General features: G+C 37.8%; 4 protein-coding genes and 3 pseudogenes across 9 annotated transcripts; 4 read left to right on the forward strand and 3 right to left on the reverse strand.

Annotated features, from left to right (window-relative positions):
* Positions 1-10,878: 10,878 nt before the first annotated feature.
* On the forward strand, positions 10,879-11,957 carry LOC148931256 (uncharacterized; annotated as a pseudogene).
* Positions 11,958-17,187: 5,230 nt separating this feature from the next.
* On the forward strand, positions 17,188-22,102 carry LOC125215169 (cullin-3A-like). Of its 4 annotated transcripts, XR_016137295.1 has the most exons (4): positions 17,188-17,691; positions 18,614-20,676; positions 21,257-21,337; positions 22,084-22,102. XR_016137295.1 is itself a non-coding variant. In XM_048116504.2 (3 exons), the coding sequence occupies exons 1-2, from the start codon at positions 17,528-17,530 to the stop codon at positions 20,652-20,654; spliced, it is 2,205 nt and encodes a 734-aa protein (XP_047972461.1). In that variant the 5' UTR covers positions 17,188-17,527; the 3' UTR covers positions 20,655-20,676; positions 21,214-21,548. The 4 variants fall into 4 exon arrangements, 3 of the variants coding, with proteins under 3 accessions (XP_047972461.1, XP_047972460.1, XP_047972459.1); XM_048116504.2 differs by lacking the exon at positions 22,084-22,102 and having other exon boundaries at positions 21,214-21,548; XM_048116503.2 differs by lacking the exon at positions 22,084-22,102 and having other exon boundaries at positions 21,257-21,548.
* Positions 22,103-29,579: 7,477 nt separating this feature from the next.
* On the reverse strand, positions 29,580-30,868 carry LOC125215887 (uncharacterized; annotated as a pseudogene).
* A 1,699-nt stretch (positions 30,869-32,567) lies between these two features.
* On the reverse strand, positions 32,568-33,816 carry LOC125210574 (uncharacterized). The gene is made up of 2 exons (XM_089066771.1): positions 33,135-33,816; positions 32,568-32,602 (listed from the first exon to the last, which is right to left on the reverse strand). The coding sequence occupies exons 1-2, from the start codon at positions 33,814-33,816 to the stop codon at positions 32,568-32,570; spliced, it is 717 nt and encodes a 238-aa protein (XP_088922897.1).
* A 1,634-nt stretch (positions 33,817-35,450) lies between these two features.
* Positions 35,451-37,667, forward strand: LOC125216551 (DNA glycosylase superfamily protein). 3 transcript variants are annotated; one of them, XM_089067023.1, is made up of 5 exons: positions 35,451-35,656; positions 35,857-35,960; positions 36,349-36,977; positions 37,088-37,284; positions 37,364-37,667. In XM_089067023.1, exons 3-5 carry the CDS (start codon positions 36,369-36,371, stop codon positions 37,503-37,505), a joined length of 948 nt encoding a protein of 315 aa, XP_088923149.1. In that variant the 5' UTR covers positions 35,451-35,656; positions 35,857-35,960; positions 36,349-36,368; the 3' UTR covers positions 37,506-37,667. The 3 variants fall into 3 exon arrangements, with proteins under 3 accessions (XP_088923149.1, XP_047974251.1, XP_088923150.1); XM_089067024.1 differs by having other exon boundaries at positions 35,455-35,656; positions 36,769-36,977; XM_048118294.2 differs by having other exon boundaries at positions 35,857-36,977.
* A 1,827-nt stretch (positions 37,668-39,494) lies between these two features.
* LOC148931257 (uncharacterized) lies at positions 39,495-40,150 on the reverse strand (annotated as a pseudogene).
* Positions 40,151-50,603: 10,453 nt separating this feature from the next.
* On the forward strand, positions 50,604-53,267 carry LOC125210575 (protein MEI2-like 5). Its single transcript, XM_089066261.1, has 5 exons — positions 50,604-50,858; positions 51,899-52,359; positions 52,605-52,753; positions 52,826-52,920; positions 53,089-53,267. The coding sequence occupies exons 2-3, from the start codon at positions 52,018-52,020 to the stop codon at positions 52,647-52,649; spliced, it is 387 nt and encodes a 128-aa protein (XP_088922387.1). The 5' UTR covers positions 50,604-50,858; positions 51,899-52,017; the 3' UTR covers positions 52,650-52,753; positions 52,826-52,920; positions 53,089-53,267.
* The last annotated feature ends 1,494 nt before the right edge of the window (positions 53,268-54,761 follow it).

Consider the following 54,761-nt stretch of genomic DNA (forward strand, 5'->3'; position numbering starts at 1 on the left):
AAGCTTAATTGAGAAGATGTCCACCACCGTCAAGAAGTGGAATGGTAAGTCCCTTACTTATGCGGGTAGATTGGAACTAATTAAATCTTGCTTGCAGGGGGTCGAAGCATATTGGCTCCAAGCCTTTCCCATCCCGGATAACGTGTCGTCTAAGATGGTTACGATTGCCAGGAACTTCGTCTGGGGTTCTAAGTTCCCGAAGGTGGCATGGAAGGACATTTGCTTACCAAAGATTGAAGGCGGCTTGGGGGTCCGGGATCTGGCTGCCTGGAACACAGCATTGCACGCTAAAATGTTGTGGAATATTCATGCCAAAGAGGATTCTCTTTGGATAAAGTGGATCCACACAGAGATCTTGAGGGGTGTTGATTTTTGGGAGTGGCAGCCTAGAGTCAAGGAAGATTCCACGCTGATGAAACACATTTTCTCCATCCGAGACACTATGGTGGAGCGTGGTTCAAGACAGGAGGCTAAAGACCTCCTTAATCGGTGGTATGCTACTAAGGACACCAAAGCTGCTTATGATTGGTTTAGACCAAGAGAGGATCGCCACTATTGGGCAAGTACATCTGGCACGACACAATTCCGCCTAAGTACTCGTTTATTACTTGGCTAGCTGTTCGAGGGAGACTCACAACGCGGGACCGGGTCACTTGGGTGGATATTGACAATTCGTGCAGACTGTGTGCGGGGGATTTTGAAACGGTGGAGCATATCTACTTCAAGTGCCGCGTGACTTGGGCGGTATGGGACAATATCAGAGATTGGCTCGGTCTTAGGCGGTGGCCAACCACTATTAGAGGAGCGATTAAGTGGTGTGGTCGGGATGGGCGCCCTAACCGGATTGTCCAGGTTGCTAGAAGGATAGCCCTTCCAGCGACCGTCTACTTCATTTGGTTAGCCCGGAATGCGACCGTTATGGAGGGGAAGAGATTCGACGGTGTACGTGTCCTTTTCCAGATCAAAGAGGCGAATTATAGTGTTCTCAATGCTAAGTTCAATCATGATCAAGTTGTCACTCACTTACCAGACCGTCTGTGAGGCCGCTGGCCCCTTCTTGCTAAATGGTACCTTCGTCGGGTACTCTTTTTCCTTACCATGGCTTTTTTCCCCGTTGGGGTTTTTGGCTGTGGAAGGTTTTAATGAGGCCCATTGCACTAGAATGTACCATTTATTAGACTCTAGTTGAGCTGTTGTTTTTGTTTGTTGGCTCCGTCTTCGAAGACCGAGGCTTGTTCGGTTCTTCACGCATGGGTTTGCCCATGCTGTTTTGTTGTCTCTTCTTTTGATATGTTATAAAATTAATTTGCTTATCAAAAAAAAAAAAAAGGTTTATCCTGTTCTTCTTTTCACTACAAATTGTTGATGCTCTAATCTGATATATCAATGGTCTATCATGTGGCGCTTCCATTGATTTACTCTTCCTCCGTCACTATCAACCTTCAAATTCTCTCAAAAAAAAAAACTCACGTCAATCTAAAGCCATACTCCAATCATCACAACACGTTGCAGATGCCGCCACCAATCAATCTCTCTCAAAGAATAAAAACTCATGCTACTTTTCTCCAATTTTCCATGGCAACGACCACCGCCAAGCATGAAACGTCATTGCCGCCATCCAGGGACGGAGCCAGAAAATTATCTCAACAGGGGCAAAAATATATATAGAGAAAATTTTGAATAATTTAGAAGGGGCATTTAGTAAGTAAATGGTGTAAATTAGCAAAAACTATAGAAATTTATAAGTTAGTAGAAAAATTTGAGGAGGGGCATATGCCCCATCTAGCTATTCATTGGATCCGTCCCTGCCGCCATCCACATATTCCCTCCAAGACATTGGCCGAATATAAAATAAATATAAAAATGACGCGTATGTATATATTTGGACCAATGTTTACTTATGGGTTTGATATAATAAAAAGTGAAGATAGTTATTATTTGGATTACATTTCAATAATTAACATAATTACATTGATTATAAAATATAGAAAAATGATTAATTGCTAATTGATTAATAATTTCAAATTAAAACCAAATCTTAGTCATTAGATAAGAAGATCTAGTGGTTGGAATAATGCTACATGGATTATATTTTTAATTAAGAAAATTAATAAATAAAATTAGAGAGTATTAATGTCTATTCCCTCTCATTAAAATCATCTTAAAACTTTGAATTTACGTAAATCTCTCGATTTAAATTATTTTTCGCAAAAAATATATCAAATTAAAGATAATTTTATAAGGATTCCAACGAGATCTCAATTGCATATGTTTCGACGACGTTCGGATGGTGAAATTTGATATTTTTTGTTTTAGTTTTAGTAAATGTTGATAATCAGATTTTTATCAACAAATACATCTAAAAATTTCAATATAATGAATATAAAATCTCAATAAAACCATGTAAAAATCTCCATAAATATGTGTTGATATTTTCTTATACTAGTGTTGATATTCTTATGTCATATTGTTGATATTTGTAATACACTATGTTAATATAAAAAAACATTCACGAAAATTATCATATGATAACATAATGACGATATTACCCTTTTTTGATATTTTGTATACTATTTATTGAAATTCGTAAGGTTCAATCTCATCAACTCATTTTAAAATTTAAGGGTGGAGATTTGGTCTTGATTTTGGATTAGGATGCTATGAGCAATAGAAGATGACCAATAAAATGTAAATTTAATTTAATACTACTCATTATGAATACTAATCTTACATATATAATCATTTAGGGGGGTGATCAATTGCTAACTCATCTCTTAGTTGCTAACTACAACTAATTTAAGACCATAAGATTTTAGAAATCTTGTGGTCTACAATTTGTCATGTGTAATTTCGTTTTTCATTTTTTAATATTAAAAAGATAATAGCAAGTATCAAATTTAGGGTTTAGAAATATAATGTCAATACAGTGTATGAAATACATCAACACGAAGACATAATAATGTCAACACAATTTCATATTGACATTTTACAAGCATAATATTGACATATTATGTAAGGTGTATTGACATAAATCTGTACATAAAAATTACGAAAATTCAAAAAAAAAAAATTAAATTTTTTTTCAAATTTTGACGTCGGAACATATGCATGTAGTATATCGTTGGAATCCTTATAAAATTATCTTTAATTTGATATATGTTATATGAATTTAAAGTTTTGAGATTTCTTTTAAAAGTTAGTTATAACTAACTTGACATTAATACCCCTATTGATATTTATTAGAATTAATCCTATAGCCTTATTGACGTTTTTGTTGATCGTATTGACATTTCATGGTTGATGATCTAGGCCTTTAATTTGAATATCTAATGGCTATTATTGAGTTGTAGTTAGCAATTAAGCATTGAGTTAGCAATATAACACTCCCCTATTCATTTAATACTAATTGAACCTATGAAAAATTTAATTGAAATACGACAAGTTTTAGTTAATACTAAAAACATTTTTAAGGTAAATATTCTGAAATAAAGATAAATTAGTTGACATTTTATTAAATTTTATTTTATTTAGCAGAATATATTATTTTAACCTTTTCATATCTTTAGAAAAATCAATATAAGGAAAAAAATTTATCGCTTATAGTTTGAAGAAAAGAGATGCATTATGGTTTGATAGTATATAATTTTATGTTTATTTAACGTATTATCATGTTTAGCCTTAATTATTTGCATTCATATTTTTAAGATGATTTTGGTCCTTAAAATTATTAATTATTCCGAAAATCTGCTACTCCATTTCTTATAAACTGTATAAAAGTGGTGTGAAAAGCATAAACTTTGGCGGAGATTATTTTTTTCCAACCCAATCCGCTTTTAAAATATTCCTGCTAAATAAGATCTATGTGGAAAGTTTGCGTCTGCACACCAAAAATTTAAAATCTTACGATGTTATTTCCTTCCTAGATTTTTCGATAAATTTAAGAATTTGACTAACAAATCGTACTTTGAATCGGCTAATATACGATTTTGTTTTTTAAATGTTTTAATTTTAACCATGTGATTTTACACATCATATGCTACGTGAAGAGAAGTAATAACAACTACGATTAAAAATGTTGCATAATCCACCTGGATCCACCTTCTGGCCCGTCATGAGAAAAAAAAACAAATAACGCCTGTGATTTATTTCTGTTACCAGTTTTATAGTTAATGGGAAATTTTACGTAATCTATCTGGGACGGGAGGAGAATATTTTTGGAAAGAGTGGATGCATATATAAATGAAGAAAGAAAGAGTGGGTGTATGAAGGAATAGAGATAGTAGAATATTTAATTGAAATGAGAAAAAAATGGTTGAATGTATTAACTGGAGAGAAAAAATTACCCAAAATAGAAATATGTCATCTTGGATGGGACATAGGTAGTATTCTTAAATTTTATTTTGTTTAATTCAATAACACTCAATCTTTATAATCATAATACTTCTATATGTATACACATCGGGGCATAAGATATGGTGCCGTGTAGGATAATAATTAAAAATAAATATCATATATATACAGAAGAAATAGTTTAGATGAAATGTCATATTATTTAACTGTGTTATAAATATTTTACTAAGTATATTATGATTCAGTGAAATACATTATATAAAATAGTTTATTTTGGTGACAAGATTTTGATATTCACATGTGGCATGTAAAATTGTTGAACTGTTTTGTGACGCCCCGGAATTCCGTTCCTTTCTTTCGAGATAAATTGAATTTATTAGCTTAAATAATTTTCGTTTAGAAGACGTGTGATCTTGAATTCGCGTGTAATCCCGACTTTGAAATTTCAAGTACTCGATTTGGAAAATGAAGAGTAAGAATATCGGATCCAAAAGAAAGATATTAGAGAATGGCTTGCTTGGAAACAATAGGAATCGAGGAGTATTATTTCAAGAATGATGGAGATACAAATGTTACATAATATACAAGTTGTAATATGTGAATGAAAGGGACAATACACACCCCAAGCAACTATACCCTTCCTAGCTACACAAAAGATTCCATTCTTCTTTTCCTTTCTCCCCTCAATTCCACCCCACAAAGCTCCAAAGGGACAGCCAAGCTACACCAAGGATCCTGCAAAGGTGATACACCAAAAGGGTATTAGAAATGGATCAACAAAAAAGTAGAGTCATGGAGCTTCATCAAAATGGTAAAATGCCAAGTTGTACTAGATTATGCATTGCATCATCATCCTGTCAAGAGTGAAGGAGAAAACAAAGTAACAAGGGTCATGATCTCATCAAAGATACCTTCCCAAGACTTTCACAAATTTAGTAAATAAACATTATACCAAGGCCGAAAAAGAGATAAGCTGGCAGCCCCAAAAATATGAGTCTTTGCCCCCAAGACTTGCACAAATTAAGTAAAGAAGCATGGTGCCAAGAAAGAGCAAAGCTGGCAGCCCCAAAATGGGAGTCTTTGCCCCCAAGTTTCCAACACAAGAGGCCTATATAAACTTCCTCCACCACTTTGACACCCCAAATTTCACAAACTTAGAATTTCAGCGAGGAGTAGAGAGGAGGGCGAGGAGAAGCAGCGGCAACGCGGAGGAACAACCGCATAAACCGAGGATTCACCAAGTGAGGTAAACCCCCTCAACACCCTCTCCTTTGCATCACGTAGAACAACAACCATGATAGAACAAGGACTTAGAGGAAATAGGAATAGTCTCAACAATCATTCTGCCCAGAACCACAACAAGTTGCTTCTACCATGAATCCTAATGAATAGATACAATAATCGATCCCCACAAGATCAAGGCTTGAACATCACCAATAAGTTATGAAAAGATTTCACATAGCTACTGCTCTAGAATATAAGGTTTTAATAGACTAAGCTTCGAAAGAAGTGGGGAAGGGACTTAGCTTAGGCGAAGGGCCGTCCGGCGATGAGCGAGCGTTGACGCGACGGAGGCGACGCAGACAGCGGCTCTGCTTGCCAAAGCTGGAGGCGTAGGTGCGACAGCGAACCTCGGACTCAGAGCTTCCACACTCGACGGAGAAAGAGACAGAGGGAGAAAGGGGACGCTTTTCCCCTCGATTGGTGACTTCGCCACTGGAGCAATAGCGCGAGACGGCCGCCGGGGACGACTGCTCACCAAGGGCAACGCCGTGGGAGAGAGGCGACGCCTCCTCTCCACCATTTAATTTGCGAAGGGTCACGGCGGGCGTTGATTCGCCGGAGACGACGGAGGGGCGATGGCGACGTGAACTCGTCGGAGGAAGAAGCTGCTGTACACTTCCAGATTTGGGGGAAATGGGAAAAGATGTGAAAATTGAGAAAGGAGGCGGAGCCGGCTACACAGAGGAGCGGCGAATTCGCCGAGAAATTTATGGGAGTAAAGAAGCCGCCACTGCTTCTCTACTCTTTTGATTAAGGATTTTAATTGGAAAGTGAATTGGGGAAGAAGTATCCATGGAGGAAGGAGTATATTGGGTTCTATTTTAGTTTGTTGGGCTATATCCCATTTAAATTAAGTACAATGGGCTGTCATGTTATTATTTAAGATGGGCCACAATTTAATTCATGATACGTTCATGGAAGTCGTGCGTCAAGGATTTCAACTACAGCTGGATTCAACCATCAACTACTCTATCGAGATGATATCCGAAAGCTATAAAACTGCCACCATCGTCTTCGTCTTGGAAACAACTTCATGTGGGTATCTTGCACGTCTCAATCGGAGTCTGAATGAGGGAGTTATGGCGGTTTTACAGAAGTCGCGCAGAACTGGCGGAGAGTTCCAGAAGGAACACCCGGCCGGGTGTTTTCATTCTGAAAATCACCCGACCGGGTGAAATGGCGAAATGGCGAGGGAGTCCAGAGAGAACTCCCGGGCAGGTGTTTTGCACCCTGCAATTCACCCGACTGGGTGAATCATCTGAGACTTAGATTTTGTGGGCCTTTTTTCATATTTTGGACCCTTAGTATAAATATCTTTTGATGTTTTTTTCATTTTAGATAAGATTGTGATTGAATTAAAGATATCTCCTTTGTGAGTTTTTCCTCTTTGAGGATTGTATCCAATTCCTTCCTTGAAGGTTGCTTGTTTCAATTTCATAGATTGATTCAAGTAGAGGTATGCATCAATGGTGTGTATCCATTGAGTAGTGGAGCCAAGGGGTGATAGAGCTATTGAAAGTTGTCTGGGTTGTTTCCATTCTTTTGATCAAGGTCCTATGGTCATAACTCTTTTATCTCATCATTATACACATGCTTTCCATTCCTCATCTTCCATCCATTCTTGTTTAGATTCAATTTTTGTTGGTTGAATCTTTTATTATCTTTTGATTTGTGTTGAGAATTGAGATATTGAAAATAGCCTCACAAAAATTGTTAGATCAAGCATCATAAATGGGTAAATCCTTGGGAAATGGATCATAAAATACATGGATCCTTATCATTTCGTATCTAGAGCCTAGTACCCACTAGGTGTTTGATCTATTGCTTCTTTGAGTTTTCTTTTATTCCTTGTTTTGCACTATTTTTGTTCGGATGATCGGATTGATCAAATGTGCTTAGATTAAGCTGAAATTCGGTGTGTATGATCTATGTTATATGTCATAGCTACCTGCAAATGTTCATCAAAAAATTCCTTCGTTTGCCTAGATAACTGTGGAGATTAACATCATTGCCCTGTTTTGGCATAGTTGGGGAAAACCATACAAAACCTATCCAATTATCAAATCTGACTAGATATAAATATTTTCCCCTTGATCTATATATGACTATTTTTCCCTTGATCTACACTTGATTTTCAATATATCCACCAAAATTCATCCAAATTGGGCGAGGGGATCAATACCAAAAAAATCATAAAGATTAGCCAAATTTCAGCAAAAAAGCTTCATCCCATGTCTTGTGTTCTTTAGTGTGTGTGTTTACTCTACGCCTAGTTTTCCTTGCTTTCATATGTTTAATCATTATTACTTTGGTATTACTACTTGGTGTCCATATGTTCTTGAGGTGTATACCTTGATTGAGTTGTCCGGGCACCAACGAGTGGGAATTGGATAGAGAGTGTGTGATACTAGCCCCACAATATTCTAAACCTACGGAGTGACATTGGTGAGTGACTTGGGAGGGGGGGGGAGATACTACATTGGGATGAGTTAGCTTCTTAAATCTCTCTTTCTTATCTTACTAATCTCCAAGGCTAGTTCCTAGTCTTTGTCATTGTGTTTTGTAGGTAACTTGGATGCCTCCTATTACTCGATCCAATAAGATGGGGACATCCACAAGGAGGAGGTAGGAAAAGGCGCAAGCTCAATTAGTTCCAAACCCGAGGTAGACTTGGTGAGCATCATGGCTAAGATGATGTAGGATTTCAAACAAGATCTCAAGAAAGATATTCAAGAAGAAATGAAGGGTTTCAAAGAGCCGCAACCAATCCATCCAAAATAGTTTGTTAAAGAAGATCACCGCCTTGAGGGGTGAACGGAAGTCGAGAACTACTACTCCTAGGAGCAATGTACCACCCAATGAGGTCCCGGAGGAATTTGTTGAAAATGAGGTAAATGGGGAATGGCAAGGAGGAAATGTTAGAGAGAGAGACAATCACTTGGAGTATGGTCGTTTTGGGGTAGGTAACCAACATGGAGGAGGGATGGAGTCTTATGGGGAAGTTGAAGGAGGGAAAGTAAGAAATCAGGATGAGAATAGGGGCTATGGTAGATTTGGGATGGGAAATCTACGAGGGAGAGTTGGGCTCTATGGTGATGATAGAGGTGGCTGTGAATCAAGGTACCATGAAGATGGACTTGATAGGGGAAGTCGTGGCGAACGAGCTCCAAGGTCTCATGGAGAGTGGCATTCTAGGAGGGTGAGAAATCATGCTAGCTTTAAGGGGTTTGAGAGACCAATTAAAGAAGAAGTCTCATATGGACCTCGATTGAGGTCTACCTACCCACATGGTGGTGTTGACACGAACCAAATGGGTAACTCATCAAGTCGTTTGACTACATCCTCTTCTTTTCATTTCTCACATAAGACTCTTGATGTATATGGAAATGTCTCCTCTTCGATGAGCTTAAACCAAATTAGTAGAGAAAAAGAACGAGAGAGAGGGAAAAGGCTTGAGAGTGAAAGTGAGTCTAAAAAGCCAAGAGAGCATGATGAAAGACAAGAGTGTGAGGTGCAAAAGTCAAGAGAGAGTGGTGGAGGTGGGAGAAAAGAAAAATATCAAATGAGCGAAAATCCACAAGCACAAGTGATTAAAGGGTGCTTGTTAGATTCTAAGGCCAACCTTGGGTGGGCACCAAATGACCCTTTGCCTCTTGCCCTTGGTGAGGAAAATAAGCCCTTATCAACAAACACTTCTTCTATGTTTTTTTGTGTTGATGAATTTGTAGGAAATTTAATTGAAGGCTGTCACACCCCAATCCTTTCTGATGTATAAACTTATAATAAATAAATTCAAATTTCAAGTAAATAAAACACACATTATATAAGTTCAAAATCCAACATTTATCAAGTACATATTTCAAAACATTCTAAACTGCAGTGGGACCCTCTCACCACTCTATATACTTTACAATTATCTACATGCAAAAATGATGAGGAAAAGGTTGCCAAAACATGTCAGTCGCCGACCCTTATAATAACTGTAACTCACAACAACCCACGCATCATTGATATCTTATTCCTGAAAAATATTAGTGGTTTATATGAGCCACAACTCAGTGTATATAAACCTTATCTTTAATTCCACATCCCAAAATCAAACATATTCTTTAATCAATATATTTAACAATAACCCACAAATATTAGAAACAATTTCACATACATATGCATATGCCACTTTGTTCAGTTTATTATTATGTGACTGATCAAGCCTGGTATCTGCCCGGGATTTCCATTGTATACGACCTGCAGGTCCCTTTTAATTATTCGACCTTTCCACGAATGCCCCTCTTTGATTTGACCTTTCCACGAAGGTCCCTCTTTGCATTTTTGACCTTTCCACAAAGGCCCCTCTTTGATTTGACCTTTCCACGAAGGTCCCTCTTTGCATTTTTGACCTTTACACGAAGGCCCCTCTTTGCATATTTTCTTTGACTCGTAGAACCCAGGGCAAGACCGTCACATATCCTCTTTAATCCAATTATTCAAGTACTTCTAATGCCATATAAAATATATCAATTGCACTTTTATTTATCCATTGCACCAATTACATATCCATATCACATTCCACCAAATAATTCCAAATAACACAACTATATCAAATTCATATCATATAATCCAAATATTCACTCCACTCTAACACATAGCAATTAACCACATAAAACATGTAAAATTAAAAGTGTGATTTATACACACCTGGATACGATAGGTTAACTGATTAAGCTCCTGATTCCATCTACTAATTTATTCCTCGACCATCAATCTATTTTTGTTTCTATTTCCATTTCCACTTCTTCTAACTTTCGTTCGCCTCTCTTTTTTTTCTCCTAAGAACTTTTGTTTCTGTCTTTCCTCCTAATACCTCACTCACGTATATAAATATATAAGTTTAAGTTTCTGTTCTGCCGACTTAAGCTGAATAAAAAAAATAATAATTTGGCTTATCTTTACCTATACTCATCACACGTACACTACTAAAAACTTAATACTATTATTGTATTACCTAATAGGATAGATATAAGAAAATGAGATCACACTAGTCCATGCACACACTCACGTTATTACACATGCCCAAACTTTAAAATTATTTATTTACTACTTAAAATACACCTACACATACCCACTTATATATATATATATATATAACATATAATTATTACAATTAACATTATAAATAAATATGCAATTATAAAATAAACTATACCAATATGCAAAATGATGCAAGTTTCAGGTTAGAGCAAAGACATGAAAGTGAAGCATCAAATTGCACATGGCTTGGAAACTATGCCCCCGGAGAAGGATCAAGAGGAACAAGGGCAAGTGGATGAACTCCTTGCCCAAGATTCAAGTGCACTATCCTTGTCTCCTTGTGATGCCCCCTTGCATATGATTACACTAGAGAAGTCCCTTTGTGTTGATAGATTTGTTATTGATGACTTGTGTAAAGAGTGGTCTCATGAGCTTGAATCTTTGAATGCTAAATCTATCTTTGAATCATATGTTGATCCTTTCTTCATAAATCCAAGCATTGAAAGACATGAAATTTCTCTTGTGAAATCTACCTTGAATGTTGGAGTGACTTCTTCTCATGCTAAGATGTCTAATCTTTCTTTTGTTAGCCTGAGCTTCATGAGTATGTGGATGAGAATAGTAGGACCAAGAGGAGTAAAATAGATAATGACTTTAGAACTTGGTGTTTGCTATGTTTTCATTGCAAGGTAGTTAAACCCTTCAAAGGGATTGGAGTGTTCTATGGCCGTTTTGTGAAGGATTTTTTCAGTCATATGTCTCTTGAGGATGATGTTGTGATTAATGGCATAAAATTGCATCATTCTCATGTTTGTGGTATTGTTATAAAATTGCTAGAGCAATTGTGTGGGGCTAATTTGGAAACATTTCTTATGATACTTGATGTAGTTTTTTACAAGTGTCATATGCATGGTGTTGTGTCTTGTCTCCATGTCGTGCATGAAGGTTTATGGACACATTGCTCCCTTATGTTTGATAATCTCTTGAAATTGATGGGGCAATGGGATGAAATCCATATTGATGAACTTTGTTTGTTAAATGATAATCCTTCTTGCAAGCTTGATGTGTGTTGTGATGAACCTACTCTATGTGTTGAATATGGGCTTGTCAATTTGTGGAGTAGCTCTCATTTGAGCAAGAATGATGTATCAATGGTTCCTTATGGTCTTTTGTTGCTTAACCTTGAGAATATGAATCTTGTGAATAGACCTTATTCGGTTACTTTGAATATACACACTATGAGGACCCTTTCTTGTATATGCCTAGTCTTGTTGAGAATGTCAAATCTTTTGTGAAGATGTTCAAGAATTTGGGCATCATTTGTATGGGGATGATCGAACCAAATAGAAAAAAGGTGCTTGGGGCATGTGTGTTTTGGCATGTTGATTGCTTTTATTAAAGGAACTGGCAGCGGAAGCGCTCACATAAATCAATTACATAATCATTCTGATCTATTTGGAAGATTATTTAGACAAATTCTATTCGCGTAATTATCACATGTATCATGCTCATAACTCAAATAAAACATGCTTTAAATTAATTGAAACCTAAAACATGCTTTTCTACTGTTTAGCCATTATACCTTGATGATTCTCCAAAGAATCGAAGATAGCTAGCGCCTTCTCCACGTAAAGATCTTTAGTACAAAACCACGGATCTTCTGTCTGGTTCCCGGACTGTAAACTGATATCAGGGTGGGCTGATCTCACCAGTGTACTAGGACTTAAATAAAGAAGACGGAAATCCTTTCCCTCGGAGGAGAAAATAAAATCGTCCCTCTTCTAAGTAGAGAGGGGGACGAAAATTTTATGGAAAAATAAGTGTATTTTCTATCTCCTTTATTCTCCTATTTATAATAAGTCACATATTGGGCCCAGACAGGGATTTATGGAACGCTTTGGATATGAGCTCCTCCAATTAGCTTTTTACTAATTAATTTAAACCCAATTTAATATAATCTTATAATTGGAATATTACGAGCAGCCACTACAGAAGTAATATTGCACTCCCCATTACTTCGGGTTTCCATTACTTGATATTTATTTCCCGCACTTAAGATAGAAACATCCATTAATTAATTATTGTCTGCTATGGACTTAATCAATTAATATCTTATTTATTCCAAGAGAGGACTCAACAAGAAAATCTTATTTATTATTCATAGAGTAATTAAACTCCAACTAGCTAGGTTCCGAATAATAAAACCTTATTTCAAGCTTCTCTTGAGGATGTTATCAAACGAGACTCACCTCGCGCGCGATTCAACATAATAGCAATCCTAGCACGCCTAGATATGAATCACCAGTACCCAATATACCAGGCTTATTGGGTTGCGAAAAACCCGCACCAATTTGGTAAGTCAAAGTAGTGCATAATCAATACCGTATGCTCAATGCTAACGTACATTGATTAAGAAATGATAATTTACAAGACCTCGTCTTTCAGTAGATAGCATAAAGACTGTCTCGCTGTTAGATCCATTCAGTGCTATACCACACCAACGTCATCTTATTTCAGTAAGGCTTTAGAAATAATCGGACTGACATTGCAACCTTTCACGATAGGTAGTTTAAGCCTATCTAGGTTGTGAAATTCTTCTTTTTCTTTGTTTAGAACTGACCGTGTTACCTTAAAGTGAATGACGCCCACAACCGGTCTACTAAAACAAAGACTTAGACTTTGTTAAGTTACTTATACATTTAAACATGTAATAAACATCCATTATGACAAAAATAATCTGTTTATTCCTTTTGAAAATAAAATAAGAGTTTTAACAGTATTCAATCACTCGAAAGGTGATTTCTAGTATACAAACTCTAACATTTATTGCATGCCCATCAAACCATTCAATGGAGTTGGGATGTTTTATGGTCTATTTGTGAAGAACTTTATATCTAATGGCTTTGTTTGAGACTACATTGTGAAGGAATGCCTATGTTTATTTGCACCCACATCTTGTACCTATATTGTGAAATTATTTGAGTTTTGGTATGAAGGGTATCTTGATGAGTTTGTCTTGATTTCTTATGGGTGAGATTTGGACATGAAAGGATTCATTAATTTGTGTTCTCATATTTATTGTGACTTGGCCTTGAGCTTGAGGGAACATAAATTTGGAAGTCCATACAACGTCTTTGGTGTAGTATTGTCTCTTCGAGCCGTTAGTGGTCTCAATCTTTATCATCGTACTTTGATATTTGATTTGCTCTCGTTCTATTTTGTAGGTGTGCGGAACCCGGATTTGAGGATAAATCCTTCCCAAGGAGGGGAGGATGATATGACCATGAGTGCTAGACGTCAAGTGTCTTCACCTCGACGTGAGCCATGGATTGATTGGGGTCCAAGGAAGAGAGTGAAGACATTCCAAGGATTCAATAAAGCTATAGGGCCGCCCGAGGATGCGAGGAATAGAGAAGGCTCGGATTTGAGGACAAATCCTTTCCAAGAAGGGGAGGATGATACGATCATGGAAGCCGTGCGTCAAGGATTTCAACTACAGCTGGATTCAACCGGCAACCGACCTATCGAGATGATATCCGATAGATATGAAACAGCCACCATCGTCTTTGTCTTGGAAACAGTTTCGCGTGGGTATCTTGCACGCCTCAATCGGAGTCCGAATGAGGGAGTTATGGCGGTTTTACAGAAGTCGCGCAGAACTGGCGTAGAGTTCCAGAAAGAACACCCGGCCGGTGTTTTCATTATGAAAATCACCCGACCGGGTGAAATGGCGAAATGGGGGAGTCCAGAGAGAATACCCGGGCGGGTGTTTTGCACCCTGCAATTCACCCGACCAGGTGAATCATCCGAGACTTAGATTTTGTGGGCCTTTTTCCACATTTTGGACCCTTAGTATAAATATATTTTGATATCATTTTTCATTCTAGATAAGATTGTGATTGAATTAAAGATATCTCCTTTGTGAGTTTTTCCTCTTTGAGGAATGTATCCAATTCCTTTCTTGAAGATTGCTTGTTTTAATTTCATAAATTGATTCAAGTAGAGGTATGCATCAATGGGGTGTATCCATTGAGTAGTGGAGCCAAGGGGTGATAGAGCTATTGAAAGTTGCCTAGGGTTGTTTCCATTCTTTTGGTCAAGGTCCTATGGTCATAACTCTTTTATCTCGTCATTATACACATGCTTTCCATTCCTAATCTTCCATCCATTCTTGTTTAGATTCAATTTTTGTTGGTTGGATCTTTTATTATCTTTTGATTTGTGTTGAGAAATTGAAAATAGCCTCACAGAATTGTTAGATCAAACATCATAAATGGGTAAATTCTTGGAAAATGGATCATAAAATACATGAATCCTTATCAATTCAGCATGGGCCTAAATGAATTAAATGTTGTTTTTGGATATTACTATTTAATTGTTGGGTCAAGAGGTTAATTGTTTTGGGCCAAATTGAGTAAATAAAGTAATGGGCCGATGCAAGTTGATAAAAGAAATTTGATGAGATTTTAATTGTTGAGCAATGGTAGTAAAATATTAAACAAGTGGGTTGCCTCCTATATTTAGTTGGGCCGAGATCGTTTATGCCTTGATTGGATTGAATTGGTGGAATAAGTCTGAGCCTACTAATTTAAGCTTTAGGTTAGAAATTATTTATGGTGATGAGCTTGGAGCTCGAAAGTTGATTGGCTTAATTGATTAAGTTCCCGAGTAAATTACTAAAGTTGATGAAAAATGTCAAAGTTGAAGATGCAAAGGGCTGACTGGCGACGCCCCGCGACGCCATGGGCTGCCTTAAGAAAAATTCAAAGGAAAGATTTAAGAAGGGATTTTCCAAGAATCCATATTAAATGCTCAAGTAATTATTTTAAAGATAATAGAATTTCTCCGAACTTAGTAAAGTGAATAATTAAGTTTTGCAGAGTAGTGGAGCCGAGGTAGGACTAAGAAAAATCATTTAAGACGAGACTGAGATATAGGTGCTCCCCAATAGGATGCATGCATTCTTCTAAGGTGAAATAGTTCAAGTACTAATTAGCGTGTCACGCTATTTATTTTCAAATGATAAATTGCTCGAGGGCAAGTGTAGTCAAAGCGAATAATTGAATCGAATAATAAGCATATCAGGTGGACTTTCTCTTAATATCCAACACACTAGTGTGGATATAAATCAAATACTTGCGTAATTAGAAAAAATCATCTTTTCTCAAAATGGAACTATGATTCTTTTCAAAATCGTTGTCATGCCATAAATGTTTTGTTTTGATGAATGGAATTGAATGTCATTGAATGTCAATGTCATGGAATTGAATGTCATGGAATGGATTCATGAATGGAATGGATTTATGAATGGAATGGATTCACGAACGAAATGGATTTATGAATGGAATGGATTCACGAACGGAATGGATTCACGAATGGATGGAATGGATTGATGAATGCATGGAATGGATTTATGAATGAATGGAATGATGAATGATGAATTATTAATGATGAAGGAACCTAGTCTGCAGTCGAACTTTTAGCTCACAAAAGAACTTAGTAAGCTCGGGCCTTTAAAGAAAAACCCTCGTGTGTTACTGTGATGGATTGACAACTATATAATGTATGTTTTGTTTTCGGCACGTGTCCACTGAGTACTCCTGTACTCAGCCCTGCATGTAATTATAAATGTGCAGGTTGAACGTCAAGAGGATGGAGTGATGATCGGAATAATCAAGTTGATCTCCCAACTATTCGTGTCTTCATACACGAAGTCGTTTAGCAAGGACTTATTCCGCCGTGCTTTTGTGCTTTTAGAATTGTAGAACCTCACCATTAACTCTGATTTATTTCAAGATCATGTAATAAAATACTTGGCTTCGATGATATCAATCGACATTGGCCTTTGTGCAAATTCTCAAGTTCTAGCCCTTTTCTTTCCCCCGCTTCTTTAATCCCTCTCATTAGTCGCGGTTTACCCGCTTTCTCTATCCTTAGCAAAATGCGGTCGTGACATGTTTATTTATTCAAATTATATGATGTTTTCCTCTTTATATGTATATCTTATTCAAATTGTATGAACTATTTATTTATTCAAACTATATGATGTTTTCCTCTTTGATTCTTAGTCGCATCCTTTATGTGTATATCTTATTATGAATTATGATTAACACAAACTCTTTACTTCTTAGTCGCACATCTCCACTTTGTCATTTGTTTTATTTGATTTTATTTCACTCATACAAAAAATAAAAACTGTATACAATCGTTTTGTTAGATATGACATGTTTTATTTAAAGTGAGTTGATAAAAGTACATTTCTCTTTATTAGTTTTTTTTTTAATATTTTAATCTACTTACCTTAAAATTTATCTCTATTATTTGAAAATGTTATATATCCCGTGCATAGTACGAGTGATAATGCTAGTTGTGTCAAAATAGGGTCAAACGACGGAATCGTCAATTTTGGACCGATTGTAATTCGAGTTGAAATGTTCGGGATTCAAACTTCAAAACATAATGTTTGAAACTAAAATCGTAAAATAACTAGGTCTTGCATGACCAATTTTGAGTATTACTCAAATGAAAATATGGATTAGTTTTGCTGGAACAAGGGAATCGAAAAATGGAGGATTGTGTGGTTTCCTGCAATTTCCGCTCTTATAATTATCAACTCGATTCGACCGCACACACCCTAATGAAAATCATCAGTTTAGCTTTAGCACCAAAACCTTGGAAACAAATGCAGAACATTTGCTCCTTTGATCAATAATCCCGAAATCCTGTTCATGGTGGTGGACTAACTCGGCCTTCAATCCAATCTATCAGCGGTATTCAGCTCCAATTTCATTCCCTAAACCTGGATTTTCGCTTGTCAATCAATTGAGAAAATCCCTAAAATTGCGTCATCAATTTTACCCTAAGAATGAGCAGCGGGCCGAAGAAGAGGAATTTTCAGATTGAAGCTTTCAAGCACAAAGTGGTGGTGGATCCCAAGTATGCCGAAAAGACTTGGAAGGTTTTAGAGGATGCTATTAAAGAGATTTACAATCATAACGCTAGCGGGCTTAGTTTTGAAGAACTATACAGGTTTGTTTTTGCTGTTTCTTCCCCCAATTTCGCCAAGTTTCTTTTTTAAGTCATTTTTTACGGTTTCGTTTGTAGCTTCAATTGTCTGCATATACTTGTTGTATTTCTACTTTGCTTTATATTGATGGATGATTCTGTAGCTGATTTGATTTGGTATTCATTCGAACCTGTTTTACCGCCATTTCTATGGAAGTAATGGTAGCTGATTAATGTTTTCATGTGCTGGGATAAGGATTACCTTCTTTCCTTTTACCTTATTATCACATTAAACAATGTTATCTTCAAGTGGAATTCCATGGTGCATAGTTTACACTTACTTGATGTGAAATTATCCGATTTTACACTGATCGAGGATTTCGTAGTGAATGTGTATGTATACAAAACTGTATCGACGAATTTTGTTTAAGGGTTTAAATAGAATTTGCACATGTTATGGTATCATGGATGGCTTGTCCTCTGTTTTTATTATTACAACAACACTAATCTCTATGGAATGGGAAGAACATTGCTTCTGAATATGTATGTATAGTAAACCGTCTCGATGAAGACTTTGTTTCAGTTAATTGATCCCTCTGCAATCCTACTTTGTCTCCATTATGCTCATGTAGAAAAGAAAGCACAAGGTCATTTGAGTTGTGGAATGTTAAAAGAGTCTATACGCAAATCTATCATAAGAGTTTGAACGAGGAGAATTAGATATGTTGAACATATGTTTTACGAAGAGAAACTTCCTTTTATATGCTGTGTCGTGTGTAGAGGTACGTTTTCCGGAAAAGAAAAAGTAGAAGCTTTGATTCTGAACATATGTTTCTTTTGGTTGAAGCAAATCCTTACTTGAGTATGAAACAATTAATTTTTTTCCCAAATCTCATATTCCTACTGTAACATATTGGGTCTCTAATTTGAATTTCTGTTCATCCAGAAATGCTTACAATATGGTATTACATAAATTCGGGGAGAAGCTATATTCTGGACTTGTGTCGACAATGACACTCCATCTTCAGTCAATGTCCAAATCTATAGAAGATGCCCAAGGTGCTTCGTTCCTGGATGAACTTAATGCCAAATGGAACGATCACAATAAAGCATTGCAAATGATCCGTGACATACTAATGTATATGGACAGGACATTCATCCCAAGCACCCATAAGACCCCTGTTCATGAGCTCGGGCTAAACCTCTGGAGGGACTATGTCATTCACTCTAGTAAAATCCAGTCAAGGCTTTTAAACACCATTCTTGAACTGATACAGAGGGAACGCACAGGTGAAGTCATCAACAGAGGGCTTATGAGAAACATTATCAAAATGCTAATGGATTTGGGACCTTCAGTCTACCAAGAAGATTTTGAGAAACCATTTCTTAACGTTTCTGCTGATTACTATCGGGCAGAATCTCAGGAATATATTGAGTGTTGTGATTGTGCGGACTACCTGAAGAAAGCTGAAAGGCGTTTAAATGAAGAGATTGACAGGGTATCACATTACTTAGACACAAAGACTGAACCTAAGATAACCAATGTTGTAGAAAAGGAGATGATAGCCAACCATATGCTTAGATTGGTTCATATGGAGAACTCAGGGCTGGTAAAGATGCTTCTGGATGATAAATCTGAAGACTTGGCAAGGATGTACAACTTATTCCGTCGTGTTTCAGATGGCCTCTCCACAATTAGGGATGTTATGACGTCCCACATCAGAGATACAGGCAAACAGCTTGTTACTGATCCAGAGAAATCGAAGAATCCAGTGGAGTTTGTTGAGACACTCCTTGAGAAAAGGGATAAGTATGATAAAATCATAAGCTCGGCATTCAGCAATGACAAGACATTCCAGAATGCCTTGAGTTCTTCATTTGAGTATTTCATCAATTTAAATCCTCGTTCTCCGGAGTACATATCTTTGTTTGTGGATGATAAGCTACGCAAAGGGCTGAAGGGAGTGAAAGACGAGGATGTTGAGCTTATTCTTGATAAGGTGATGATATTGTTCCGTTACCTTCAGGAGAAAGATGTTTTTGAGAAATACTACAAACAGCACTTGGCAAAGAGGCTCCTGTCTGGAAAAACAGTATCGGATGATGCAGAAAGAAGTCTCATTGTCAAACTTAAGACTGAATGTGGGTATCAGTTTACATCAAAATTGGAAGGGATGTTTACAGATATGAAGACGTCTCAGGACACTATGCAAGGGTTTTATGCTGCCTGCGGTGCTGAGCTGGGGAATGGCCCGACATTAGTCGTCCAAGTTTTGACTACTGGGTCGTGGCCTACTCAATCCACCAACACTTGCAACCTTCCAGCTGAGCTGTCAACTCTCTGCGAGAAGTTTCGGTCATATTACCTGGGGACTCATACAGGTAGGAGATTGACCTGGCAGACAAATATGGGAACAGCTGATCTGAGAGCAACCTTTGGGAATGTACACAAGTATGAGTTGAATGTTTCGACTTATCAAATGTGTGTTTTAATGCTGTTCAACAATACCGAACATCTTAGCTACAAGGAGATTGAGCAGGCCACAGAGATTCCATCTTCTGACTTGAAACGGTGCCTGCAGTCCTTAGCTTGCGTAAAAGGGAAAAATGTGCTTCGTAAAGAGCCCATGAGCAAGGATATCGGAGAGGATGATGCATTTTCTGTTAATGACAATTTCACCAGCAAACTTCGAAAGGTTAAAATAGGAACTGTGATTGCACAAAAAGAATCTGAGCCAGAGAAGCAAGAGACAAGGCAGAGGGTGGAGGAAGATAGGAAGCCCCAGATTGAGGCTGCAATAGTCAGAATCATGAAATCGAGGAGGGTACTGGATCATAATAATATCATTGCTGAGGTGACAAAACAATTGCAGTCACGGTTCCTGGCCAACCCCGGGGAGATCAAGAAACGAATTGAATCCCTTATAGAGCGAGATTTCTTGGAAAGGGATAATGCTGATAGACGATTATACCGGTATCTTGCGTGAAATTTTTCTCCAGTATTTCCAGGTTAGCTTTTGCCATGAAAGTGCTACTGGTTGACAGTCTAGACAAGTTTATTTCTGAAAGATGCAATTTTTCTTTGAGTGAAACTATTATCTCTTCTTGCAATGGTCACTATTCAATTCCACCCTTTGTAACATCATTTGCGTATTACCTACAGCTATGAATTCACTCTCTCTTCGTGCAATGTGCTATACTCGCATCTCAATCTCATACATTTTTTGGTAGCATAAGTTTTCTCTAACAAGATCTTTTATTCTAGTCATTAAAGTTTCATAAATGCAGTAAATAGGAAGAAAATATAGAAATGTGACCAGGAATCCTGTGATGAAAACGTGTAAATGTTTGTCTTCACTAACTTTTATTCGGTTCTGAAGCATATTTCCTTGTTCTCAACAAATGTCAAACGAGAGACACAAGAAACCCAAAGTGAATTAATTTGAATTATTTTCTTTTCCTAATTTTTTCATTTTCTTCAAATCTTTCTTGATACATTCCAGTAATGTTCCTCCTTTTGTCTCCCTCACCTGCTTCTAACAACAGCAATCCCATTGAAAACACAAATATCACACTACAACACTTTCAGGCAATGTCGGCCCGAGTCACTGCGCAGAGACCGTCCTCATCTTCATCATAAACCACTGACTGTACTTCAATGGAGTTTCAGGTTGGTTTGACGTTTGCATATACCAATATCCTCTGTAAACATGTTCATAGGTTGTTTTGTGTTGGTGGTTTTGCTGTGTTGGTTATTGAGAAGGAGTGTTTTGAATAGAGCTAAATCTGGAACATCAGATTTTGATCCAACAGTAGCTTGTCAAACTATACTGTTTACAGAATATACAACTACTACTCCATCTGTCTTATTAAAAATGAAACATTTCTTTGTATGGAAACAATATTTCTTACTTTATTCTCTCTTCATTAATTTCTAAAATAACACTACATAAAATCTCATGCCAAAAATTAAATGTTTCATCTTTAATGTTTTCGTTTATATATATATTTGAGTCATAAGCAATATATATTCATATGAAAAACCAAAATTTACACGCTAAATTCTTTAAAAAGTTTGAGAGAAATTATTCACAATTTTTTATTTGATTCTTTTGGAGGAATGAGATAGGTACAGTGTGTGCAGTGTAGATTACGTGCTACAATTGATGCACACATACTCTTAGGTCATGTTTGATAGGGGTGATAACTCATCTAGGAATAGAATTTTATGAACAATTTTTGTTCTATAAAATTTAATCTCTACCAAACATGCTATTATAGACTGGGGAATGGAAATTGTTACGTAGAAAATTGAGTTGTACAAAATTGTTTTGTGGATAATGATATTCACTCGAATTAAACAAAAAAAGCTTTAAAATGCCCATTTTATAAATATGTTGTGGTTAAATTTTTCAGAAAGTTCACCAATCAAATCTATATGGAGTATTTATCCAAAGTGGATATGCCCAAGATTTACGGTTTGAGCGGTTAACCGTGGAACGTTATGGTTCCGAACTAGAATTGTGAGATTTAAATGGAACCGAAACCGTCACTTTTGCAACCGTGGGCCGGTTCAGTTCTAAAATTCCGAAACCGAAACCGTGCTGGAAGGTTTTGGGCGGCTCTAAACCAAAACTGCGAAAATCGATCCAGAACCCAAAAAAACAGCCAAAAAATTGGTAGTTCAGAACCAAAAAAACCTCCGGTTTGAAACTGAAACTGGCGGTTTTGGAACAGGAACCCTAACCGGGAAACACCCTCGCGTTTCGGTTCCGGTACGAAAATTTCTGTAACCGCCGATTTCGGAACTGTGGGCATTTCGAACTTCTAAAGAGATTTGTAAGTTCTTTTATTCAATACAATTTGAGTTGCAATTCTCCTTTTGGGTTTTTTTTTTGTTTCATTAGAAAATGAATGACTCTTGTTAATGTTTCTTTTTTAATGGCATTCATGTTACATAACAAATATTTGGTTTGACCATTATTATTTACTGAGTTCAATTTCTTGCGTTTGGTTTGACTTTTAGGTAATTCAAGTTTCCTCTTTTATTAAACAACCAACTCTTGTTTTGTAACATGCCAAGCTTGGGTAGTTACCAAAACTAAAGGAATGACTTTTAATTAAGCGAGCCAGAGCAATTAATGCGGGCCTTGCAGAAATAATAAAGGGCACACCAAATAATAGAAATGAATTGCAGTGATATATGTAATCCTCTTAAAAGGCAAATCAACACCTCTTGTTTGAAAAGTTTGCCTTCTAATCCTATTAAAAGACAAATAAAAAATAGTGAGTTTGATATTTACTATTTTTCAAATTTAGAATTCATTAAAAAGGTAAATAAAAAATATATCTTTCACAATTTATTTCTTTTTCATTGAAGATGTTCTAGCACCCTTAATTTTGTATATAATCTTGAAGATGTTCTACCATTGCAACCAAAGCCACAAATCAAGATGCATCATAATCATCACGTTAACGAATGAGTGGACTACAATGGGAGAAATGCACTTTTTACATTATCACCAATCCAAATGTAGACTAAATGCACTTTTCCCCCCGTCACCATCTTATTTAGGTATGTGGTATTTTCTCAATTATATATTGTCTTTTGTCTTGCTGTAACGTTATTTCCTTTGTCTGCGAATATGAGTTCCATTTTTTTATTTTAGTCCATCACAATTAGGAGTTTCAAGGGTTTCATATCCTATTAACTCATTTCACTCACATTTTATTTAAAATTAATATATATAAGTGAGACCATTAATTTTTTCTACCTACTTTTCTTAACATGTATTAAAATTCGTACAGCCAAGAATTGAGACTTCTAATAACGGACGGAGTTAATATTTAACTGTCAAATTTTCTTGATATATTCCATTATCTACCTTAAAACATAAGTCCCTACCTGTGGACCAACTAAAAAGCACACCAATTTTCTCCATCAACAAAAACCAATCAAATGAAGGCGATGGCAATATCTATACAATATAAAAAAGAGGAGTTTTGGGGGTATTTAGGAAAACAAGGGGAATTTTGAGGGTATTTAGATAAATAATTTATAATTCAATTGTAATCATTTTTTAAAACTCGTAATGGTAATCATTTTTTCATTTAACACAAATTTGAAATCCATAATTGTAGGAATAGAATCTAACTAATTTATATATCCCACGTTTCTTTTTATTAGTGGAGATTAGTTTCCCATGTTTTATTAATAGAGTATATACGTGAGTGAGTGGGAGGTTAGCTACAAATGAATATACTTTAAAAAGCATTTGTATAATTTGAGCGTGTGAAGAAGCCGCTGGAGAAGGCTCTAGCAAATGATGAATTGACTATTGAGAATATACATTCAGTTGAAGTTGATGGATCAGGCTCTCAAGTCCCTGATATGATTAAGATTTTGACTGAGTTCTTTGGGATGGCGTACAATGAATGCAAATGAATGTGTTGCCAAAGGTTGTGCTTTACAATGTGCTATCAAAGTTCGGGAATTACATATGCATTTTCATTAATTCAATTTAAGATTCAGGCAACATAATCATCAAATCAAACCTTCATATAATGCAGCAAAACTAATGTGAATCTTATAGATTGAAGACTCATGAACTTGCCTCGGACTTATTCTTGTAAATAAACTCAACAAATGAACAAGATAACCCAAGAAATGGAACAAAAAAAATGGATAAAAGGATAGATGATGGATAAGTGTTATGATTTAGGTGAAGAACAAGAAAGAAATTCCAAAGGCACTTTCACATACAAACATCTAATGGCTCCACAAACTAGCAACACAAGAACTAGCAAGCATACCTTTACAATCAACCTTAGCCCGGCAAATGATTGAATGCAACCCGAAGGAATTTGATAAGTCTTCAAAAGATGAAGAAGGTGAGCTCTCAAATATGGAGAAATGGTCTCTTACAAATATTCAAAAGCTGAGAATGAAAACCCTAAAAAGAGTATTTATACTAAAACAAAAGTAATAGGGAAAATAGTCTTCTAAAGCTTCAAAAAACGACATTTTCGGCCAAAACGCCCGCCCGGGCATTTTGGGACCTTTCCCGGGCGTTTTGGGACCTTGCCCGGGCGTTTCTTCTGTCGCCGGGCGTTTATCTTGCCCGGCCGGGCGGTTTTCGCCCGGCCACGGTTAGTTCCTCGGCAGCTCTGCGCGACTTTCGTCAAACGGCCATATCTCTCTCATCTGAACTCCGTTTGGGGCGTGTGAGGTACCCACGCGAAGGTATTTCGACGATGAAGATGATGGTGGTCTTGGATCAGAATTTGGACATCGTCTCAGTAGGCAGATTGGTGTTTGAACAGACCCCCAGTTCCGATTTGGTACGGGGTAGAGCCGAATTTGGTGTATTGCTCTCGAGACACCCGGGTCTTCCTTCTGGGCCTCCTCTTCGAGTCTTAATCTTGTTATGAACAGGCCTAAGGACTCTAGCATCTTCCTACTCATCTTCCTCGTCCTCTTTTGGTGTACGTCCTTGAGCGGGCTCGATGCATGATGCGTGTCGGTTGGGTTCGCATCAAAACAGACCTTTTTCTTCTTTTTATTTTATTTTTTCATTTATTGGGATTTTGATTAGTAAAAGTTGTTTTGTGCATTGTTATTTATAGAGAGTTGATTTTTGCCAAAGTGACTTCGATTGAATTGACTCTGTCTATGTTTATGTTAATTAGCATTTGCAGGAAGAAGAGAAGACTAATTTCTTTTTATTATCATGAAATTGCCGATTGAAAATTGAATGCACAATAATGGTGAATTTTTTTTTCATCAAATGTATTTTAATGTTAGTTGAATTAAAAGTGAAAACTAACGGCATGTATAAATTCATTATTAAAATTGTGATCAAGTGGAGCCTCTAAATTTGTGGAGAATTGAAGTTTTAGTTTATATTTATAATAATGATTAGGTTGATTTTAATTTTATACTCCCTCTGTTCGCAAATAGGAGTCCCGGTTGAGTTGGGTGCGGGTTTTAAGAAAAGTTTGAGTGTAATAATCAAAGTGTGGGATAGTGGAATTTGAGACCCATTTATATTATTATTTACTTTATTCTTTGGAATAATGAAATCTAACATTAAGAGAGAGTGTGAGAAATTGCAATCAAAGTGGATTAAAATTAATTGCAGCTTCTAAACCAAGGGAATAGTGGGGTCATTTTTTATACTCCCAAGATAAATGGTCTAACCGGGATTCCTAATGGCGGATGGATGAAAATGATCAACCGGGACTCCTATTCGCGGACGGAGGGAGTAGTTAATATAGTGTGTAAAGAAGTTTTAAAAATAATGAGTAATTATTTATAGTGTTTAATTCTTCACCATATATTTTTATCTTCCTACTCCATGATTTAATGTTTAAACATTATATTATGTGATTTGTTTCAAATTTATTATGTTTCAATATTGATTTGTATAGATTTTTTATTTTCATATAAATATGAAACTGTAACTTATATTGTTCATTATTAATATTGATTCAAATTTTGTTCAATTAATTTAACATTAAAAATTAATGTTTTAAAAATATATTAATCTGTGTATAGCACAAGTGTGATACTAGTTATATGTAAACAACACACTTCTAGTAGATCAACTTTTATTCCTCGATGTTACTTTATACAAGGGTAGTTGGCAGTTTAGTTATGACTTGGGAATTATTCAATTATTGGCGTATCCTGTGGGGATTATCATATATTCATCTCACAATTATGAAAATAATTCTTAATCTTTAGTCGGATTAGGTGATCCATTTTTAGTGGTGGACGCAGAAAATTTATTTAGTAGGGGCTTTAATGTAAGTGATGATTTCTTCGTCGCGGGGTAGATGTTGCATTTAGATGATGAAATGAGATTCTAGAGATGTTTTGTGTGTGAAGTGAAGAGAGAAAATATATATTTTTTCATATTAATAAGAGAAAGAATTTTTTAAAAAAAATTATAACATCTTTTATAGGACAAACAAAAAATAAAAGTGTGACATTTACTTTGAAATAGGAGTGTATCATATTATAAAAATCTCAAGCGCAACGACTATAAAAATGAACATAGAAACTAAAACAACACATATATACCTAGCTAAAATGAAACGATCGATGTTATAATTATATTGTTTTACTCGAACTATGGCAACTAAAATAATGTGTGTTCTCACTGACTGAAACTATTTCCGAATGTGTTCGGTATTCATTCTTTGAAAAACTTCGACCCAACAATTCAAACTCAAATCAATAGTTTCTCAATAAACAAAAAAAGTCCTATAAATTACACTACAATTTCAATAACAATTATTTTTACACTCTTATTATTAATTTCACCTAATAAAGTATTACATGAAGAATTTTAGAAAAACAAACTTTTGTATGATTAAATTGAACAGGAAAATACAATGCTCGAGGAGTAAAAGTTATAGGGACTATGTATATACGGAAGAGAATACGTATGGATTATAGATTTATACTCCTCCGGTTCCATAGTAATAGAGTCATTTTGTCATTTTAATACGTTCCATGGTAATAGAGTCATTTTTCTTTTTAGTAAAAGTCAACACATTTCCACACCTGCATTACTCTCTCTTTGTCTCTCTACCTTTTTTCATTTTCTACTTTATTCTCCCTTGTATAACTCACCTAACACAATTTTTCTTAATCTTCGTGCCGAAAAGAAATGCCTCTATTACTATGTAAAGTATATTACTAGGACAGTATATCATTTTAAGCAGTAGTAATTTTCAAAAACAAAAAATACCTACACCAACGCATAACCAAACAGTAAATAGCACATAAAAGGAGGCCAGATTCCAGAATATCTTTTTTATAATAATAATATTATATTATTATTACTATATACTCCCTCCGTCTCGGCTAAGATGACACATTCCTTAGCCGACACGAGGTTTTAGGAGTAATTGGTTAATGTGTTTAATTGGAGAGAGAAAATGTGGGTGAAAGTATTAAAATAAAGAGAGAAAGAAAGGTGAATATTTTAATAGGGGTGGAAAAAAGTGGTTGAGTGTATTAATTGGAGAGAGAGTTTCTAAAAAAGGAAAACGTGTCATCTTGATTGGGATAAACTAAAAAGGAAAACGTGTCATTTGTAGTATTAACTGCCTTCTTCTTTCTTAATCTATGACCTCCAATCCGCCATTGTTGTTTTCTTCATTTGTTTCAGAATTTTAAATTCAGCCCCTCCTATCATTTAAATTTCAATACTTTAGTCTTCACAGATATTGATTTTGTGAGGGCTGAACAAGGTAGTTTTCAAATATTTAAAAAAATTCCAAAGTAAAAAAAAAAAAAAACTTTTGGGTAGGACTGTCCGCCAATGTCCATTTTTATTGTTGGGTTACAAACATCCCATATCCGATGAATGAGAAAAGTTTGTAGCTACTAATTAGTATGAAGTCTTTTAGTAATGATCTAAAAACAAATCCATGCCGACGGACTTAACACGAAACGAACAATATCAAATTAATATGCAGTCGACAATCCTAACAAGTGGATTAGAGCTATGGTGTCTTGGGTCAGGTCCCGGATGATCCACGTTCGAGTTGAGCCCATGATGACTCAAGTTCAAGTCGTGCCCCCGTAATGTCTCGATGTGGTCTCAGTTTGAGGGGAGGTTTGTTGGGTTGCAAACTTTAGACCATATTGGAGAATGAAACATGCCTGACCAAACCTACAACTTTTCCTACACCACCCCTTACTCCACTTCTCACAAACATAAAATATGATAGTGGGCCTATATTTCATGTTTGTGAGGGGTGGAGTAGGGGGTCGTGTAGGAAAAGTTGTAGGTGATCCAATCCGGACCTAAAGCGGACAATATCAAACTGATGTACAGTCGACGGTCCTAACAACTATCCATCTTGTGGTCGATGCATGTGTGCTTCTCTAGACCGCTTCTACTCTCCCCCTTTTTCTCCCACGGTTGTTGGTCAAACAACTTGTTGGTCTCCCCTTTTGTAGACCCGCCATGTCATATCACAATCAACTCTTAGTGTACCACTAATATTTCACTTAGGAGTTGTTCGCTGTATCTGATATAGCCAGATTTGGGCCTTTTTCTGCTCCAATTCTGACGTTCGCTTTATCTGATTAAATTCTACATGGCCCTAGAAAACAAGCAGGCCCGCACTGTTCCTTTGTGAATTGTCAAAATTTCAAATCGTGTTGTTGAGGTGGTTTTAAATTCTCGGAGTACCATGAACATCCAGAATTGCACACAAGATTACAATTACACCCTCCTCATTTTTTAATCTTCCCCAATATTCACTTTACCTAAATTTCTCTCTATCGCGTAATCTCTCAGCCCTAGGCAACCTGTTCTCCGCCTTGCACGACTGGATTACCAAATTGCGTCGATCTCTTCCCGGCGAGGTGAGTGTTGGTGGTCGATTAGCAGAATCCTCACCTCGACGCAGACCACGTTCAACTGATTCGTGACATTACACTGATTTGAGAATAAAAATCTGAACTTGAAGTTGAAACTTCAATTGAGGGAGTGGCATTTTGGGTGTGTTGGGATTTGAGGATTGTTGAATTCTGGTGGTTTGCTTGCAGGGAGGTATCTTACTTTGATTTTGAGATACATGTCAGTAAAGGGTTTTATTTGTATCATACTATAGAATTTGGGTCATAGCTGAAGAATATGAAGTATCTGAAATTTGGGATTTTTTGGGAGGGAGGGTTGGTTTTAATTGAAAATTGAGATCTCATTGTATGAAATTTGGGTCCTTGTTCAAGATGGGTTTGATCTAACATCTTTTCTCCCTCAATTTTGGATGTTGTTTGGGTCACGACGCTCGATGCTCGATGCTCGATTAGAAGCAGAATTTTATGTTCAAAAGCTTTGGGAACACTGTTATTTGGTTTTGCAGGCATCATTAATTTTGCAAATTGAAATAAGGGTATTTAGGTCAGAACACCCCATCTTTAATTAAGAAAATAATTTATATATTTCCAATACTAAAGACAATTCTGGAACACCGAACGCTGGTTTACAGAATCATTTAGGTGGGCCCTACCATTACAAATGAGACCAGGATTAATTTCTTAGCTTTTCATATGAAGAAAAGCGAACGCCTCCTTAATGTTTGGAAGATAGGTACATTACAGAGAGGGCAACCATTTATTTACTAATGACATATGTTCTTTGCTAAAAAATTAACAAGAAGGGAATACTTAAGTATACAAGATCTTGATTTGGCATATAGGTTGATCATGTGAGCTTTGCCTGCTGTTTGCATTTAAGCTAAGCTTGCTGTCATCATGGCTGTGATGGGCCGTCTTCTCGTCTGTGCATCTCCCGCAACTCCAACAGCTTTCTGACTCTTGCAGCCTGAGAGAAAACTCGGCCAAATCTTTGGCATTTCACGGAAGGAGGCAGTTTTCGCGTTCAAGCCGGATTTCTCTATACACGGCATCAGGATGGTGGAGGACGCGTCGTCTGAGTCTGAGAAATCTGCAGCGCTGGCAGTGACAACGCTCCACTCTATGCCCGGAGCATGATAGCATGTTGTGGGTTCAAAAGGGTTGTCGATGTAGAAGCTCTCGATTTCAAACAAATCTGAGCTTGCATCGCTGTCAGTGTCGTTGTGCGTTTCGCTTGAAGTTGAAGGGATTTTGAAGTCCTCTTCCCAAGTGAGGATGGCTAGGCTTGAGGCCGCGTTGAAGCAGTTGTTCCCTTTTATGGGGATTGGGGAGCCAAATTGGGCTCTCCTGCTTTTGTTTCCTGGTTTTGATCTTCCACTCATGGTCAAGCATGAGCAGTTCCAGCCAATGCTGGCAAGCAAGCTCTTCTTGCTTGGCTTCTCTGGTTCGAGTGGCGGATGTTCCTTGACCGCAGTTTGGACAACTTCTTTCTTTAGCTTCTGAGGGTGATGGTGATTGGGAAAACTCTTGGTGCGGATTTTGGGAGTATGGCTCAGCCCCTCGTTGAAGTAGTTCCATGCATCGAATACGTCGATTTCTTTCTCTTGCCGTGCGTTCTTGGTAAGTGAAAGGCGATCGGGGGCGAACGAGGCTGCCCTACTAGTGCTGTTTTTTATAATTTTGGAGTGAGGCAGAGCCAGAGATTGCACTGGCATCAACATTTTTGTACAAGTTTGTTCAAGTGATAAAAGACTTATGGAAAAGGCAGTATTTATGGAAGGGGAAAGGAAACCATGCTGGCTCAATAGGAAAATAAGGAAAGTGACTAGATTGACTGCATTGCTGTCATTTAACTGGAAATAGTAATGTATTGGAGTTTTGGCTGATTTATACATCTTGGTTTGATGTTGATGGTTGGGCCTAACCAAGAGACAAGAGTACAATAAAGTTCCCTTCAACAGTAGTAGCATTGCTTTTCCCTTCACATATTTTTGGTCAATAAATCTCAGCCAAGTATTATACATCATTCATCAATATTCTCCAGCTACCATTTTCAAACATCAATTCCTGTCCAAACACGCACACACACACACCATCATTCGTCTTTTTCAACAACTCTGCCAAACTCATTGTATAGACAACCCTGCTGTGCTGTATTAGAGCATCCACAATAGAGTGGACATTTTAGCCGGACACTTTTACGTTTTTTGTCTATAGTCACTTTTTATTTGTGCACGGCCACAAAAAAAAGTTTCCGCAGCAATAGTGGACACTTTTGTTAGCTACATTTCACTTTATTTTTATTCTTTGTATATTTTATTTCAATTAGAATTTATATTTTAATTCAATTAGAATTAAAATTATCGGACTAAAAATATTTAGAAAACGAAATAAAATTAAAAAAAATGATGAGACCAAATATTCGTTGTATTAATGGATATCAGAAAATTGTACAACGAACATTTTATAAAAAAAACATATAAAAACAAATAAAAACACCGTCACCATCTACTCGGTGGCGGAGTCGGAAACCTCAGCCTCTTCTTCGTCGCCCACTGCCGCCGCCGCCCCTGCCCCCGCAGCCCACAAATTACATAATTGTTATTCCTAAAACATGTAGACATCAACAACAGCCTCTTCTCTACAAGGTTGATGTCGATCCTTTGAGGATGTGATCCTCTTGAAATGAGGAGAGCAAAGACTCCAGAAAGTCATCCTCATTTTGCTGCAACAAAACATAAAATTTATATGTATATAAATTCCGAAGTATTTACAATAAAATAGATTGAAGTGATTAAAGGAGAAAAAAACATACCTCATGAGCCGGAGTAACAGCATTCATTTTATATGTGCCAAAATCAAGAGAGTTGGCAAAACCTTCCTGCTAGTTACAGCAAATGAAGAATAATTAGATAAGTCAATAAGCAGAAAAAGTTTTTTAAAAATCAAAATTTAAAGAGGGGGGGGGGGGGATGGGCGATTCGCCGTGCAATAGATAGCCGCGGCGGCCGCCGCGCTTCTATTCTCCTCCGGCTCGTCCTCGCCGCATTCGGGGCGAAAGCCCTTCCGCCCCACCAAATCCGTCCGCCTCCGGGGCGGACGCGTCCACCGCAATAGCCCGCCGCGGCTTAGCCGCGATCGGGGCGGGCGCCGCGCCGTCGATGCTCTTAGAGCATCCACTTTAGGTGGACACTTTTTGGTGGACAATTTTTTTTTGTCCATAGCCACTTTTTATTAGTCCACGGCCACAAAAAAAAGTGTCCGCAGCAATAGTGGACACTTTTTTTAGCCACATTTCACTTTATTTTATTTGTTGTATATTTTAATTCAATTACAATTAAAATTATCGGACTAAAAATAATTAGAGAAAAACAGCTAGTGCAATAAAATTAAAATTGAAAACTAAATTTTCGTCGGATTAAAGTGAGGGGAAAGTTACAACGAAAATTTGATCTACGGAAAATCATACATGTTCTTCACGCTACGCCGCCTCCCCTACGTGCCCAGACCTTTTCAATCAAATCGACCTGGAGTTGGTCATGTGTTGTGCTCCTGCGTATATCAGCGAAACGTTGGATCAGATATTCATTAGTATGTGGTACACCCATCTGTATCGGCGCGGAGGCAACACCGTGACTTGTACTTGCACCATCTTCCGGCGCCCAACGTTCTGCAGCAAATCCTTCATCTTCTATTATCATATTGTGCAATATGATACATGCTACCATAATATTCGCGACATCATCTTCGTGTCAAACTCGTGCCGGGCAGCGTAGAATGGCCCATCGCGCTTGGAGCACACCAAAAGTTCGCTCAACATTTTTCCTAGCGGCCTCTTGTTTTCGCGCAAAATATTGTCTCTTCACTCTAACCGGTTGGCGAAGTGTCTTGACGAATACGGGCCAACGAGGGTATATTCCATCTGCCAAATAGTATCCCCTGCGATACTACTTGCCATTTGCTACAAAACTGATCTCTGGACCCTCTCCCCAGCACTCATCATTGAAGATAGGCAACGATTGCAGAACGTTGATGTCGTTGTTCAAACCTGCAACACCGAAATACGCATGCCAGATCCGCAAACGGTAGTCAGCAACGGCTTCGAGCATTATCGAAGGATGTTTCTGCTTGAAACCGGTAGTGAACTGGTCTTTCCACGCCACCGGGCAGTTTTTCCACTCCCAATGCATGCAATCAATACTGCCCATCATCCCGGGGAAACTGTGCACCGCACCGTGCATATCTAGCAGTCTCTGGCACTCATCAGGGGTTGGCTTTCGTAGGAACTCCGGACCAAAGACTTCCCGAATGCCCTTACAAAACTGCCGGAGCACATTTAGACTAGTCGTCTCACCCATCTGTAGGTATTCGTCGAACATATCAGCCGGTCCGGCATAGGCAAGTTGCCTTATTGCAGAGGTGCATTTCTGCAAAGTAGACAATCCGATCCGGCCAGTGCAATCACTCCGGAGCGTGAAGCACTCGTACCGGTCCGCCAATGTCGTCGCTATATGGGTAAAGAGCGGTCGCGACATTCTGAAACGCCGACGAAAAATCTCAGCCGGGTAACGAGGGTCAGCGCTAAAGTAGTCGGCCATAAACCGCTCAGCCGCTCTGACATGGTCTCGTGGGATTGTCCGACGATGACGAATCTCACGAGGGATCGCCGCCACCGCCGCCACCGCCGCCGCCTCATCCTCCTCGTCGGCCTCCCTCTGCACCTCTTGAATCAAATAATCCCATGCTTCATTCCACAAATCATACATAATTGAAAAAATTTTAGAGATAGAAAATTTGGATAGAAAGTGAAATGGGTGTGAAGATGTGTGTGGAGAGAAGATGAAAATGGGAGGAATATTTATAAAATAACCATTACAAATTCGAAAAAAAAAAAAAAAAAATTAAACCGGCGACCGCCGCGCCGGTTTCGTCGCACAATAGATAGGCGCGGCGGGCGCCGCGCTTCTCTCTCCAGCGGCTCGTCCTCGCCGCATTCGGGGCAATTGCCCTTCCGCCCCAGCAAATCCGTCCGCCTCCGGGGCGAACGCGTCCTCCGCTATAGCCCGCCGCGGCTAAGTCGCAAACGGGGCGGCCGGCGCGCCGCTCCTATAGTGGATGCTCTTAGAATTTATCAGTAGAATTTACATGTCACCAACAATCTTAACTTACTATACTTGTTGTTTCTCACATTTTCTTTCACTCTAACAAATGGAGTAAATCTTTATTTTGCTATTTTGGGAACGTCGTCCCATTTACCTTTTTCTAGTCCAAGTAATCGGACCCCATCATTCACCTTAATTATTACACTCACATTCCAGGATAAACCTATATATAAAAGTAGGGTCTACATTTCATTAAATTATTTTCCCATTTTCACAAAGTCAAACAATTTATTAAATACCGTGCAGAGTCAAAATGAGATTATAAATGGCAGACGGACGAAGTACATTAATATTATTATTTATACTGATGTTGCACATAATTTTATGCAATACACCTTTTGTCCCATAGAAATAGGCAATTTATAATTTACACGAGTTTTAATGTGTAATTGTTAAAATAAAAGAGGAGAAAAAATAGTTGAAATTGTGTAAGTGGATGAGGGGCATATAAATAACAAAGTATAAAAGAAAGGGGAAAAGGTTACCATAAATTGACCGAGACTCCTAATAGCAGACGAATGGAGTATTTGACAAGTGGAACTCAAAAAAGTCACGTTCCACCTATATATAAATATGCATGAAAACTAATGGATGTAAGATCTAAATTCTAATTATAAATTATGAAAAAGAATTCAAAATATTTTGAACCTTTCCTAAATGTTATTGAATCTACTAGGAGTAATATATGCGTAAAGCGTACAAATATGAATGCATTTAATTTAAAACTTCTTACATTTTTTTTGTACTAAGTATAAAAAATTGAAAATAATTACTTATATGTTAACAAAATTTAAGTTAATAGCCATACTTTATTATTTATGTAGTCCACGCGTGATATTATATACACAAAAATGTATATTCCATATAAATATAAAAGTTTGGCTATTAATTTAAATTTTTGTTAAGATATTATTAATCATTTTCAGTTTTTTCTATTTTTTAATAGCATATATATAAGAAATTTTTAAAATAATAAAATAAAATACTAGCAAAAGACATGTATTGTGCAATAAAATACTCCTTCCGTCCCACAAAAGATGTCACACTTGGGAGACGATACGAGATTTTAGGAGGTTTTAATTTATGCGTTAAATGGTGAGAGAAAATATAATTTTTATATTTACGTGAGAGTTAAAATTTTCCAAATATAAAAATATAATATTTTTTTGAGACAAATTATAAAGGAAAGTGTGACATTTTGTGGGAAGGAGAGAGTACTCTACAAGATTGAAGTGCTAGAATCTACATTGAAGGATGCCCTTTAATTCTTTACCGTCTCTGTTTCTTTTTTCCACCGAACAAGGGAGACTGCTTCACCAAATCTTACTCACTACCCGTCTGCAAATGTTGCTTCTTCGTCGCCTGTAAAAACCTAATATTCTATGTTCGATTGCTCTTTTCTTGATGTAAGATAACGTCTTCTTCATTCTGTATTTTCAACCAGGTAATTGATTCATGGTATTATTATTTTGATTTAGTATAAATTGGTTTGGTTTGATTTGTAATGGGTAATCAAATTAGAGGTATTTTCATCTAGGTAATCGATTCATGGTACTATTTTGAGTGTCTAGGTCATGTTGATTTAGAATAAAATGGCTTCTATTGTATAAATATCTTATGGTTCCTCTATAATATTTCCAACAGGGAGATTGAAGTTTGGGAATGAAGGAAAATAGTCAGATTATATTTGGGTGAATGAATTTCAGACTGGAAAAGGCGAGGAACCTCTAATTTCTGGAAAGATGGAGGTACACATTCATTCTCGAACCTCTTATTGTGTTTCCGCTAGTAAAATTGAAAGTAGGAAGAGAAACAAATCGAAAGAAGAAGAGATGAACACTAGTAAAAAAAGGAAAGATAGGATAGAAGGTATTAGTGAAGAACATAACTTGTACATCCTAGCCCTTCCGTCTCAATCGTCCGAGAGCAGACATGTATCGAAAGTGAATAAGAGGATAGAAAGCTTTAGTAAGGAAGTCCCCAAACATTTGGAAAAGGACAAACATGAAATTGTTATTTCCCCTTATTTTAAGGAAAAAGAACAAGTTTTTGGTGATCAATTGGAAGATATTTCCCCTTATTTTAAGGAAAAAGAACAAGTTTTAGGTGATCAATTGGAAAATTCTGGCGGTGCAGTTAAGTGTTCCTTTGATGATATGCTCTCAAGATTTATGTATACAAATGGCAAACTGCACAACTCTCCTGCCAAGTCTTCTTTAAGTGAGATAGAGCATGTTCAAGGAGCAAGAATTGTTTCACCTTATTTTGCAAAGCAATCAGAGAGTGTTACTCTGAGGAAAGGAGCTAGAATTGTTTCACCTTATTTCGAAAAACAATCAAAGAATGTTCCTCGGAGGAAAGGAGCTAGAATTGTTTCACCTTATTTCGAAAAACAATCAAAGAGTGTTCTTCGGAGGAAAGGAGCTAGAATTGTTTCACCTTATTTCGCAAAGCAATCAAAGAGTGTTCCTCAGAGGATAGGAGCTAGAGTTGTTTCACCTTATTTTGCAAAGAAATTTCTTGTATCTCCTTGCCCATTTCACAAGGCACTTGCAGCCCAAAAGGCTAGAAAAAGACTTCAAAGAAAAGCAGCTGCTACCCTCACTGCTGCACAGAAACGGGATGAAGCTTATGAAAGAAAAACTCCAGAAAACACTTGGACTCCTCCTCGTTCGCCCTTTCATCTCATGCAAGAAGATCATGTTTTTGATCCTTGGAGGGTATTAGTTATTTGTATGCTTCTTAACCTAACTACCGGAGTACAGGTTAGGCATCTATTCGTTGGAATGTAAAATTATTATTTAACCAGTCTGCACAACACTAACTCGTGCACACCATTACCATCTTCTGAATATTTTTCTTGATTTGTATGTAGGCTAGAAGGGTATTGCCAGACTTATTTCAAATTTGTCCAGATGCCAAGACTGCAATGACGGTTAATGTGGACTATGTTGCTGATCTAATACACAGCTTAGGTTTGCAAAAGAAGAGAGCAGTCATGATTCAGCGATTATCTGCACAATATGTGACTGAAAGTTGGACCCATGTAACACAATTGATTGGTGTTGGCAAGTATGTTGCTCTTCTCTTTCAAACATGTTTATTCGATAGACATTGTTGAGAGTGGTTCGTAACATGTGGTTGCTATCAGGTATGCAGCTGATGCTTATGCAATATTTTGTACTGGAAAGTGGGAACGCGTCAAACCAGTCGATCATATGCTGGTAAAATACTGGGAATTTCTCAGTAAGTTATATGCAAATCCGGTTCCTCAAGCTGCTCCTACTGTTTAAAAGTTTAAACTACTTTCCCATAGAATTATACTTACACCTATATTCCTTTTTTTGTTCCTACTAATTAACCAATGAAGATATAATATATATGCATGTTTTTATTGATCCCAGATTGAATGATTATTTCAATGACTGAGGTCACTGTCTAATTTTGTTATTCAATCTACAATTTCTTTCTTCTTTCTTATTTTTAACTCTATTACCTTTGACAATGGACTTGAATCTCACTAGTTGTTCCCACTTTTTTATTTAGGATAATAAAGTTTGGTCAAATTCTGATCTACCCAACCTTTGAAATTGGAAGATTAAATAACGAAGTTTTGATTCTTCTCAATTATCTCATTCATGCACAAAATGTCGTTTTTCTTTTGGTAATTATCAAGGATATCCATCGACGGGCCCAATGCCTATTTATTGTGCGGATTTGTAGACACCTCGATTGGTGTGGGGGGGAGGAGGACAACAGTCACAAGGATTTAAGGCTGCTCCATACCCAAAGGGTAGGATTGATTCCCTCACCATTTGGTTAAGGATGAACAAATCTCATGTCATTCGGCCACACCACTTAGGTTGAAAAATGTCAAAATGATGTTCGAAACGACGTGTTTTATTAAAATAAATATTTTTTTTTCTTATACATACCTTTATTTTCTTATTTCTGTTCTTATTTTATTGGAATATTGTCATTTTTAACATCAACAATAGACGACGATTTGTGCATGGATGAAACAATTGAGAAAAATTGAAACATCGTGATTTAATATTCCAATTTCAAAGGATATGAAATAGCCTAATCTTTCACCAAACATCATGATTTAATATTAAACTGGTATACTTAGAGATTCATATACTTGTGGATTCAAATCTCACTGTTGTTCACGCGCATGGATACTAGATTAGATGTTTATTTCTCGTTTGGGTTATTTCATTATTGTACCATTTTGTAATTATTGATCTAATTCAATATTTACTTGTTATGGTTTTACCATATTCATTAAAACTTATCAAACTTGTATCAAACCTTTTCAATTGATATAAATTTTATCCTCCAAGCTTTATGGGTGCAGTTGCGGCATTGACCGTGGAGGGTGAGAGATAGTAGATGGGTAATGCGAGAGAACAAATTAGAGAATATGTTATAAAAACTAGAGATGCATATGGAGGTTATGAGTAGACGCAATATCGACAATAACAGCGTCATAACTTCTATTCCATCTGTCCCACAATATGCACTTTTTAATTTTGGAAAACTTTTCTCACTAATTAGGTGGTATCTATTCTTAAGTAACAATATTTTAATTACTTTTTTTACTACCTCTCTTAATTTACCAATTTTGTATTAAAATTTATGCTGAACCCAAAATGCATGTTTTTTTAGGACTGAGGGAGTATTAATAACATGTTTCATCCTTTAGATAATTTTCTCGGCAAATTTAATAAATGAACTCCATAATTAAATTCAATTCAATTTAGATAACAAAGAATGGATCTAAAATTATCGAAAGGAGTTCATTTTAATAACAAAGAATGGATAAAAAAGAATGGTCTAAAATTTAATTTTGTTTGAGTAATAAGAAAATTTTAAAAGAGTTAAAGGTCAAAATTGGTTCTAAATATATGACCATTTTACCTTTTTGGTCATAAACTTTATCTTTTGGATTTTTTGGTCTTGCACATATGAAAATTTGATCATTTTGGTTCTCCGTCAATAGTTCCGTTAATTTTTAACGGTTAATGCGTTTGTCCAATTTTGACCAGATTAGAATCTTTTTAAGTCACTAATTAAGTCTCTATCTCTCTATTTATACATGTGACATTTAAGAACCGTGGCTATGTCAATAAAAAATGTTCAAGAGTTTGCGTAAATTTTTCTGATCAAATCTTGTCCAAGATACACATTTCTAAAACACATGATTCTTGATTAAAACACAAATCACTAATCAATAAAATCATTTTGCAGAAGCTGAAAAAGCCAAAATGGGCAGTTCATTGAACAACAAAACATCACAAAGATTAAGAAATCAATGTTAAAATCAACAGTTTCGCAGCCAAATATCCAGTGCTATTTATTCTAGATAGAACAATTTCCTATCACAAAACACTAAAAATCGAAATTAATCGTATCAGAGTCAAAATCAAGGCGATTCCTTCTTGTCAGCATCATCCGATTTCTCTTCCTCCTCTAGTTGCTTCATCACCGCCTCCTCCACATCGAGCAGCGGTGCATAGTAATCGGAATGCGCCTCTATACACTTCCTCAACGCCGAAGTCGCCTGAATGCATTTCTCCACAATATCCTCTTTGTTCTTCTCCCCTTCCTCCAAGCACTTCACTGAATCCATGAAAGTCTCTCTGCACCCGCCCGCTTTCATGAACAAGTAGAATCCGCACTCGCCTTCTTCTTCCTCCTCTCCTAATCCATCGCCACCGATCCCTTCTTTGGCCGAATCGTCCGATAATTTCTCATTTGGGGAATTTTCCTCGGTTTTGGTAGATCAGGGGATTCTCGAATTATGGATTCAGGGTGGGGTGCATGATCGGATTCGAGTTTGGGTAGATCAGTTTGGGGTGAATTTGAAGGAGACGTCGGGTGGGTGGATGCGGTGGAGATGGAGCTAGGGTTTGCTTGTGAAAGCACTGCCATGGCTGCCGATCTAAAACCCCCATCTCCTTAGAGCATCCACAGTAATAGGCGAGCGACCAGCTAGCCGATACCCGGCGCTAGCCGGTCTGCTCGCCGAACTATTGCAATCGGCGAGAATATCGGTGAGCGCTCGCCGCCATTGTAGGCTGGCGATCGGCGAACGATCGGCCAGCCCAATTTTTTTTTTAAAATTTTCGGAACACTATATAAACGCGATTTTCACGTCATTTTCATTCGCACCACTTGTTTTGACGAGTTTTCTCTCTCTCTTAATTTCTGTACAAGAGCAATAACGCGAAATGGATCACAACAATGAGTCTACTCCATCGAGAGCGGGACTCAAACTCCCATGATACCCGCGGGGGCGGGATGTGGGCAGATGGGCGGTGGGTACTACAACATATACCCTTGACAGCAGATGATGCCGCAGGGCGGCGGGCAGGGGGTACCTGGCATGCAACCCGGTATGTAGATGATGCCTGGTTGGGGAGCTGGGATGCAGATGATGCCACAGATGATGCCGGGGTGGCAGGCGGGGGTGTAGCCCGTGACGCGGGGGGAGGGGGGACAATGTCTATCGCCCCACCCTTGATTTTTTTACTGCGTCTTCCCATACATCGACCTCAGTGGTGACGCAATTCACTGGAGATGACACTTTCTCCATAGAGGATTTGTTACCGGGCGTTCGATTCGGAGACACTCCCATTCAGACAGAGGGAGTAGGTCAGGGGCGGGGGCAGGGTTAGGGCGCACCGAAGAAGAAGAAGGGGAAAAAGGTGGTAGGTGAGTCGTCGCAGTCGGCTGATGACGATAGTGCACGGAGGAAGTGGACGGATGATGAGAACGTCGCGCTATCCAAGGCTTGAGTGTCTGTTTGTGCAGATCCCCTCGTTTCGAACAATCAGAAGATCGTCAACATGTGGGCTAAGATTGCAGCAGCCTACCGGAGGAATTGCCCGCATGGGATGACATACACCGGGGAGGAGTGCCGGAAGGGGTGGGAGCGAATCAGGGCTGCGGTCTCCTGATTTGCGGGCTTGTACACCAACGCCCTCCGCATGAAGACCAGTGACTAGACTGACGAGGACTGCAAGAGGATAGCGGATAAAGCCTTCCCTGTGCGGGGGCTGTATAAGGAATTCACCTACTGGAACTACTATCTGGTGCTGATGGATACCGAGAAGTTCCGGGTGGGTGTCGATGCTGGCTGTCCGAAGAAGCAGCGGCTGAACTATGCCGGTGGTTACAGCGGTAGCAGCGGTGGTTCCCAGACCTCCCCGAGGATGTTCCAGAGCAGCCGTCCCCTCCATCCTTCGCTCGCCGCACTCGCCCGATTGGTCAGTGGAGGGCCCAACGGGTAGTGAGGGGAGTCGCCCAGGGGTCCCAGGAGGTCCAGTCGGCAAACCCCCCCGTTGGCAAGTCGGCAGCCGAGCTCGCCTTCTACGCGCGTCAACAAATGCGCAAACAGATGCACAGGATCTTCTACGAATGGAAGGAGGCAACTGACCCCCAGGAGAAGAAGTTTCTTCACTCAATGCTCGAGAGTATTTGGGTCGATTTGGATACCTTTGCGGCACATTTGGGGGGATCAGGTGCGGGCTCAGATGCCGGGGGTGCAGCCGGTGGCAGCGGGGACGGCGGCAACGGCGACGAGGAGTAGAGTGAGGCGGTGGCTCGTGTGTGGAAGCCCGAAATTTTTTTTTATTATGTAATTTTTTTTCATTTTTAGTTAATGTACTTTTTTTTATTTAAATAAAATTAACAAATTTTTCCCGTATATGTGTCGTAAATTTAATTCTGTATTTTGTATTTAATTCCGTAAATTTAGTTTTTTTTTAATAGTGCTGATGACGTGGCTAGCCTGTGGCTAGCCTATTGCTTGTCCAGTTGCTTGTCCAGTTGCTTGTCCAAGTGGAATTTTAGTGTTGGATGATGTGGCAGGAGGAGAAACAGGCTAGCCTATTTACCATTGTGGATGCCCTTATTTGCTTGTGAAAGCGCTGCCATGAGTGTATCTTGGGTAAGATTTGATCAGAAATTATTTCTGATTTTAGTGGATATATTTGTTAAGATAATTAGGAAATAATTAGTGACTTAAAAAGATTCTAATCTGGTCAAAATTGGGCAAACGCGTTGACTGTTAAAAAATTAACAGAACTATTGACGGAGAACCAAAATGATCAAATTTCCATGTGCATGACCAAAAAATTCAAATGATAAAGTTTAGGACAAAAAAGATAAAATGACCATATGTTTAGGACCAATTTTTGCCTTTAACTCATTTTAAAATTAAATTTATTTATACTAAATTTCAAAATAATTAGAAAAGTATTTTTAAAATATAATAACGGGTGAGAATGATTCTTACCTCCATAATTATTATGGGATAAAGGTTTGACTCCTGTAAATAAAATGTTAAAACAAAATAAAATGTAAAACAAAATAATAAAGAAAAAAAATACTTGACTCATCTCATGAATGTAAAATGTAGAATAAAAAGTAAAACGTAGAACAGAGAGATAAAAAAAGATTGAAAAATACTTGACTAATCTCAATAATGTAAGATTAGAATGAAAAGTAAAATGTAGAACAAAAAGATACAGAGAAAAGAAAACCATTAATGTGAAAATGAAGATTACACTGATAAAACTGTACGATTGAGAAAATGAAGCATAAAATGACGCAAAACAATGAAACAAAAAGAAGGAACCTCACACGAGGGTTTAAACTCTAGCCACCGCTCAAAACTGCTAAAAAGTACTTCGTGTGTCCCATTGTAAGTGAAACGTTTCTTTTTTTACTGTTGTTTTGTGGAGATGTATATAGTATAGAGTTAGAGTGGAGACAAAGTAAAATAAGTAAAAGAATAATGTAGATACGTCTAACTATTTTGTTACTTTACTTTCTCTCCACTGTATCTATTTATTATCATTTTCGCAAAACAACGGCCGAATAGAAATGCTTACTTATAGTGAGACGGAGAGAGTACGATATGTCATTTTACTCATTTTCGAGTCAGACTCTCTCCGTCCCATGTTATTTGAGTCACTTCTTTTTTCACCCGTTTTGGAAAAATATTAATAAATAATTAAAGTGGAAAGAGAGTAATGTAAGAGTGAGAATAATGCATAGATAGTCTTTTTGTACGTATTAGCTCACTTACTTACTTTTTTCCACTTTACTATTTATTATATTTTATTCAGAATTAGTTTAAGTGTGTAACAAAGAAGTGACTAAATATAGTAACACAGAGGGAGTATCAAAATATGAATTACCACTTCACAAGTATTCGATTAAAATTTATATAGTAAGACAAAGGGAGTATAAAATATGAATTACCACTCACAAGTATTCGATTAAAATTTGAACCCATAATATGGCCTATCCTAATTGTGCATATAAATAATTTGAAAATTTTCCCAAGCCCAGTTCCACCGGTTGTGTAATTGGGTCTCAATAAGAGACGAAGTCATGAACGGGGCAACAAATTACAATAGTAGTTATGCGATAAGCAAACTCCACAAATTGAAGCATCTAAAGTTGAACTACCATCAAATATTTAAAATATTTGAAAATTACCAATAAACAATAAAGTTAGAAGAATTAAAAAAGTGTAGCGATAGTATATATTTCGTCATCATTTTGCAAGCAACTTAATGGCAAACACCCTTAAAAACCTTCGCCTCCATAACTGCAACAAATTAAATAAACAAGTGATCAACATATGTATATGTTATTACAACATTCATACAACTTGCACAAACATATATATACCCTAGATGTGGCGGAATAGTGAACCTCCTATTATCACCAACACGCATTCCTAATTCACAAAAATACATAATGATAAGTTAAATCATATTTCTTCATACTCTCTCCGTCCCACTAGAAGTGAACAACTTCTTTTCGATCATTGTTTTGCGAAAATGATACTCCCTCCGTCCCACAAGAATATGCACTCTTTCCTTTTTTATGCGTCCCACAAGAATATACACTTTCTAATATTAGAAACTTTTTTCTCTCTATTGAGGTGAGACCCATTCTCCACTAACAATACTTTAATTACTTTTCTTTTACTTTTTCTTTCTACCTCTCTCTTACTTTACCAATTTTGCATTAAAACTCGTGCCGTCCCCAAAGTGCATATTCTTTGGGGACGGAGGGAGTAATAAATAGTTAAAGTGGAGAGAAAGTAAAGTAATAGAGAGAATAATGTAAATGAAAGTTTCTTCTACTTCTCTCTTTTATCTTACTTTCATTCCATTTTAACTATTTATTATCATTTTTACAAAACAACGACATAAAAGAAACTGCTCAGTTAGTGTGAAAGAGGGAGTACTTAATTAGTATAGATCTTACATACTTATTATACCAATGGGTAACCCCTCTAGGAGTCTCTCATCACCTAATTAAACATGATATATACATAGATGAGCATCACATATTTTTATATTAATCCCCTGGTGAAAGAAAACAAATGATTATCTACCTAACTTCAATCGACAAACCCTTGACTCGAATAGCGGCTCATCACTATCCTTGACCTTTGCAATTGCATGTACTTTGACCTACACATACATATATAAATCAAACAAATTAAATACCCGCGTCATATACTCCTTCCATCCACCATTAGATGTCACACTATGACTTGACACAGATTTTAAGAAATGTAATGGAAAATAAGTTGAAAAAGTTAATGGAATGTGTGTCGTACTTTTATATACTCCCTCTGTGTTAGAGTTTGTATACTAGAAATCACCTTTCGAGTGATTGAATACTGTTAAAAATCTTATTTTATTTTCCAAAGGAATAAATAGATTATTTTTGTCATAATGATGTTATGTTTTACATTTAATGGATGTTTATTACATGTTTAAATGTATAAGTAACTTAACAAAGTCTAAGTCTTTGTTTTAGTAGACCGGTTGTGGGCGTCGTTCACTTTAAGGTAACTGAAGATTCACAGAATTTTCCTTCGGTTTTGTTTAAACTGCGTGCACAGTAGGGAATAACAAGACTCCTAGGTCCAGTGAATCCACTAGATCAAAAGGTCTAGGAACTCACGGATCTTTGGAAGATCTCAGTCGTCGGACACACAGAAAAAAACTACTTCAAAAACCCTCAACCACGTATACTAAAATGTAGCACAGGAAAGTAGGGATCGATCCCACAGAGATGGATGCGTAATAAACCACGTTTGAGGATTCAGGACTATTTTTGGGTTGGCTGCTGCCACGCATTTTTTTTTTGGGTTGAGGAAATTAGACTAAACTTGGAATTGAAATCTGCTACGCTAACAGCTAGATCTAGGCAGAACAGAAATCATGCATGTAAACTGAAAATCGAGACAATCACTAGATCTAAGAAACTATTCTAAATTACCTAGACCTTAGAAATAAACTGACGGTGGGGACCATGGCTGAAAAAGCAGAGTACGGATGAAAACCTGGGAAAACAACTAACTAAAGTACTAACTAACAGTGACATCATCTTCTCCAATTCAAATTGCACAAAAACTCAAAAGAAACAGGTACGAAACGTAATCGAAAAACAGAGTAGACTGGATTTTAGCAATTTAACGAAGAACAATTAGAAACCTAACAGATCTACGGCTACTAGACGAAGTAAAACAGAAAGGAAGTAGAAAACTCAAAATTCTATGCACAACTTGAATCCCCTGTTCAGATCCAACCTCGAATGCTAAATCCACTCCGGATCCAAGCATCCGACACAAACTCCGGCCAAAAATATTCCATAACTACAAAATCACCAAACAACCTCCGATCAACAACAACACCACAGATCTACAGCCAAATTCCCCAGATCAAGCACCAAAGTGACAAAAACAGAACGTAAATAGACACAGAATTTACGTGGTTCACCAACGTTGTGTTGGCTACGTCCACGGGCAAAAACGGAGAACAAATTGTATTATGACTGCAGTTTTCAGATACAGATTATGTGCTCTACTCCCATATATATAGGCACACATTAGACAGACTGGGCTTAGGAAACATAATCCTATCCCTATTAGGAAACCTAATCCTATACAAATTCAAGGCATACTAACAAATCTCCAACTTGACTTGAATTCTCCCTTGCAGACGCATCATCATAACACCAGACGAACAAACTTCTCCATTCTTGCCTCAGATTTGCCCTCCACGGGCAACTAACAGCTCATGACATTAAGCAAGTCCAAACAATGTTGGAACTTGCTCTGCGGGACCGACTTGGTGAACATATCAGCAGGATTATCAGCAGTACCTACTTTCTTCACCTCAATTCTCTTCTCATCTCTTAGAAAATGATACCTCACATCAATATGCTTAGTCCTTTCATGATGGACTTGATCCTTGGCTAAACAAATAGCGCTCTAACTGTCACAGAACACAACAGCTTGATCTTGATGTAAACCAAGATCACCAACTAGCCCTTGCAACCATATTCCCTCTTTAGCAGCTTCTGTCAATGCCATATACTCTGCTTTAGTAGTAGACAAAGTAACTGCAGCCTGCAAAGTTGCTTTCCAACTAACAACAGAACCACTAAGAGTGAAAACATAACCGGTCATAGATCTTCTACTATCGACATCTCCAGCGTAGTCAGAATCAGAATAACCAGTCACTAAACAGTGAGTATCACCTTCATAAATGAGACCAACATCAGACGTACCTCTCAAGTAACGAAAAATCCTCTTCACAGCCTGCCAGTGCTCCTTTCCAGGATTTCCCATGAACCTGCTAACAACGCTGACAGCATGCGCTATATCTGGCCTAGTACAGACCATGGCGTACATCAAACTCCCTACTGCATTAGAGTACGGGACTCGAGACATGTACTCCTCCTCAACTTCGGATTTCGGTGCAAGATCAGATGACAAATGAATGTTTGTGGCACTTGGAGTATCAATAGCCTTAGATGCAGACATGCCAAATCTTGACAAAATCTTCTCAATGTAGCTCTTCTGTGACAGAGAAAGCTTTTTGTTTTCTCTATCTCTAGAAATCTCCATGCCCAGAATTTTCTTCGCAACACCCAAATCCTTCATATCAAACTCAACACTAAGCTGAGCTTTCAACATCTGTACTTCAGACTTTGACTTCGCAGCTATGAGCATATCATCCACATATAGAACAAGATAGACCATAGAACCATCGTCAGCTTTGTTGTGATAGACACAACAATCATACGGACTCCTGCTGAATCCCAGCTTGATCATGTAACTATCAAACCTCTTATACCACTGCCTCGGAGACTGCTTTAGTCCATACAAGGACTTCTTCAACTTGCACACATAATTCTCCTTGCCCGGAACCACAAATCCCTCTGGCTGAGTCATGTAGATATCCTCCTCAAGCAATCCGTGTAGGAATGTCTTCACATCTAGTTGCTCAAGCTCCAAATCATAATGTGCAACTATCGCAAGTAACACTCTGATGGAAGTATGTCTGACCACTGGTGAGAATATCTCATTATAGTCAACCCCCTCCTTTTGCGTGAACCCTCTTGCAACTAGACGAGCCTTGTATCTAATGTCCTCATCTGGTGTAGTGCCTTCCTTCTTCTTGAAAATCCATTTGCAAGTAACAATCTTTCTCCCCTTAGGCCGTGGAACCAATTCCCAAGTCAGGTTCTTCAAAAGTGATTCTATCTCTTCTTGCATTGCAGCGAGCCACTTGGCACGCTCACTGCCTGAAATAGCTTCCTTGTAGGTAGGTGGTTCATCTGCCGAAGGCTCATCTTCGACCTCATTGGCAACCTGCAATGCATATGCCATCATATCCTCAAAACCATACCTCAACGGAGGCTTTACATTTGTCCTCCTAGCTCTGTCAATAGCAATGCTTCTCTGACGAGCTTGTGGATGAACATCCGAACTAGAAGTATCGGCGACTTCAGCAGTAGTGTGTTGATCTTCTCCACCTTGGAGTTGTGATTCACTCACATCATGAGTGACTTGCAGCTCCACCTGTTCATCAACACCATCCAAATCCTCTGTAGCAATAGACTTCACAGTAGAGTTAAGCATAGAATTTTCATCAAATACCACATTCCGACGGACGGCAACGTGCTCAGCGGCACGGACGGACGAGCAGCGTCCCTGCTACCGCTGCGGATGCTCTAAGGGCTTAGATCATTAATCCGTAAATGTCAATACGATCAACGAAAAACGTCAATAAGGCCATAGGATTAATTCCAAAAAATATCAATAGGGGTATTAATGTCAATTAACTACATGTTTAGTTATAACTAACTTTTAAAGAAATCTCAAAACTTTAAATTCATATAACATATATCAAATTAAAGATAATTTCATAAGGATTCCAACGATATTATACATGCATATGTTCCGACGTCAAAATTTGGAAAAAAAAACAAATTTTTTTAATTTTTTCCGTACAAGCAGAAATGTCAACATACTATATAAAATATGTCAATATAATACATGTAGAATGTCAATATAAGCAATGTGTTAACATTCTTAAAGCATTGTATTGACATTCTCAAAGCATTGTGTTGATATTTTCGGAACACTATATTGACATTTTCATCCAAAACCCTAATTTGGAGTTTTTTTTTATCTTTTTCGATTTAATTAATAAAAATGAAAATTACACATGGCAAATTGTAGACCACACATTTTCTAAAATCCTATGGCCTTAAATTAGCTGTAGTTAGCAATTAAATGATGAGTTAGCAATTGATCACTCCCCTATCATATTATGTATATATATTTGTGTTTGTGTTTAATATTTTTATTTTTTACATAAACATATATCTAATGTGATCAAAATATTAAATATAAATATTAAAAATATTATAATAAAAAACATAGTTGCATACAAGAATTTATAAACTGAAAGGCTTACCCATATTATTATCATATCATATATTATATACTATATGTTTATGTTTTTGTTTAATGTTTTTATTTTTTACATAAATATAATATCTAGTGTGATAAAATATTAAGTATAAATATAAAACATATAGTGTAATAAAAAACAAGAATATGTAAAATAATAAAATTATGCTTTTGGAAAAAGAAAAAAAAGATTGATTAAATGACATACAACATTATTTGCGTTTCAATCTGTCGTTCTCATTGATCTATAAATGAAATCTCAAATGTATTACAAATTATAAAATTTGAGTTTTGATTTAATAGAGAAATTCTAATGAAGTTATTATTTGAATAAATATATATTTTTAAATCTACCTGGATTCTAATATCATAAAAAAAATAAATAGATCAAACAACGAATCATACTCATCACTTGATTTTGAATATTAAAAATGTCATAACTTTCTCGTTACTCGTGATAATTGACCACTATAGGAGGAGGTCAATTGACCCACATAATCCCACCTAGACCTACCATTTATCACAGTATATATGATCAATAATTGATACCCAACTAGATATATAAAATTTTACCATTCCATAACTCCATTGCTAGTTTACTACTATACTAATGAAAGAAACTCATAATGATCATTGATTTTGCTTCGTTACATTTAAAACGATCATTTTCAGTCACTTTTGTTTTGGCATTCAATTTATGATAATATTTTTTCCGTATATAAAACAATTAGGACACTCACATATTGGATGACTCAATAATTTCTCAACAATGCTTATCATCACCTTATCGCACTTTGTATTTCAATTAATGAAAATTAATTCAAGTAATGCATTATTATCCATTAGAAAATATTTACACATAAACCATCACGGATAGCGACCACACACCATGCCATAATATATTTTACTTCAGATAATATTTTATAATATGGTAAATATTAGAAATTTGCTAAAATAGTAATATTGCAATCTTTATTAATAACCCTTACCCAGCAAAATAATAATACGTCAATATGCAGTGTTAGATTATCTTCATTAATGATCCTTATCCAACGAAGTAATAATATGACAATATGCAGTGTTAGATTATCTACATGATTCCTTTATCCAATTCCAATTCACACACTCAATCTCGAATTTAATACTCCCTCCGTCCCAAAGAAATTAGCCATATTTTCTTTTTCGTCCGTCTCATACAAATAATCACATATTCATTTATGGTAACCTTTTTCTCCTTCTTTTTTACTTTTTCATTTATGGGCCCACCATCCAATTCGCTACACAATTTTAACTATTTTTTCTCCTTATCTTTAACTTTACCAAATTACGCATTAAAACCCGTGTCATTCCTAGAGGGCTAATTTTTATGACAGAGGGAGTAAAATTTTTACATATTTCCACAACTACAAGTAACTTAAACCTAATTTATTTGAAAATTAATCTCCCCAAGTTATAAATAATCATTTTCTCGGATACAATTTTATAATCACAATCCAAACAGAGCTTACCGAAGATGGAATTGAAAGCAATGCTAATATTTTTCTGCAATAAAGATTTTGAAAGCAAAAAATCTAAACTTCAATTCACTTTAATAATCGTATAGGATTGTCAGATACCTCTTTCCCTCCAGTCATTTCCCACTGTGTTTCCCCTTTGGACCATTTTGGCTTTGTGGGGCCTCTCTCTCCCCTCTCCGTCTCCCTCTCTCTGCAAGTGTTATTTATCTCTCTAAAAACATCTCTCTCTCTCTCCTCAAACATTATTAAGTTGCGTTGCGGCGGGAGAGAAGGAAGTGAAGGAGTGGAAGTTAACAATTCCTCTGCTTATACCGTTATACGTAAGCGTTGTTGTTTCGTTTTCTTGCTCTGTTTTTTTGTTTATCTTTAGCTTCTTGTGAATCCCTCTCTTCCCCTTCCTTGTTGACTTCTCTTCTCTTTCTCACCAAGCCCAAGATTTTTCCTTTTCTTTTCTGGTTCTGGTTTTTCACTCTCTCTCTCTCTGTCCGTTTCTTGGGAAAAAAAAACCGTCTTGTGATTTCAAAATCTGGATTTTAGTACAAATTTGCGATCTTTATGTGGTAAAGTTGCAATCTTTTTCTTGATTTTGTTCAATTGTTGCATGTGGTTGAGTAAAGCTTTGAATTTGCCATAGTTGTTTGCAAGATTGTTTCTTTGGGCATGGGCTTGTTGTTTATTTGATTTTGGGAATTTATGGGTTTCCTGTTTATAGCAGTGTTCATCAGTTACCGATGGTTGACCAAAATTAAATACATGTTGTGTTGATTGCACCAAGTTTTGATTAGAGCTTGAGTTAATTGTGCTTTAATTTGGAAGCTTTAATAATACAGTTTGATAAGTGTAAACTTTTGGTGGACTCAACCGTGATGTTTTCAATATGGGGCTTGTGTTTTTATTCCTCTTTTGGTTGTTTGGTTAATTAAAGCTTGATTTTCTCCCTGGCCATTACTTTGGCCTTTCTCTTTGATTTGTTGATGTTTTTTTTCCCCTTTTCTTTGTGTTAATTTACTGTTTTTGTGGTGTCTTGTTTAGTGAGAAGTAGGCAGTCCTGCTGTTCCTCATATTTACCAGAAATTGTGTAGTTATCTTAGCACATTGAAGAGATTTTAAGATACTTTTACTTCTTAGTTATATTTTCTAAGATTTCGCCGGTTTTTTCTCTCGAGTTATTGATTACTAACATAGCTATTGACTTGCCACCACAAGATTTAAGATTGTCCAGTGTATGATGCTGTGTTTCTTGCAGTAATTTATTTGAGTTCCGTGGTCATTAACGAGTTCTCATTGATTTGATACACATCATTTTGATTTTGTTCTATTTTTATGGTGAAATCTAAGATTTGCTTGTTTCTGTTTGTAGTTAACTTTAATGGGTCCAATCCAAGTGGTCTTTCGTTGGATGATGGCTTTCCGAGCCTTAGCAAACTACAACTACGAGATGAGGCATTGGATCCACTCAAAGAAATTGATGATCCGAGTATGACGGGAACTTTTCTCCCTGGTGACGAAGATGAACTTTTGGCTGGTCTTATGGACGATTTCGATCTCTCTGGCTTGCCGACTCAACTTGAGGACCTGGACGATGATTTCTTTGGAAGTGGAGGGGGAATGGAAATCGAACGTGAAAATCAAGTCAATGGAATTTCAAGAATTAGTGCTGACACTATTGGCATTAGTAGCATTACACAATTTGGTTTCGCCAATGGTACTGCTGGATCCGTCAGCGGAGAACATCCATACGGAGAGCACCCTTCGAGGACGTTGTTCGTTCGTAATATCAACAGTAATGTGGAAGATTCTGAACTGAAGTCTCTCTTTGAGGTATGGTTAACAAGATTCAGATTCAGTTTTCAGCTTTTATTTTGTTTGTTTTCTTCATTTCTCTCTTTCGTGCTATATATATGATCAGTTTTATAGCACTTCATTGTGTTCAAATATTGCTCTCTGTTTCCCTTTTGAATTTGCACCAGTAGTTATAAACTACTTAAACTCGCACTATATTATGACTACATATCAAATTACTAATTTGTGCTCTACTTTTTCTTTTTGCTCGTGGCAATATGGAGATATCAGAACTCTTTATACTGCATGTAAGCATAGGGGATTTGTGATGATATCTTACTATGACATCAGAGCTGCTCGAAGTGCAATGCGTGGCTTACAAAATAAGCCCCTGAGGTGAAGGAAACTCGACATCCATATTTCAATTCCAAAGGTCTGAACCCGTGTGTCTTCTCTTGGTTTTCGCTCTATGTGTTTTGCTCAATTGTTTATACCTCATGTACAGGACAATCCATTTGAAAAAGACGTGAATCAGGGAACTTTAAGTGGTGTTCAATTTGGATGCTTCTGTTTCCAACGACGACCTCCGCCAAATTTTTGGTGCTTACAAATTCCCTCTCAAACTTTAATTTGAAAATTGGAGCTATTCATTGAAATTCCCCCCCCCCCCCCAAAAAAAAAAAACCATACTTTTTAAGGATATATATATAGATATAAATACGGCGTGAGGTAAAATGGGTGCATTTTTTATATTTCCCCTTTTTGTAGCCCATTTTTCGCCTATCCTTCTACACTTTGTTTTGCGGCGGCGCAACTCCTCTGCTACTCTGCCATTGTGCCACCTCCGATTCGCCGGTTATTAATGGAGGAAGAAGCCGTGCTTGGCCATCTAAAGCATAACTAGGAGATATCAGAGGGTTTAGGGTTTAGGGTTTAGGGTTTAGGGTTTAGGGTTTAGGGTTTAGGGTTTAGGGTTTAGGGTTGGGTTTAGGGTTTAGGGTTTAGGGTTTAGGGTTTAGGGTTTAGGGTTTAGGGTTTAGGGTTTAGGGTTTAGGGTTTAGGGTTTAGGGTTTAGGGTTTAGGGTTTAGGGTTTAGGGTTTAGGGTTTAGGGTTTAGGGTTTAGGGTTTAGGGTTTAGGGTTTAGGGTTTAGGGTTTAGGGTTTAGGGTTCAGGGTTCAGGGTTTAGGGTTTAGGGCACGCAAAACGAGGTGTGAAAAAAACGAACTCCCACGGCGCGCCTTCAGCGGCAAGCCGCGGCCATAATTAGTCCTTCCCCCCCGAGGGCCGATAGGCACGAGGGGAAATTTTTTTGAATTTTAAGTTTTAAAACATATACTTTCAGTGGACGGTTTTTAACACTTGATCCGAAAAATATAGTCATTATTATAATGCTTTTTGGGGACAAATCTAAAAAGCCTAGCCCTTGGGGATTGGTGAACCCGTCGGGGAAAATAACATTCGTGCGGCTGTTGTTATTACGCTTTTGGGGGGCGAATCTAGAACCCTAGCCCTTGGGATTGGTGAACCCGTCGGGGGACTTGACGCCTCGGTCTGCGTGCGGCGTCCCCCCAGTGGCGCGCGTCCCGAGGCGGCGCGTGTCCCGAGGCGGCCCCGTGTGCACGCGCCCCGATGCGTGCGTGGCGCACGTCCCGAGGCGGCACGCGTCCCGAGGGGTGCGCGGCGCGCGTCCCGAGGCGCGCATCCCGAGGCGCCCCGCCGTGTGGCACGCGTCCCGAGGCGGCACGGGTCCCGAGGCGCGTCTCCCCCGTGTGGCACGCGTCCCGAGGCGTGCGTGCGCGCGTCCCGAGGCACGCATCCCGAGGCGTGCGGGTCGTCCCCCGCGTGACACGCATCCCGAGGCGTACGCGTGTCATCCCCCCGTGGCACGCATCCCGAGGCGTATGTGTCGTCCCCCCGTGGCACGCATCCCGAGGCGTATGTGTCGTCCCCGTGGCACGCATCCCGAGGCGTATGTGTCGTCCCCGTGGCACGCATCCCGAGGCGTGCGTGCGCGCGTCCCGAGGCACGCATCCCGAGGCGTGCGGGTCGTCCCCCGCGTGACACGCATCCCGAGGCGTACGCGTGTCGTCCCTGTGGCACGCATCCCGAGACGTGTGTGTCGTCCGCCTTGGCACGCATCCCGAGGCGTACGCGTGTCGTCCCCGTGGCACGCATCCCGAGGCGTGCGCGTGTCGTCTTAGTGGCACGCATCCCGATGCACGGGTCCGCGCATACGCGTGTCGTCCCCGTTGGCACGCATCCCGAGGCGGCACGGGGCGATGCATTCTCGGCAAGCAAACCGAGGTGTGGGTCCCGACGTCATGGCCGATGCGTTTCAGCACGCAAACCGAGGCACGCGTCCCGAGGCAAGTCCCGATGCGTTCCGGCACGCAAACCGAGGCGCGGGTCCCGAGGCGTATGTGTCATCCCCGCATCACGT

This window comes from Salvia hispanica, chromosome 3, assembly GCF_029641045.1.
Source record: "Salvia hispanica isolate PSC_SH4W2 chromosome 3, Shi_PSC_v1, whole genome shotgun sequence".
In the NCBI taxonomy this organism is placed as follows: Eukaryota; Viridiplantae; Streptophyta; class Magnoliopsida; order Lamiales; family Lamiaceae; genus Salvia; species Salvia hispanica.

What these genes read in the sequence shown, in the direction of transcription:
- LOC125210574 (XM_089066771.1), bottom strand. Translation starts at nt 33,816, where the DNA reads ATGTATGATTTGTGGAATGAAGCATGGGATTATTTGATTCAAGAGGTG. An exon ending in CGAAGCCGTTGCTGACTACC is followed by an intron (nt 32,603 to 33,134) that starts GTTTGCGGATCT and finishes TGATATACGCAG; the next exon opens with GAGCACAACACATGACCAAC.
- LOC125210575 (XM_089066261.1), top strand. Translation starts at nt 52,018, where the DNA reads ATGACGGGAACTTTTCTCCCTGGTGACGAAGATGAACTTTTGGCTGGT. An exon ending in AACTGAAGTCTCTCTTTGAG is followed by an intron (nt 52,360 to 52,604) that starts GTATGGTTAACA and finishes GGCAATATGGAG; the next exon opens with ATATCAGAACTCTTTATACT.
- LOC125216551 (XM_048118294.2), top strand. Translation starts at nt 35,955, where the DNA reads ATGGAGGTACACATTCATTCTCGAACCTCTTATTGTGTTTCCGCTAGT. An exon ending in ACCTAACTACCGGAGTACAG is followed by an intron (nt 36,978 to 37,087) that starts GTTAGGCATCTA and finishes ATTTGTATGTAG; the next exon opens with GCTAGAAGGGTATTGCCAGA. An exon ending in CAATTGATTGGTGTTGGCAA is followed by an intron (nt 37,285 to 37,363) that starts GTATGTTGCTCT and finishes GGTTGCTATCAG; the next exon opens with GTATGCAGCTGATGCTTATG.
- LOC125215169 (XM_048116504.2), top strand. Translation starts at nt 17,528, where the DNA reads ATGAGCAGCGGGCCGAAGAAGAGGAATTTTCAGATTGAAGCTTTCAAG. An exon ending in AGTTTTGAAGAACTATACAG is followed by an intron (nt 17,692 to 18,613) that starts GTTTGTTTTTGC and finishes CTGTTCATCCAG; the next exon opens with AAATGCTTACAATATGGTAT.